Source organism: Lactuca virosa, chromosome 3 (genome assembly GCF_052849685.1).
Source record: "Lactuca virosa cultivar CGN04683 chromosome 3, Lactuca_virosa_CGN04683_v6, whole genome shotgun sequence".
Lineage (NCBI taxonomy): Eukaryota > Viridiplantae > Streptophyta > Magnoliopsida > Asterales > Asteraceae > Lactuca > Lactuca virosa.
The window spans coordinates 399,307,137-399,379,225 of NC_136428.1; the positions used below are offsets into that span (position 1 = coordinate 399,307,137).

Consider the following 72,089-nt stretch of genomic DNA (forward strand, 5'->3'; position numbering starts at 1 on the left):
GTTCAATGAATTTCAAAAGATCTAGGAGTTTCAATTCGTTTAAAACCTAATTTTCAATTTTTGTTTTTCATGGTGGAAATTGGTAAATCGTCATTTACCTACCTTCAAATATTTTGCAACTGGATTACGACATCCCTCTTCCGAGTTGTAGAATATTGTGTTGGATCCTAGGCTTAATATTTCATTTGGGTGTTATATTAAGGATTGAATCAACTAACTTGAATTTCTCCCATTTTGTAGATGTCAAAATCTAACAACTATGGTCTTCCTGAATCCCTTAGAAAAAGTTTTCCACATGAAGATGATGTTCCACGATTGGATTTTGGAAATGAAAATCATACTTCACTTCCTCCACCTCCTCCAATAATTCTCCCTGACCCACGTGTTCGAAGACTTGAAAAGTTCAAGGTCACTCAAGCCCTATTGGCAAGCAAACACAAAATGGAAAGTCTATATGTGCTCATGTCTTGGATATGAAGTTGCATATTCATAGGTTGGGAATGTGGGGTGTCGAAGTCTTAGGAAAGCTAGCTATTGACTTGGTTCTTCAATCGCTTCCTGACTCATATAGTGAGTTCATTAGAGAGTACTACATGATGGACCACGACGTGACCCTCATTGATCTAACCTATTTGCTTATTGTTGTTGAGTCAGTAATGATTTGGCGCACTGGTAAAACAAATTTGACTGGTAAATCAAACTCCCAAACTTCCATGGACATTGACAATGGCAACATTGATTGTCCAGAAAAGTCTTCTCTTCCCAATGGAAAAGGATTGGCCAAGGTCAAACCGTTTGACCGGATGGTAAAGAGAAAGGATGAATCTGAGATTGTCCCATGTGCTATTCCAAAAGAGTCCGTTTGTTTCTACTGCCATGAGAAGGGCCATTGGATGCGAAGCTTCCGTATCTACCTGAAGGATCGCGAAGATGGGAGAGTCAAGATGTATGACTCTGCTTCAGGTTAAATCCACTATCTAACTCTATTAAGCTCTTATTTGTAGATTCTCAATACATGATGTGATATGATTACATTTTGATGTTTTGTAGGATCGAAGAAAAGAAATGAAGCTTAAAGGAAAAAGTATGTTGAGTCTGATCATGAAGAAATGGATTTCGATCGCATGGTTCGATGATTCGATTTTTGAGCTGCTGTTTAAGAGTTAGAATGGATTGCTTAGAAATATTTAGTAAGATAGTTTTCATTTGGAATTGCATTGTAAGGACAAGTTTTTTCCGCACTTTTATAAATAAAATAAATTTTTGTTTTTGTCTTATTTATATATCCTTGCAATGGCATTTGTGAAAAATTGATGTTTGTATGTTTCTATTGATAGCAATATTGAAAAGGTTGTGATTCTTAGGTGTTGTTTGTTTTTTCGAAGTGAAACTGTCTGAAGTCTGCGGACCACCTCCGCAGCCCTCTGCAGCAGAAGAGGTGGACCAAAGTGTTGCAAACTGAAAATAAGTTTTTAATACCAAAATTTTAATAATTGTAGTCTTAAAACATTGAAATAAAATTCAAACAACCAAATTAGTCTTATAATAACATTTTTAAATAAAATTCATACAACCAAACTTTAATAATTCTCATTCCATATTTTGCATCAATTGATCGACAATTTCATCCCGTAACTAGGTCATATTTCACGGTCTGCTGTAGTACCATGTGTTGGAATCCCATCTCCATCATTATCAATGACTGCATTGTTATTCCGAACCGAGACATTTGGTTCATCATATTGTGCAAAATACTCATCACGTAGTCCCTCTCTTCTTATAAAATTATGAAGCGCAAAACATGCTAGGGTAATGTTTTGTTGTGTAACCAACGGGAATGGTGCCATCCTCTTCAATATAGGGAATCGTGCTTTCAAGACACCAAAAGCACGCTCAATGACATTCCAAAGTTTTGCGTGTGCATGGTTAAATTTTTCTTTATTCGTTAATGCACGTCTTCGACGGAAATCTCCAAGCCAATACCCCACATTACGGTACGGTGCCATAAAACCTCGAATGTTTGCATAGGCGGCATAACAAAGATAATATTTATCTGTAAAAAAACAAAAAAAAAGTCATTTATTTTTCAAACTAAGATAAAACTATTTAAATAACCATAAATTTACCTGATGGTGGAAACGGGAATGGTGCATGTGGATTTGCTAATGCTTCTAATAACAAAAAAAATATAGAATATATACTTTAGCAACAAAGATTAATCATATTTCAACATAATCAACAAATAAGTTTAGCATATTCAACAATTTAAGCACAAACTTGCAAATAAGCATAAACATGATCTCCATTCAAGAAATACAAGTGATAACAATTCAACAAATAAGTTAAAAAAAACCATTTCAGTTAATGATTTCAGCATATAAACTTGCATATGAGTTTATGATTTCAGCATATAAGTATATGATTTCAGCAAGGATTATGATTTTACGCAACATTCATAACAATTCAACACAAAAATTCATGAACCTAAACATAAATTTGAGCAGAAAATCTTTTTAAAGAACAAAACACAAACTCCTAGAATTATAACAAAGCACTAAAGCTGAATTTTAACTCAATTTATGGCTCTAATATCTCTAACTGCTAGAATTATAACAAAACACAAACTTCTCTGTTATAGATCATGGTGGATCTGCTGAAAAACAGCCAATTATGCCCTTATGAAACCATTAAAATCATGATATTATCATCTTTTTCTTCAATCTTATTTCACAGTTTCAAAGTTTCAGAAAAATGAATAAATTACCAGTGAATAAGAAATCAGAAAATTCATGAGATTATCTTTAGGCACTCAAATAAGAAATCAGAATAACAAAGTTTCAAAGTTTCAAAGTTATTTCACAGTTTCAAAGCTTATTTCACAGCTTCTCTCTTCAATTTTATTTCACAGCTTCAATCTTATTTCACAGTTTCAAAGTTTCAGAAATATCATGAGATTATCATCTTTTTCTTCATATTTAGGTACTCAAAAAAGAAATCAGGAAAAAAAGCTAACCTGTTGATGTTGATGTTGAAGACGATGGCAGACGGTGGATTGGGCAGCGAAACCAGCGAGCGGCGAGCAGCAGCAGCAACCGGCGGGCAGCAACAGCAGTGAGCGGCGAGCAGCAGCAGCGAGTGCCGAGCGGCAGCGGTGAGCGGCGCTCGGGTTTCTTCCGGTCTTCAACAGCGTCGATGACAAGGGAGAACGAAGGGAGAACGAAGAAGTTAGAAGAGGATTTAAAAAGTGGTGCGAAGAGGCAATCCCAGTGCTGCGTGGGGAAGAGGATGGGAAGAGGTTTTTGAGCCCGAAGCCTTCTGAAAATCAAACTGCTGTGAACTTAAAAGTGCTACGCGTGTGCTGCGCCGCGCAACACTAAGAGGTTAGAAGAGGATTTAAAAAAAACACAACCTTAGTTTTGTTATTTGTGGTAGTGTCAGAAATTTCCAAATAAGAATGATTCTCATCACCCAAGTTTCAATTGGACAGAAACTTGGAATCATGGAACTGGTATTGTATGATGAGTGAGAACCTTCGTATTGGGAAATTAAGACTAATTCCTTGTTCACATAAGTATGTGAGTCAAGTGAAGGACTAGGAGATCTAGTACTCATTATTGTGCACTAGGTCAAGTCTGCCACAAAGAACAATAAGAATATTCGTCATGATTTGCTAAAAGTTTGGCAAATATGGTTATGCTTACAAGATTAAGTGTAATTCTGAATCATTGAAAAGGTTTCAATGTATAGCAGAACGAATAAGAAGAATCAATTAGGCAGAAAGATAAAAATTTCTCCAATCTGAAAAGAAGGGAGAGTACTTAAGTATCGTGTTTTATGATTAACTTAGTGATTTTGAAACCGTGTCACAACTGATCCTCTATGGACACCTTAGTGCACTAGTATGGCTAAGAAGAGGAATCAGAAGTTGTTGAAATGGTTTAATCAAAAGGTGAATCATACTTCGTTCCAAAATCATGTCTTAGAGTCGTACTCCAAGATTGTGACTTGAGTGACGTCATCTTAAGAAGGTTTATAAGACTCATCAAATGTGGAGTAGAAAATGTCTTCTTATTTCTGCACATTTGAAAATTTTAAGTTATGATCTCTTGGACAAGACAAAGACTAACCAGGATCGATTGTGTGAAGTGTTTGTCTTGACAAGAACCGGCACTAACACTTGAATATTTGTTTGTCAAGGAATGTGTGACAACCCGAAATTTTCATTTGTATAATTTCTACAGTCAAACACGTCAAATTTTAGTCAAAAACATTTCAGTACATAATTAGCCGGATTAAAGACCGTCTGATTATTTTTAATAATTATTCTTGAAACGAACGGATAAAAGGAAGTATTCTCTCGGGTCTCGGAGTAGCAAACACACACGTAACACCTTAATAAGGAGTTCACGGCCAAACTTGTGGAGTTTGGGCCGTAAACTCCCTTAGGGCCGCAAACTCATGCATAAAGCATGAGTTTACTCTCCATTCTTTCATTCTCTAACTTCCAACCTCAAGTTTACTCCCCATTCTCTCTCAACTATCATCCCGTTCTTCACCCGATCTTCCGAAAACGTAAGTATTTCTCGACTTGATTTGTGGTTATAACCTAACATCTAGTAGTAATACATCATTTCATCCATTCGTTCTTGCTTTTCATCTAGATCTTCAAGTGTTCTTCAAAACACCAAGAACACCAAGAACACACACTAGTGTTCTTGGACCTTAAACACCCAATCAAGCTTCTAACTTGTAAGTACACTTGCCCTAGCTTCTTGTGTGCTTAATAGGAACTCGTTTACACTTGAAAATCATCTAGAATCACATGATCAATGGAGTTTACGGCCAAGGGATGTTCTTGGGCCGTAAACTCCTCTAAATGAGGATAAATGGACCTTAGTCCCTTCCTAAGCCTTGGATGTTAGCCTTGATCCTTCCTAGAAGTGTTTAAGACCTTAAACAACAATCAAAACATGTTCCCATAAGAGTTTACGGCCGTAAACACATAAGGATATGGTCCTTAGGCCGTAAACTCTACAAGGTGGTGTTTTGATGCCCCTAAACACCATCTAATGCTTGGACAAGAGGCTAGAAACTTGAATGCATGAACTAGGAACCACAAAACACGAAAAGGATGAAGTGGCCAAGAGTTTACGGTCGTAAACTCTATGGTTTACGACCGTAAACTCCCAAGGAGTGGTCCAAGGACCGCAAACTCCAAAGGAGCGCCATTTCGAGCCCTAACCACTTCTTAAGCCTTTGATTCAACCCTAGGACACTTCTTTGTGAAACATGAGACCTTGAAACACCCAAATGCACCATTCCCATGAGTTTACGGCCGTAAACTCATGGGGGGAATGGTCCATCAACCGTAAACTCATATAGGGTGACCATTTGAAGTGTAAACTCCATAGTGAGGCCATACACTCCTTAGAAGCAACCCTTAGCACTCCTAGCACTTGAAGCAAAGTGTTTTCATGCATTAAAGTGTCTTTACTTACTTAATTAGTGATTAATTAACCAATTAGATACATTTATGTATCACTACATATTGCATAGGATCCGTTTGTGTGTTCAAGTCCTCACTTGACACCTAGCATCCTACCCGACACTCCCATCCAAACTACTCACTGCAGGTGAGTTCATACCCCTTAATTAACCTTTTAAATGTTTTTAAATGCTTTTTGAATCAAACAAGTTATAGTATCAATCACATGTGATTTATAACTTGCAACCAAAAGGATTTTCTATATTTTCAACTGCTTTGCCAACAAAACTGCTTCAAATGTTTATCAAACTCATTTTCATATTAAATTGTTATAAAACTATTTCCAAACTATTTTAAACTTCTGTTATTCCCAAACTATATCTACACCAATATATATATATATATATATATATATATATATATATATATATATATATATATACATATATATATATATATATATATATATAAGTAAGACTTGAAGGACTTAGGACTAATAGCTCACCTTACTTCCTGTTCTTGTTTGATTGTGGGCTTAGGGCATTTTATTATTTGTCCGACTGTCGTTGAATTCTTAGTTATATATCATCTATATTTGTGTTAGATTTAAAAGTCTTCATTTTAGTTCAGTGCCTTTGTGTACCAAAGGCATGCAGTCAACATTACTATTTAACTATAATAGGTATAGTTAAGGATTACTACTCATTACTACTATGGCCATGACAACTACCAGAGTCAGCACAGTTATGAGTCAATACATGCTAAAAACTATACAAAGAGAATATTAAATACTATACAAAGAGAATGATATATACTATACAAGAGAACACTCTATACATTATACCAGAAAGTACATTATACGATATATGAGAGAATATACTAAAATAGAATGTGACATACTACATCTCGATACGACACTTCATTGTGCTATCACCGTGTAACCAGAGTCTCCTGGAGGGAGAGCGGGCATTATGTGTATAGATCTATACGGGACAGACACTCCCACATCCCGACTACTAGCTACAGTCTGAGCCGACTAGGCCCAAGGGTGACAAAATGTCACCATACTACGTGTGACCTGGAGGGTCATCAGTTATTCTATCGTCAATCAGCATGGTTACATACGAGTTCACATTCTGACCTTTAATTAACACTTTAAGAATTAAAGGCAAAACAGACTCCCCGAGGTGTATTGTACATTTAATACCACCTAGAGTCTTCATTTTTCATTACATTCAGCCGGCAGTGACACTGTTAGGGTAAAACATTATTTTCCCATTTCTTTACATTAATGAGGTCAAAAACTATATTTTTATAATAATAGTTTCACTGAGAAAATCTCCACATTTATGAAAGAACAAATATACAAACAATTGAGTCTTGGTAGAAGGCTACTTTTTACTGGAAAACATAGGGTTTTCTAGGGGGTATTCTATTTTCAAACATTGAAACCAGTTATTATACCACCTTGTTGTAAACATTTTTATACAAGCAATGACACTAAATACTTATGAACTCACCAGCTTTATGCTGATACTCGCTTTCAAAATAACTTGTATTCTCAGGTCATCAGTAGACAGGTACAGATGCAGCTTTTGAGAAGATGGAGCATATACCAGACTCCTATTTATTTTGATTATACTTTTGGTGTCTAACAAACTATACAGAGCACGCTTGTATTACAATTATTATATTAATGCAATGGATGTTGTTGCTTTTCTTTACTATTATGCATTGTTATGATATTGTACATGACGTCCTCCACCCCAGAACGTATTCCGCCGTTCTCGGTTTTGGGGTGTGACAGAATGGTTCTTGACAAGAGAGTCTTATATGTTAAGAGGTCAGTGGGAGTCTTAAAGATCTTGAATGTTTCAAGAACTAATCAAGAGTAAACCTATTGTTAAACACTAGCACACGACTTGAGGTTTGTAACCTATCGTGTTGACATATTCTTGTTTCTGTGCCCATTCCAGTAAAGTTGACTATACATGTGAGTTTTACGAGTTCTCAGTTGTTTGCATAACAACTTGGAAGCAATGGTAGGCGCTTGTGCTGCCAAGTGGCAAGAAATTAATATTGAACAAGTTCAATCCATATGAGTTTGGATTTGTCACTAACCTTGTCTTGTGATTATGGTTATGACAGATTTACATGGATAGGAACACATACACCATAAAATCTAAGTGATAAGGTTTCTCTCCGCTTCATGAAAATGATTTTGAGGAAACGCTTTCACTAGGAAGATTTTAAGGAGATAGAGATTGTGTAAATTGCATTCTCAAATTCGATTATGATTACAACATCCCTCTTCATAGTTCGAATTGTGAGATTTGGCAATTAGTTTGAACAATTAAGACTTATTGTTGTAAGTTCTGAAATTGTTTAGACACACATGTGAGCTATCTAAGGAAAGGTGTATGATTTTGTGAGGCTAATATAAAGTCTTATCGAAGCATCTCGTCTCAGAAATATGAACTTTGGTAAGGAAATCAATAAGTATTTATTTCTAGAAGTCCAGCTGTTTTCTGAGTACATGTCAAAGCTAGTAGGAGCATAAGTGTTATGCTAATAAATTAATAATTATCATGTTAGTGGGAGCATGATTATTATGTTGCAAGTTAACAATATTAATTATAGAAAACAAAAGTTTCACTTTGCAAAGTCGCAGGGGTTGAAAGGTTGTTTTGCTATAACTAACGGAGAGAATATTATACTTCATTTCAAATCTAAAAACTTAGATCGAGAAATTTTAATCAGATTTAGTCAAAATATATATATGGATGTTATGTTGAAAAGACTCAACATAAGGGAATTCTATATATATGACAATATTATAGCAAGAAACTGGTAAAGTATCACGTTTGCATATGTTGTAATATTCGACCGTTCTAAACTTTCCAAATGCCTAGGGAATTAAGAGGGAAAAAGACTAGAACCAGAAATGACTAAAATAATTAAACAACTATCGAGGACAATCTAATGTTCGCTAAGGGTTGGTCCTTGTGGGCAGTTGGAAGTATAGTAATGGATGGACTATATTGACATTATTATGAATAGATAGGACTCTATTTAGAATGAGTTGTCATATGGAAAATATGGAAATGTTTCCATAATGGGAGTTGGATATCAAGAATCTATGTCTAGATTAGAAACTTCTTTGCAAGAAGGATGTTCAAAGGAATGTACTTTGAATGTGAGACTTCATATCTATGGAATTTCCTTGTAACAATTTCCAATAGAGAACTTTGTAATATCATTGGCAAAGTCTTGGTGGCTTTGGTGCTGTGACATTACGAAAGGATCGTTGCATAAAATGTTAGAATCTAACATATTCTAATAGTGGCAAGAATTTGGTATTCTTACACTTATGTTAAGGATTAGGAGTTGTGAAATGAGTATTGTTGGAAATGTGTTCAATTGATCTATTTCACAAAGTAAGGACCATAGGTAAACATAGTGTGCATGCTTGGAGCATTGGATGACTATTGTTATAATTCGAGTATCAAGTTGATTATCCGAAACATTATACAATGAATAATGTGTAATCAATATGGTGATTAAATAAAAGGTGTTTTATTTATACTCAAAAGTTTTGAGGCCATATTGGATTTGATTATTCTTGTGTTTCACTTCGCATGTTTTGACTTCCCGAATAATAAGATTATTCAAACCATCCACAGTCGATCATACTTTGGAAGTAGGTAATGAGGTAAGACTGTCATGAATCTGACTATAGATTGTCTAAAGCGTTTTATACATAACAAAGGTCTGCTACAGTGTTCATGAGTGCTCCTGAAATAAGATTTGAGTATTGGATTAAACCCACACTCACTTGAATCACTTCATGGATTTTAGCACGAGTGATTAGTGAGACGATAATATCTTATATTCTTGAAACCGAGACATGTGAGTTGTAATTTACAAGTCGGTTGTACATTGATAATATGTAAACGCACCAATAACTTGGTGTTATAAAACATATTGTTGTGTGTGATTTGATGAGTAGGTACAAGCGAGCATTTGAGTCGAAGTTTATCCATTCCTTTTACCCTAAGAGGGATAACAGTGATATCCGTGGGCCCCTCGATGATTTAGTAATGACACCCTAAGCGCTTGGCCAAGCCTGAACTAAGTTGATGTGTTCAATTGTAGTATGTTGTCAGTCGTCATAAAGTGGAAATCGGGAAACAACACATGAACAGAGAGTATGATTAAAATCCATGTCTCAGTTCATACGATATCTAGAATTGAGGAATATATGATCCCTTATCTAAAGGACACATTACTGGTAAGATCAATGTTCGACAGCGACTTTTGAAAGCTACGTTTGCTAATCAAGTTCTAAAGTCGTACTTGCAAAATAGTTATTAGACTTATCCAAGTGGGAGACTGTTGGATTTGGTGCCTAAGCCCATAACTATTTTCGTATGTACTTGACCCGGTTATGAGCATGGTCCTTTTGGGTTGCCTTCACTCATGCAACTTGATAGGATGACAAGAGGAGAGATAGTAGAATTTATTATATGAAGAATAAATTCATACTCAAAATGGATTTATTAATATATTACAAGATTAATATATTATTTGGAAATCATATTATTTAATTAGTATTGATCGAAAATTAATTTGATGGTCAAAAGAGACTGATTAAATAAAGAGGACTGATATTGCAATTATCTGATAGTTGCTAGTTGGGCTATGGATTCCTAATAGAAAGGGATTGGACGAAATCTATGGAGAGTCCAAGAAGATTTCGTCCAAGGGCCTTCTAGATGGGCTCCATGGATTGCTTAAGCCCAAAGCAAGGAAATTAGGGTTTCCACCATAAAACCCTAATAGCCTCAACTATAAATAGATCCCTAAGTATATGGAAATCGGTCTATGTGTTTGAGAAGGAACCCTAGCCGATTTCCTCCCCTCTCCTAAGTCGTCTTGTTGCATTGGGTGTTTGTGATTCCATTAGTGGTGCAACATTTGAGGCACTAAGCTTTAAAAGGTCAAGGAGTTCTTGTTATTACTACAAAACAAGTTGAGGTAATCATTCTAACTTGTTTATTATGTCTATTTTGAAATAAGCATGCTAGATTAGGGTTTATTTCTTTGGTATTAAATGTTGTATGTTCAAATTAGAAAACCTAGATCAAAGCAATTAAGGTTGCATGAACACCATAGGATTGATGTTATGCTCATAACCCAACAGTAATCATGATTGGTTAAGAGTGTTGGGAGACTGCGGTGGATCATAACATTTATCTGTTCGAGGTAGACTATCATTGGTATTGGATATAAGCGTAAAGGGGAATCAATTTGTGCCTTGGGGACGGTAGTCAGGATTGTCACGGAGTACTTCTTCGTTATGGGTTGAGGACCATTGGGGTCCGAGGTGGAGCTGGTCCTGTGTAACCCTAGATGGGTGGAACCCATGGGCAAGGCCGCTTCGTGGTATAGTTTGGGTGGGACCCATCGGCAAGACCCGTTTGTTTATAGTAACGCTAGTGGGACCTAGTAGAGACCGTTGGGTCATGGTATTGGATTCTGGGTTTCAGGATTCATTGAGTGGTCAGTGTGTGTAACGCAAAAGGGTTTATAGGCTAGATAGCTTTGTTATTTGGACTCTTGGAAACCTGGTGGTGGGACTAGGTACGAGATTGGTAGTCTCAGTGTTGGTTTGGGAACTTTTATATCTCGGTCCAGCAAGGAGTGGCACTATCAGAAGGTCTTAGGTAAAATGTGAGTGTAGTTCTATGGATCACGGTTTACAAATTAAGTATTGGGTTAGATTCTTGGGTAAGATCACGAGTCAGGAACGCGAGTGTTTTGTGCAGGATTTTCTTCCCGTGGGTTGAGGATCGGGGTATCTATGTGCTGAGGGCATCGATAGAAGAATTCCAGGGTAATGAATGGATTCAATTTTGACGACAGATCAAGCTCTTGTGTTGTGATTTGGAATGGTTCAGTTGGTATAGGACATCAAGATAAGTCAAGGCGTTATTAATGATTTGGAACTCGAGTGTGGAGTCGCTTGTTATTCAGAGGAGATCTCAGGTCACTTGCAGATGAGTTTAGATATTCTCAGAGTAGATGATTTGGTCCTGTTGCGCAGCTCTCATCTGAGTCTAACCGTTGCAGGGACGAGTTTCCTACTCGATGGATTATCTGATCCTTCTGTCAAGTATAAGTGTACTGCAGGGAAATTTGGTCAGTGATTCAATTTTCTAGTGGGAACCTCAGGTTATCAGAAGTTGAGTAGCCGGTGGGAGATAAGTGCAATGGGTTCGCCAATAATTCACTATGGACGGTCTGTCAGGGAGTCAGACCATCTCGAAATTTCAGATTTCAGATTGAGTAAATGTGATCATGTTGCAAGGAATTCATTCATCTTCAGGTTTTAGAACCCTGCGAGGGTGGGTACCGATTACCTCGGGAAGACTAGGGTATACTGGGGGTTGTGGTCGTATAGGGAATGGTAACGAATGATTTCGAGGACGAAATCTAATTTAAGTGGAGGAGAATTGTAAAATTCTATTTTGGAATTTAAATAAATAAGATTAAATAAAATAAATAAATAAATAAATAAATAAACCCCGGGATGAGAAGTATAATTTAAATTATTTTATTGAGGCCCTAAATCAATAATAGTTAATAATGTCAGCCTTGGGAGTAATGTAACATCCGGATTCCCAGGTATACTATTTTAAGTATTTATTTTTGAGGATCATTGACCTACTCGACGAGTTGGTGCTATAACTCGCCGAGTAGAGACGGGATGGCCACGTGGATTTAATGATCTACTCGACGAGTCCGGGAGTAGACTCGCCGAGTAGGCGCTGGGAATGGAAACCCTAGATCCCCGGGTTTGAGACCTATTTAAAGGCACTTATAGCCTCCTTTGCGGCCACCTTCCCCAAAGAGAAACCCTAACCTGCCCTTTTCGTGCGTAGAGAGAGAGAGGCCATCTTGAGCATTCTTGAGCTTTTTAGAGGAAAGATTGGAAGAGTTGGTGAATCTAATCAAGAGGAGGTTGTGGATCTTTCATTCTTCTGTCATTAGCTGCTATTCAGAGGTATAAAGCTCTCATCTTGACCTCTTGTTTGTTAGATCCCATTTTTGGGAGCTTTTAGGGTTTTCTTCCAATCATCTTGTATCCTTGAGTTATTTGAGCATGGTTTGAGGTTAGGACCTCAGATCTAGACTATAGGAGGCCTTGAGAGCCCAAAGAGTCAAGCTTTATTGAGCTAGAGGCAAGCTCATGTGCTTTCAACCTTCTTTGGAGCTTGTAATGGCATATTGGAGCAAATATGCCATGCATGAACGTAAAGATCGAAGCTTTACGTAACATTCGAGCCTAGAGAGCCTAGATCTAGAGTTTGGAGTGATAGATCTGCCCTAAAACGTCTGAATGGGAATATAGACTGGATGAACTCGCCGAGTCCATGAGCTGACTCGACGATTTGCTTGGGGTTTGTCCCGATAAGTCTGAGCACGCTGTGACTCGACGAGTAGGCGGGCCTACTCGACGTGTAGAGTTGGTCTTCATAAGGTCCCTGAGGGAACCAGGGAACTCGACGAGTCTTCCCGGTGCACTAGACGAGTTGAGTCAACATGGACTGTTGACTCAAGTCCGACTTCTGTTGACTTTTGGATCTTTGACCAAATATGAGCAATGAGGACCATGGAAGGGTAGATGGGTCTTTTGCCCTTACCAAGAGTTAGAGAGGGGTTAGAATGATTTTATTAGTGTTATGGTCTAATTAGAGATAATCATCGCATGTATTAGGCGGAGGCTAGATCGGTGATTCGTGTACGAGGTGTATTAGCTTGCTCACTCCAAGGTGAGTCTTCTCACTATACATGCCTAGAGTGGTAACCAGAGTTATGTGATAGAGTATCTTATATGTTAGTTGTGTACTGTGATATATTGCATTATTTCTATGTGATTATTGCTATGTATTATTCAGAGTTTATAGAGTTAGGAATAGAGGGTCCACAGGGTTAGGACCAGAGGGTCCACAGAGTTAGGACCAGAGGGTCCACCAGAGTTATAGGACTGGAGGGTCCCACTGAGACACTGACCAAAGGGTCAAATAGACTTATAGCCTCGAGTGGCTAATTGTTGTATGTGGCATTTTGGGGAACTCACTAAGCTTCGTGCTTAGCGTGTTTGTGTTATGTGTTTCAGGTACCGCAGAGGATCGCGGGAAGGCACCGACATGATTGTACACATCTGTTCGAGATTACATCGGGGATTCTGGGATTTGACTTTTGTTATGGATTTATGTTGACTTGAGATAATTACAATTTTTGTGATATATAATATATGAGTTTTATATGATTTAAAAATGAAAATTTGGTTTGAAAAATTACGTTGTTACAAGTAAAATGTTATAAATTCGGGAATTTATGGTTTAAATGGTATCATTTGGACTTGTGTTGAATAGATTTTGAGAAGCAAAGGCTAAAGGGTAAATTTCGGATTCAGTTTGTAAAGATTTATGAGGGCAGGGGCTGTTTGGTAAGTTTTGGATTTAAGTTGAAGAAGATTTGAGAAGGAGGGACTGAATATGAATAATTGGTGAAATTTGTAATATGGGACTGGAGTTAAGACCATTGCCCTCCCGTGTTATGGGAGCACCACCAAACCCTAACCCTAAAATATATCCTCCAGCCGCCAACTCCTTCAGTTGCCGCCGCTTAGCCAAGATCGACCGCCACAGCCGCTGCCGGTGACTCCCAGAACAACCGAGCACCCTACTGAGACGCCCACTGCCGATGAAGCCGGAGGCCCGGAGCCAAACCTTGCACACTATCGTCGCCGGTGACTGCGAAGATCGGCGAGTTCGTGGTCGCTGTTGCATCTCCTTCCCCCGGTAATGTACTCCCTTCGCTTCTTCCGCCATTTCCCCGAGTCCCGTCGTCGTCGTTGCTCCGGACAGCTTCCCCTATCGTTGAGTCCCTCGTATGCCATCTGCCACTACAAGGATGGCCGCGTCGTGTGTGTCACTGCGTGTGTTTGGTGCGTACTCAACTTAGAGTAGCGAGGGAGTGCATCTACAGTCGAGTGTGTATGCATAGATGGCCGTAAATCGCAGACAACCACCATGGCAGCCAACCATGGTGGCTGCCGGCATATAGCCTCCTCGTGCCACCACCAGCCACCGTGGGAGGTGGTTGTGTGTTTGTGTGTGTGAAATTTTGGAAACGCATGTATTGTAATAGTGTGTCGTTGGTTGGATAATTCTCGGTTGAAAGTAGATGGAAAATCCACCGCCACCGCCAAGAGGTGGTGGCTGCCGCCGTGTGCCGCCGTCGACCACCACTGCCCGAGGATGCAGTGGGTGGTGCTCGAAATAGTGAAACCCTAATCGGCCCAATAGCTTAATCTTGGATTTAGTTGGTTTGAAATTGGGTTGGAAACCCTAATTAGGGTTTAGAAATCCCAAATCTTGGAAATTTTAGTTTGGACTTGCTGGGACCCGCATTTTGGACCATTGGATTGAATCTATGGCTTATGCCCGACCACATGGTATGATTGGTCTAGTGGAGTTATTGACTTAATGGATTAAGTCCTTAATGGGTTAAGTGAGAACACTTAACCCTAGTTGTCATTTCATGTGAAAACCCTAAATTTGGTTGGGCCTTGAGTTGGGCCTTCCTGTTGGGCTTTGGTGATTGGGTTATTGATGGGCCATCCAAGAACAAGTATATGGACTAGAATATCTGGATTTGGCTTTAGGATAAGGCCCATTGGAATGTCTTGGGCCCGATTTGGAAAATTGGGCCATACATGGGCCATAACTGAGCCTTGATGATTATGAGACATTGGACCATTGGACTGCCAAGTCTTTGGACTGGAATAAATGGTTGGGCCATGAGGTAAGACCATGTAGAAGCTTGGACCTTCTACATGGTTGGGCCATGAGGTAAGACCATTGTTGGGACTTTGTTGATTATTTGACTTTTGGGCCTTAAGAGTATGAGTTGGGCCTTGGTCTTGGACCAAGCTATGTTAGGGGTAAATGGTCCTTTTACCCCAAGTGTGTATTTATGATTATGCATTTAAAACCAAATGGTTAATTGGGTTTGTTTTGGCGATTGACAGTTCGGGGACTTATCAGCCAGCAGCCAGAGAATTATCTGTTGGATAAGGTGTCTAAGTCCATAACTATATTTAGTATGTACTTGACCCGATTTGGCATGGTCCATTTGGGTAGCATGGCATCATAACAATTGGATATACAAAATGAGAATAAGGACACTTATGGTTTCTTAGTATATTATAAATTCTAATATATTAATATGAAATCGTATTATTTAATTAGTATTGATCAAGAATTAATTTGGAATTAATTTTGTGATCAAAAAGAGACTAATTAAATATATGGGGATTGATTTGTAAATCATTCATTCTTATGTACTGGGCTTATGGGTCATGATTCACTAGAGTGGGCTAGGACCCATTGGGTGCTCCATGGATGCTCAATGGAGGTTAAAACCCATGGATCATGGGGGAAATAAAAAGCCATGCACATTAGGGTTTACATGGTGTAACCCTACATGTGACACACTATATAAAGAACCTCATGGTAAGCAAAATCGGGCACTAAGACAGGAACAAGGAGGGCTAGCCAGTTTTGAGTGAAGGTGTTCTTCTCTCAAGTTATTCCAAGAGTTGTGGTGTTGTGTGAAACATTTAAGGCATCACATTTGGGCTGCTAGGCTCACAAGGTCTTAAGGAATCCAAACTACAAGAAAGGTATGTCATTCTACTAGTTTTTATATTACAAGTACCCCATACCATGCTAGTTAGAATGAGAACCTTGGAAAAATCAAATGTGCATGAATATTAGAGAAAACATATATCCAACGTTTATAGGGTTGCATGTACACCATAGGAGTGTTAGAATGCTCAAAACCCATCAGTGGTATAAGGTTGTTGCCTATAAAATGGAAGCTTAATGGGTGTCCACTCTAACCCACCGCTTCCTTGACTGGTGGAGGGTCGTTGGCCGAACGGGTAATACAAGGACTATAATTCTACCTTCATTAAAAGTATAATGATAAATACTAAGTAACTAAACACTTATACATTCCCAATCTTAGTTACTTAGGAAAATGTGAATATGGTGCTAACCCATGAAATTGCACTTTGTACCTTACCAAGTCGTTGGTAGAGCGTGTGTGGGTAACCGGCACACTAACATTGACTAGTAAGAGTGGCAAAGGGTGAATTAATGGTTATCATAGATTGGTGGAGCGCGTGTGGGTAACCGACACATCGATTAGGTGATAAAATTAAGTGTACCAAGTTAATTTGCATGGTTATTCACACCTTGTTTGTAATCCTCGGCATCACAGTCAGAAACTTGAGAGGGCACAATCGAGATTTAAACATGCCATTGAAAAGTTCAATAAATCTCAAAAGATCTAGGAGTTTCAATCCAATTAAAACCTAATTCCCATTTCGTTTTTCATGGTGGAAATTGGTGAATCATCATTCGCCTACCTTCAAATATTTTATAGCTTGGATTACGACATCCCTCTTCAAAGTTATAAAATATTGTGTTGGGTCCTAGCCTTAATATTTCATATTGGGTGTTGTATTAAGGACTTAAATCAACTAACTTGAATTTCTCCCATTGTAGATGTCTGGTTCAGACAATTATGGTCTTCCCAAATCCCTTGTAACAAGCTTTTCTAATGAAGATGATGTCCCGCGATTGGATCATGGAAATCATACTTCTCTTCCTCCACCTCCTCCAATTATTCTCCCTGACCCACAAGCTCAAAGACTTGAAAAATTCAAGGTCACTCAAGCCCTACTTGCAATGAAACATGAAGATGGAAGGCATGTGTGTTCTCACATTTTAGAGATGAAGTCACATATCGACAGGCTAAGAGTGTTGGGTGTCGAAGTCTCAAGGAAGTTAGCTGTTGACTGGGTTCTTCAATCACTTCCTGAGTCGTATAGTGAATTCATTAAGAACTACTATGTGACAGACCACGACATGACCCTTATTGATCTTACTTATTTGCCTGTTGCTGCTGATTCAGAAATGCTTTGGCGCACTGGAAAAGTAAAATTGGGTGGAAGATCTACTTCTCAAACTTCCACGGACATTGACAATGGTAACATTGGAAGTCCGGAAAAGCTTTCTCTTCCCAATGGAAAGGGATCGGCCTTAGTCAACCCGGTTGACCAAAAGGTAAAGGGAAAGGCTAAGACTGTGATAGTCTCGTGTACCATTCCCAAAGAGTCTATATGTTTTTATTGTAAAGAGAAGGGGCATTGGTTGCGAAGCTTCCCTGACTACCTGAAAGATCTGAGAGAAGGAAGAATCAAAAAGTTTGACTCTGCTTTAGGTAAGTACACTATCTAACTCTGTTTAGTTTCTAATTGTTGATTCTTACTACATGATGTGACTAGGTTGAATTTTGATGTTTGGCAGGATCAAGCAAGGAAACTAAAAGGAAGAGTATGTTGAATCTGATCGCAAAGATGGATTTCAATCGCATGGTTCGAAGATCGGATTTTTGAGATGCTGCTTAGGAGTTATGATAGATTGCTAGGAAATATGTAATAGCATAGTTTTCATTTAAAGTTGCATTGTAAGGAAAAGTTTTTTTTCTCATTTTATAAATAAATAAAAATTTGTTTTATTTTATTATATCTCCTTGCAATGGCATTTATGAAAAATTGATGTTTGTATGTTTCTAGCAATATTGGAAATATGAATTTGATTCTTTCTTTTGTGGTAGTGTCTAAATTTACCAAATAAGGAAAGATTCTCGTCACCCAAGTTTCAATTGGACAGAAACTTGGAATCATGCAAGTTGTATTGTATGATGCTTGAGAATTTTCACCTTTGGAAAATTAAGACTAATTCCTTGTTCACATGTATATGTGAGTCAAGTGAATGACTAAGGGATCGAGTACACATTCTTCTGCATTGGTCAAGTCCACCACAAAGATCGATAAGACTATTCGTCATGATTTACTAAAGTTTAGTAAATATGGTTATACTTACAAGTTTAAGTATAATTCTGAAACGTTGGAAAAATCTCAGTGTATGGCTGAACGAATGAGAAGAATCAAATTAGGCAGAAAGATAAAAGTTTCTCAAAGCTGAAAAGATGGTAGAGTACATTAGTATCATGTTTTATGATCATCTTAATGAAACCATATCACAATTGATCCTCTAAGGACATTTTAGTGCATTCTTATGGCTAAGAAGAGGAGCCATGAATTATTGAAATGGTTAAATCAAGAAGATGAGTCATACTTCGTTCCTAAACAATTCTTAGAGTCATACTCCAAGATTGTAACTTGAGTGACATATCTTGAAGAAGGTTGATAACACTTGTCAAATGTAGAGTAAAATGTTTTCTACTCTTGTACATTTGAAATTGGTAAGTTGTGATGTTTTGGATAAAACAGAGACCAACTAAGGCCACTTATGTGAAATGTTTGTCTTGATAAGAATCCGCACTATCTCTTGAATATTTTTTTGTCAAGGAATGGTTCTTGGCAAGAGAGTCTTATATGTCAAGAGGACAGTGGGAGTCTTAAAGATCCTGAAAGAGTTTCAAGAACTAATCAAGAATAAAACCTGTAGTTTATCACTAGCACACGACTTCAGTTTTATAGCCTATCGTGTGACATATTCTAGTTTTTGTGCCCATTCCATTTAAAGTTAGCTTTGGATATGAGTTCTGAGAGTTCTTAATTGGTTGCATAACAACCTAGAAGCAATGGTAGGCCCTTGTGCTGCCAAGTGGCAAGAAATTAAGAATGAACAAGTTCAGTCCATATGAGTTTGAATTTGTCACTATCCTTGTCTTGTGATTATGGTTTTGACAAATTCACATGGATGGGAACACATACACCATAAAATCTAAGTGTCATTAGTTTTCTCTCCGATTCAAGAAAATGATGGTGAGGAAACGCTTTCACCAAGTAGATTTTAAGTAGATAGCAATTGTGATATTTGCATTCTCAAAGTCGTTAGTGGAGCGTGTGTGGTTAACCGGCACACTAACATGGACTTGTAAGAAATGGCAAAGGTCTAAACAGTTGAGACTATGATTACGACATCCCTTTTCATAGTTCTAAAAACTGTTTAGACACACATGTGAGGTATCTAAGGAAAGGTGTATGATTTTGATAAAGTCTTATCAAAGAATTGATGGGTTTTGAGCATTCTAACACTCCTATGGTGTACATGCAACCCTAGAAACCTTGGATCTATGTTTTACTATGATACATGCAAATTTGCTTTTCCAAGGTTCTTAACCTAACTAGCATGGCATGGGGAACTTTGAAAGATAATAAGCTAGTATAGTTACATACCTTTTAGTAGTGGTTGATTGCTTGGAGTTTGAGATCCTAGCACCAATAATGTGGACGCCTCAAATGGAAGTCACAAATCACAACAAACCTTGGAAACTTGAGAGAATAGTAGAACACTTCTTGAAATCGGCCACTCTTAGTTCTCACACAAAAACTAGTGTAATTTCAAGTGCCAAGGACTCCTTTATATAGTTTGGTGGATTAGGGTTACATCCATGTAAACCCTAATACCCATGACCTTTCATTTTCATGAGATCCATGGGTTAAAGCTCCATGGACTTATCATGCAAGCCTAGCCCATTCTAAATAAGCATTAGCCCACACTATATAAATACAAGAGTCCATATCTAATTAGTCACACTTTTGATCACCAAATTAATTCTAAATTAATTTTAGATCAATACTAATTAAATAATATGATTTCATATTAATATATTAGAACTTATAATATATTAATAAATCATAACTTATACTATTCTCAAAAGATTATCCATAGAAATTGTTCGGGTGAAGTGCAACCCAAATGGACCATGTCGGGTCGGGTCAAGTACATCTCAAATACAGTTATGGACTTAGACACCTTATCAAACAGTCTCCCACTTGGATAAGTCTAATAATTATAGTTGCAATTATGACTTCAGGAACCGACCGGCAATCGTAGCTCTTAAAACTCAATTGAACTATGAAGTGCCATTTTAGATAAGGGATCATATAGTCCTCTGTTCTAGATATCAGCCGGACAAATACATGGAACAATGTCTTACTTATTGTCCAGCAGTTTGTTTCTCGATTTACGATTTGTTTGACATAGAACTTAATTGAACACATCAATTTAGTTCTGACCGGGCCTGGTACATTGGTCAACAAAAAATCATCGAGGGGCCGAGATATTGCTTCTAATCCAAGAAGGAACAGATAAACATCGACTAATATGCTTGTTCTACTACTTGTTGAATCATACACAAAGGCACGTTTTATAACATCGAGTTACCAATGCGTTTTCGTACAATCAATGTATAACCAACAAATAGTCAACAAGTCATATCTCTAGGTTTGAAGATTTATATGATATTACCATCTCACGATCACTCGAGATAAATTCCATGAAGTGATACAAGTGAGCGTGGGTTGAATCCAATACTCAAAACTTATGAGCACTCATGAGTGTTGTAGCAACTCTTGCTATGTCCAACATCTTAGACATCTACAAGCCAACTCATGAAAGTCTTGATTCATATCTACTTCCAAAATATGACCGACTTGGAGAGTTTGAATAATATGATATACCATAACATAATTATTCTGGAAGTCAAAATATGACCGACTTGGAGAGTTTGAATAATATGATATACCATAACATAATTATTCTGGAAGTCAAAACATGCACTATTGCTGTCACAGAAAATCTCCATAGGCTCCTTTATAGCTGGTACAACTCCAAGGTCTCCAGTGAAGTTCTTTAGCCATATAGCCTCCTTTTTTGCCTCGCTTGCCGCTATATACTCTGATTCGCAAGTTGAATCAGCTATTGTCTCCTACTTGGAACTTTTCCAAGAAATTGCTCCTCCGTTTAAGGTAAAGACCCAGCCTGACTGAGAGCGGAAATTATCCCTATCAGTCTGAAAGCTAGCATCACTATACCCTAGTACTCTCAAGTCATCACTCCCACAAAGGGTAAGGACCCAGTCCTTAGTCCTCCGCAGGTACTTGAGAATGTTCTTTACCGCAGTCCAGTGATCCTTTCCAGGATTCCCCTAATATCTGCTGACCATGCTCAATGCAAAGGCCACATAAGGACGAGTACAATTCATAGCATACATGATCGAGCCTACAGCGGAAGCATATGGAACTCAACTCATCTCTGCTATCTCATCCTCTGTACTCGGGCTCTGAGTCTTACTCAGTCTGGCGTTACTCTGGATCGGTAACTCACCTTTCTTGGAGTTCTGCATGTTGAACCTTTTGAACACTTTATCCACATAGGTGCTCTGACTAAGTCCAATTAGTCTTTTACTCCTGTCTCTCAAAATCCTTATCCCTAGGATATAGGCAGCTTCTCCAAGGTCCTTCATAGCGAAACACTTCCCAATCCAGGACTTCACTTCCTACAGAGTTGGGATGTCATTTCCTATGAGTAGTATGTCCTCCACATACAATACCAAAAAGCTAACTATACTCCCACTAGCCTTGACATATACACAGGACTCATCTTCGCTCCTCGAAAAGTCAAACTCTTTGACTTTCTCATCGAAACAAAGATTCCATCTGCGAGGTGCTTGTTTCAATCCATAGATGGATTTCTCAAGCTTACACACTCTATTAGGGTACTATGCACTGACAAAACCCTTTGGCTGACTCATGTAAAGATCCTCAGCCAACTTTCCATTAAGGAAAGCGGTTTTGACATTCATTTGCCATATTTCATAGTCATGAAATGCAACAATGGCTAACATAACCCTAATAGACTTTATCTTTGCTACTGGTGAAAAGGTCTCATCATAACCAACTCCCGGAGTTTGAGAAAAACCCTTTACAACCAGTCACGCCTTATAAGTGTGTACATTACCATCCATGTCGGTCTTCTTCTTAAAGATCCATTTTCACCCGACTATCTTATGACCTGGTACATTGTCAACCAAGTTCCAAACTTGATTGTCATTCATGGACTGTATCTCGTTGTCCATAGCCTCTTTCCATTTAGCAGCCTCAGGGCCTGCCATGGCTTCCGTGGAGCTGTTAGGTTCATCCAAACTTACCAATGTGTTATCACTGATAAGTGTATCACCTTCCGCAGTAATATGGATACCATAGTAATGCTCAGGTGCATTCCTAACTCTCGTGGAACGCCTCAGAGGTACAGACTCATCTGTTGGATCAACATGAGTTTCCTCCTCAGGTTGATTGCTAGGGTTTGAGGTTCCTTCACCACTTGACTATTGAATTTCTGCAAGGTCAATTTGCCTCCCACTGTTTCCTTGGCTTATGAACTCTCTCTCGCGAAAGACTCATCTCCTTGCTACAAAGACCACATTATCACTAGGTCTGTAGAAGATGTAACCAAAGGATCTTTATGGGTAGCCGATGAAAATACACCTCTCACTTTGAGGTTCGAGCTTAACGTGAGTCTCGCGCCTCCCGAAAGCCTCGCAACCCCAAATCTTGATGTGGTCTAGATTTGGAACTTTTCATGTCCACATCTCATGAGGTGTTTTGGCAACCTTTTTGGTTAGTGACTAGATTAAAGATATGGGCGGCAGTCTCTAAGGCATACCCCCAAAATGAGATTGGTAGCGAAGCTTGACTCATCATGGAACGAACCATATCCAACAAGGTTCGATTGTGCCTCTCAGCCACACCATTCAACTACGGTGTCCTGGGAGGTGTCAATTGTGAGATAATCCCACATTCCTTAAGATAGTCAAGGAACTATGTACTAAGATACTCACCACCTCGATCGGATCGAAGCATCTTAATGTTCCTGCCCAACTGATTCTCCACTTCCTGTTTAAACTCCTTGAACTTTTCAAAGGTTTCTGAATTATTCTTGATTAAGTAGACATATCCATATCTACAATAATCATCAGTAAAAGTCATATAGAAGCGGTTAGCATCCCTTGTGGCGGTTCTGAAGGGTCCACACACATCTGTGTGTACAAGATCCAACAAACCTTCACCCCTAGCACAAGTACCAGTGAAGGTTGACTTTTTCATTTTCCCAAGTAAGCAAGATTCACAACTATCATCTGACTTTAGGTCAAATGACTCCAAGACACCATCCTTTTGGAGTTGGCCTATGCGTTTCTTGCTTACATGTCCAAGACGACAATGCCATAATGATGCTTTATCCAAGCTAGTGGTAGAATCGATACACACTACATTATTTCCTAGGTTATCAACTGTTGGATTAGTGTCTAAGTCCATAACTATTTTGGTATGTACTTGACCCGATTATGAGCATGGTCCTTTTGGGTTGCCTTCACCATAGCAATATGTAGGATGAATTAAGGAGAGAAAGGTTTAATTATGATTTATTAATATATTATGGGAATAATATATTAAAGGAGAAATCATATAGTTTAATTAATATTAGTCAAGAATTAATTAAGAATTAGTTTAGTGGCTAAAAGAGATTAATTAAACTTAGGGCACTGGAGTTGTAATTATAAGATAATTACAATTGGGCTATGGATCACCTAATAATATATAGGTTGGACGAATTCTATGGGAAGCCCATAAGGAATTCGTCCAAGGGATATGTTAAAGGAGTTCATGGGCTGCTTAGGGCCTAAGCAGTCAGATTAGGGTTTCCTAGTTGCAAACCCTAATAGCCTACATGTATATAAAGGACCCATATGCCCCAAAAACGTGGCTAACACTTGATTTAGGGTTTCCAGCCGTTTTTGGTGCCTCTTCTCTCCTCCCTCTTCATCCAAGTTGCTTAGTGGTGTTTGTGACTCCATTAGAGGTGCAACACTTGAGGCACTAAGCTTTCTGAAGCAAATCAAAGCAAGGATTGATTGTTATTGCTATATAACAATCAAAGGTAATTACTAAACCCTTATTTCAGCTCTTATATGATAGATCTAGGGTTTATGGCTTTGGATAATGAATTGCATGTTCATTAGACAAACTAGATCCAAAGATATTAGGGTTTGCATGTACACCATAGGAATGATGTAGTGCTCAAAACCCATCAGTGGTATCAGAGCCTAGGGCTGTTTGTTTGATGTATTTGATGCTATAGTTGATTATTCATGCTTAAAATCGAAAAATTTTGGCTTCTGGGGGCTGGACTCACCGAGTCCATGACTGAACTCGCCGAGTCCATAGTGAACTCGACGAGTTCATGCCTGACTCGACGAGTCAGAATCACAGATGGAGCAAATTTCGAGATTTTCTTGCCTTTTTGCTGTGGGATAATTACCAAAACGTTTTTTATTGATAAAAATTGGATTTTTATAATATTGGGTGATTATCCTTGCCAAAATAAAAGATAACTTCATATTAATTGAATAATTATTTCCTTATATGATAAAATCTAATTATTTGAATTATTTGGTGAATTATCTTGCAAGAAATTGGACTAGGTCAAAATTAGATAACCACCAATTAATTGTTAATTGCCTTATTTGAATTGTTAATCTAGAATATTCTTGATAAAGTTTGAAAAAGTTTCAACTTACCCCTTAAGGTTTCATAGTTTAAATTTGAACTTAATAGTTTTAGTTTTTGAAATTTAAATAGTTGAACCTAAATGTTTTGAAAAGTTTCAAAATTTGTCCTCAAGTTTTGGAATTTAAAATTTGATTAAAAGTTTAATTTAGAAATATTAAATTCTAAAACCCTAGTATTTTTTGAAAAGTTCAAATTACACCCTTATGCTTTTATTAATTAATTAGAGTGTATAATTAAAAGAGATTTAATAATTCCCTAAAGTTTTGGTTTACATTTAATTAAATTAAAAGTCTAATTTATTAAATTAGACCACCTGGTATTTTAAAAGTGTAAAATACACCCTATGCTATGTATATATGACATTAAAAGTCTAATATTATATATGTATAAGTAAACAGTCAGTCTTACCGTTAGTAGGCCTCATTCACGAAGTTGGTATATAAGGGGTGTTTAAGGAAATTGCCTATAAAATGGTGATTGAATGGGTATCCACTCTTACCCACCGCACTCTTGAATAGTGGAGGGTCGTTAGCCGAATGGGTAGGATAGGACGAAACCTTCCATTAAAAGTATAATGAAGTACAAAGTAACTACATGCTTTTACAAATTCCCAAATTCTAGTTACTTTAGGCAAAATGTGAAATTGTATGCTAATCCATGGAATTACACTTCGTACCCTTGTCAAACGTTAGTGGAGCGTGTGTGGTTAACCGGCACACTAATTTGGGATTAACATTGGTGGCGAAGGGTGGCTCGGTGTTTATCGTAGATCAATGGAGCGTGTGTGACTAACCGGCACATTGATTAGGTGATAGTAGCATTGGGTGCACCACGTGATTCGCACGGTTATTCACATCTTGTTTGTGATCCTCGGCATCCCAGTCGCAAACCTGAAGGGCATAATCGAGATTAAAACGCCATTGAAAAGTTCAATGAATCTCAAAAGATCTAGGAGTTTCAATTCATTTAAAACTTAAATTTCTTTTTCGTTTTTCATGGTGGAAATTGGTAAATCGTCATTTACCTACCTTCAAATATTCTGCAACTAGATTACGGCATCCCTCTTCTGGGTTGTAGAGTATTGTGTTGGATCCTAGCCTTGATGTTTCGTTTGGGTATTACATCAAGGATTCTAATCAACTTGACTTAAATTTCTCCCGTTTTGTAGATGTCTGAATCTAACAATGGTCTTCCGAAATCCATTGGAACAAGCTTTCCTAATGAAGATGGCGTTCCAAGATACGATCAAGGAAATGAGAGTCATGATTCACTTCCTCCACCTCCTCCAATTGTTCTCCCTGACCCACAAGTTCAAAGCCTTGAAAACTTCAAGCTCACTCAATCCCTATTGGCAAGTAAGCACGAAGATGGGAAACCTGTGTGTGCACACGTCTTAGAGATGAAGTCACGCATTGATAGGTTAAGGATGTTGGGTGTCGATATCTCAGAGATGTTGGCTGTTGACTGGGTTCTTCAGTCACTTCCTGATTCGTATAGTGAGTTCGTAAGAGAGTACTATACGATCGTTCACGACGCGACCCTCATTGATTTGACCTATTTGCTTATTGCTGATGAATCAGCGATGATTTGGCACACTGGTCAAGAAACTTGATTGGTCGATCAAACTCCCATACTTCCTTGGACACTAGCTACATTGGAAGTCCAGAAAAGACTAAGATTTTCCCTTGCTATGTACCAAAGGAGTCCATTTTCTTTTACTGCCAAGAGAAGGGGCATTGGAGACAAAGCTGCCCTAGCTACCTGAGAGATCTAAGAGATGGGAGAGTCAAGACGTATGGCTCTATTTCAGGTAAAATCCATTAACTAACTCTATAAGTTCCTATTTTTGATTCTTAATACATGATGTGATAAGATTACATTTTGATGTTTTGCAGGATCGAAGAAAAGAAAGGAAACTTAAGGAAGAAGCGTGTTGAATCTGATCATGAAGAAATGGATTTCGATCGTATGGATTCGAAGATCAGATTTTTTGAGCTGCTACTCTAGAGTTACGATAGAATGATAAGAAATATGAAATAACATACTTTTTCAGTTGAATTGCATTGTAAGGACAAATTTTTCCGCAATGAAATAAATTTTGATTTTGTCTTATTTATTTATCCTTGCAATGGTGTGTATGAAAAAAAATTGATGTTTAATTGTTTCTATTATTAGCAATAATGGATTTGATTCTTGATTATGTTATTTGTGGAAATGTCGAAAATTTACCAAATATGGAGAGTTTCTCATCGCCCAAGTTTCAATTGGACAGAAACTTGGAATCATACAACCTGGTTGCATGATGAATGAGAAACTTCATACTTGGAAATTAGACTAATTCTTTGACAAAGTGTCAAGTGAAGGACTAGGAGATCGAGTACACTAGGTTGTGCATTGATCAAGTCCACCACAACAGTGATAAAGATATTCGTCATGGTTTACTAAAGTTTAGTAAATATGATTACACTTATAAGATTAAGTGTAATTCTGAGTTGATTGAAAGAGTTTCAATCAATAGCAGAACGAATAAGAAGAATCTAGTAGGCAGAAAGATAAAAGTATCTCTGTTCTAAGAAGAAGGGAGAGTAACTTTTATTGTGTTTTATGATAGGTCTTAATGATTAAGAACCATGTCTCAATTGATCCTCTAAGTGAGTCTTAGTGCAATTGCATGTCTAAGAAGAGGAATCGAGGATTGTAGAAATGGTTAAATCAAGAAGTCAATCATACTTCGTTACAATATCAAGTCTTAGAGTCAAGATTGTAACATGAGTGACAAGTCTTAAGTAGGTTTGTAACACTTATCAGATGTAGAATAAGAAAGTTTCTTATTCTTGTACATTTGAAATTGGTAGGTTGTGATGTCTTGGATAAGACAAAGACCAACTAGGACCAATTGACTGAAGTGTTAAACTTGATAAGAAGCTACACTAACTCTTGAATATTTGTTTTGTCAAGAAATGTTTCTTGACAAGAGAACCTTATATGTCAAGGAGTCAGTGGGAGTCTTAAATGTCTTGAAAAGTTTCAAGAACAAATTCAAGAATAATCCTAGTTGATCATCACTAGCACACGACTTGAGGTTTATAACCTATCGTGACTGACATACTATAGTTTATGTGTCATTCCATTTGAGTTAACTATGTATGTGAGTTCTATGAGTTCTCATTTGAATGCATAATGGCAAGCACCCTGATCAATGGAAAGTACATTGATAAGATAAGGATGAGTTGCTTAACAACCTGGAAGCAATGGTGGGCATTCATATTGCCATAAGGCAAGAAATCATGATTGAACAAGTTCAATCCATATGAGTTGGATTTGTCACAAACATTATCTTATGATTGTTGTTATGACAAAATTCACATGGATAGGAACACATACACTTTAAAATCTAAGTGTCATAAGGTTTCTCTCCATCATGAAAATGATTGTGAGGAAATGCTTTCACTAAGAGAGATTTTAAAAAGATTGCAATTGTGAAAATTGCATTCTCAAATTCGATTATGATTACGTCATCCCTTTTCATGGGTCGAATTGTGAGATTTGGCAATTGGTCTGAACATTTGGGACTTAGTAACATAAGTTCTGATTTTGTTTAGAAACACATGTGAGATTTCTAAGGCAAAGGTGTATGAGTTTAAGACGCTTAGATAAAGGCTTATCAAAGCATCAAGTATTAGAAATATGAACTTAGGGAATTCAATAAGCATTGTTTTCTGGTAGTTCAGTTGTTTTCTGAATACATGTCAAAGCTAGTGGGAGCATAAATGTTATGCTTGTAAGGAAATAATCATTGTGTTAGTAGGAGCATGATTATTTTGGTAAGTATTGCAAGTTACCAATATTAATTATAGAAAAACAAAGATTTAATTTGCAAAGTTGCATGGGTTAAAAAGTTGTTTTGCTATAATTAAGGGAGAGAATATTATACTTCGTTTCAAAATTCTAAAGCTTAGATCGAGAAATGTTAATAAATTTAGTCAAGGATACATAGTGCATTCTCAAAATTCGATTATGATTACGACATCCCTCTTCATAGTTCGAATTGTGAGAATGTGACACATAAAATATTATGGCAGAAGGATGATAAAGTATCACGTCTTTATGTGAGACATTATGCATCGTGTCCAATATGCTTCGAGTATAGGATCGATTGCATATGCTATAATATTTGACCGTTCTAAAATTTTCCAAATGCCTAGGGCATTAAGAGGGAAAAAGGGACTAGAATCGGTCTTGACTAAAATAATTAAGCAACTATCAAAGGACGATCTGAGGTTCACTGAGGATTTGTCGCTTGTGAGTAGTTGGAAGTATAGTACTGGATGGACTATATTGACATTATTATGAATAGATAAGATTCTATTAAGAATGAGTTGTCATATGGCAAATATGGAAATGTTTCCATTAATAGGAGTTGGATATTAAGAAATATGTCTAGATTAGAAACTTTTATGCAAGAAGGATGTTCAAAGGAATGTACTTTGAATGTGAGACTTCACGTCTATGGAATTGTCTTGTAACAATTTCCGATAGAATACCTTGTAATTTCATTAGCCGAGTCTTGGTAACTTTTGTGCTATGACATTACGAAAGAATCATTGCATAAAATGTTAGAATCTGACATATTCTAAAACTGGCAAGAATTTGGTATTCTTATACTAATAATAAGGATTGGGGATTGTGAAATGAGTTTCAATGGAAAAGTTTTTCAATTGATCTATTTCACAAAGTATGGACCATAGGAAACCAAAGTGTGCATGCTTGGAGCATGGGACAATTGTGGTTATAATTCGAGTAATAAGTTGATTTTCTGAAACAGTAAGCAATGAATAATGAGTAATCAATATGGTGTTGAAATAAAAGTGTTTTTTATTTACGCTCAAAAGTTTTGGGGCCATATAGGATTAATATTATTATTGCGTTTCACTTTGCATGTTTTGACTTCCAGAATAACTGGGTTATTCGAACCTCCACAGTCGGTCATACGTTGGAAGTAAGTATGAAGGAAGACTGTCATGTCATTTGTCTGCAGATTGTCTAAAGTGTTTAGACGTAGCACAAGTTTGCTGCAGAGTTCATGAGTGCTTTAATAAGATTAAAGTATTGGATTAAACCCACGCTCACGTGAATCACTTCATGGATTATATCGCGAGTGATTGTGAGTCGATAAATTGTATATTCTTGAAACCGAGACGTGTAAGTTGTTATTTGTTGGTCGGTTGCGCATTGATAATAAGAAAACGCACCAGTAACTTGGTGTTATAAAACTTATTGTTGTGTGTGATTCGATCAATAAATGAAAGCAAGCATTTGAGTCGAAGTTATCCATTCCTTTTACCCAAAGTGGGATAAAAGCGATATATGTGGGCCCCTCGATGATTTAGTGATGACACCCTAAGCGCTTGGCCAAGCCGGGACTAAGTTGATGTGTTCAATTGTAGTATGTTGTCAGTCGTCATAAATCAGATGTCGGGAAACAATACATAGACAGAGAGAATGATTTAAATCCATGTCTCGTGTCTATACGATATCTTGAGAATGGAGGAATATATGATCCCTTATCTAAAGGACACGCATATCTGATAAGATCAGAGTTGACAGCGGCTTTTGAAAGCTATGGTTGTTGATCAGGTTTTGAAGTTATGCAAATAGTTATTAGACTTATCCAAGTGGGAGACTGTTGGATTAGTGTCTAAGTCCATAACTATTTTGGTATGTACTTGACTCGATTATGAGCATGGTCCTTTTGGGTTGCCTTCACCATAGCAATATGTAGGATGAATTAAGGAGAGAAAGGTTTAATTATGATTTATTAATATATTATGGAAATAATATATTAAAGGAGAAATCATATAGTTTAATTAATATTAGTCAAGAATTAATTAAGAATTAGTTTAGTGGCTAAAAGAGATTAATTAAACTTAGGGGACTGGAGTTGTAATTATAAGATAATTACAATTGGGCTATGGATCACCTAATAATATATAGGTTGGACGAATTCTATGGGAAGCCCATAAGGAATTCGTCCAAGGGATATGTTAAAGGAGTCCATGGGCTGCTTAGGGCCTAAGCAGTCAGATTAGGGTTTCCTAGTTGCAAACCCTAATAGCCTACATGTATATAAAGGACCCCTATGCCCCAAAAACGTGGCTAACACTTGCTTTAGGGTTTCCAGCCGTTTTTGGTGCCTCTTCTCTCCTCCCTCTTCATCCAAGTTGCTTAGTGGTGTTTGTGACTCCATTAGAGGTGCAACACTTGAGGCACTAAGCTTTCTGAAGCAAATCAAAGCAAGGATTGATTGTTATTGCTATATAACAATCAAAGGTAATTACTAAACCCTTATTTTAGCTCTTTTATGATAGATCTAGGGTTTATGGCTTTGGATAATGAATTGCATGTTCATTAGACAAACTAGATCCAAAGCTATTAGGGTTTGCATGTACAGCATAGGAATGATGTAGTGCTCAAAACCCATCATCAACAACCGACACAGTTTCATACACACCATCACAAGGTAATGCTTTAAAATAAAGATCATTATTAAAGAAAGCATTAATACCACCACATTCATTATCAAACGAAAAGGTAAAACCTTGTTTGTACAAACCATGAAAGGAAATAATATTTCTCGCCATTACAGACGAGTAACAACACATATTCAAATCTAATGTTAACCCACTACTTAGCAACAAATAATAAACTCTAATCTTGGTGACAGGTGTAACTTTCCTATTCCCCATGATCAAGTTTATCTTCCCATGCTCCACATTGTCACTTCTTCTTAGTCCCTGCAAATCAGAACATATGTGAATACCACAACCTGTATCAAGGACCCAAGAATTAGAATGGGGTGAGTTATTAGACAATATAGTGTAAATACCTGCATGGTTGGGTTTTACTTTCCCATCCTTAACATCTTGCAGGTACTTTGGGAAGTTTCGCTTCCAGTGCGACTTTTCATGGTAATAGAAGCATTCAGCCTCTTTAGGGTTGGCAGAAGGAGTGACAAAACCTTTCTTGGTTCCACTTGAAGAGGAGCCATCAAGGGACTTTCCCTTGGTACCCTTCGAAGGGCTCTTCCTCTTCTTTCCTTTGCTTTGCCCGATTGCCAAGACAGGGGCCGCGGTAGGAGTAGGAGTGGTAACAACCGATTTACCCTTAAGACCACTTTCGGCGGTCTTCAAGAGTCCTTGAAGTTTGCTGAGTGTAACTTCCTCCTTGTTCATGCGGTATGTCATTCGGAATTGATCATAACACAAAGGTAAGGAGTGCAAAATGATATCAATTGCCAACTACTCTGGGAAGTTCACATTCAGTTTCAACAAACGGTCCACATACCTTTGCATTTTCTGCATGTGGCATGTGATGGATTCACCATCCTTCATCCGGGTTGTTATCATGGAGGAGATGATTTCATACCGCTCTTGACGAGCACTCTGATGGTAGCGGTCCATCAAGTCTTGGTGCATCTCAAAAGGGTAATAGTCCTCATAGGACTTTTGGAGCTCGGCTGTCATTGTGGCCAACATGATACATGCCACCTTAGTGGCATCTATCATATGCTTGGCATTCAGCGATCTCCTCAGGAGTAGCAGATGACTCATCAAGTTCCTTAAGCTCCTTGTCGAGGACATATTCCTTGTTCTCATACCGAGTGACCATCCTGATGTTCCTGATCCAATCCATAAAGTTGGATCCATCGAAGATGACTCTCCCACATAGGTTCATAAGAGAGAAGGAGCCGGTAGGGTTTGAGCCAGAAGCAGCATTGTTGGAAGACATCTGAAAAGAAAGAAGGACAAGTTTAGATTAGATATAAAGATAGTCCTTCATAAGACACCCACATGTAATATTAAGGCTAGGACCCAACACAATATTTTATAACTTAGAAGAGGGATGCCGTAATCCAACCTATAAAATATTTGAAGGTAGGTGAATGACGATTCACCAATTTCCACCATGAAAAACAAAATAAATTATTAGGTTTTAATTGGTTTTGAAACTCCAAGATTCTTTGAGATTCATTGAACTTTTCAATGGCATGTTTCAATCTCGAGTGTGCCATTTAGGTTTTGTGACTAGGATGCCGAGGATCACAAAACAAGGTGTGAAGTAACCATGCAAATTACTTGGTACTCTTAATGTTTATCACTCAATCGATGTGCTGGTTAACCACACGCGCTCCATCGACCTATGATAAAACTTAAGCTACCCTTTGCCTACCTTGTTAAGTCCAGGTTAGTGTGCCGGTTAACCACACACGCTCCACTAACGACTTAATCAATGTGCAAAGTGTAATTTCTTGGGTTACCACCTTATTCACATTTTCCTAAAGTAACTAAGATTGGGAATTTATAAAACATTTAGTTACTTTATAATCATCATACTTTTAATGAGGATTAAATTCATTGTCCTACCCGTTCGGCTAACGACCCTCCACCAGTTAAGGAAGCGGTGGGTGAGAGTGGACACGCATTAAACTGCCATTTTATAGGCAACAACCGTATACCCCCCCCCCCCTTATAGATCGGCTTCGTGAATGAGGCCTACTAACGGTAAAACGGCTTGTTCTTATACATATATAACTATTATTAAACTTATAATATTATAAAGTATAAGGGTTGAATTTTAACTTTCAAAATTCTAGGGGTTAGAACTAAAGTTTACTAAAATGTGTGAGACTTTACATGTTCCAAAACTTGAGGGCAAGTTTTGTAACTTTCAAAACTTTTCATCTTTCAGAACTTATGAGTAATGGTTTATTAAAATGAGAGACTTTTCATTTTATGTAACTTATGTGTTTCTTTAATAAACTTTAAAAAAGTGACTTTTGGTAATCCATAACTTGAGGACAAATTATGGATTCCATTAAAACACATAATGATCAAGAATTAAACTACCAATAAAGTTGCAAATAATTCCTATGATCTTCAAAACTCATAAGTGTATGAATATTCATATCAACACTTTCAAGAATCATAAACAAACCATACAAGACTTGAAATTTTGATAATAGCCATTGAAAATGGATTAGCATAACCATTACACCATCTAAAACAAGTTTTATAAGACCAAAACAGTTTAGGGTAATGTTTCTAGTCCATTTCCAGCAGCAAAACTCGAAAATATGCACTCTGGGCATTCTACTCGTTGAGTGCATGAACCTACTCGACCAGTAGGATGATTTTAGGCATGGAATCGTCGAGTCCCCCCATGGACTCGGCGAGTTCACTCAGCAGATTGCATATTTTTCGACTTTTTTCAACAATTTGCATCAAGTATCAAGAAAACAAGCCTAGGACTTGATACCACTGATGGGTTTTGAGCATACTAACACTCCTATGGTGTACATGCAACCTTAGAAACCTTGGATCTATGTTTTACTATGATACATGCAAATTTTCTTTTCCAAGGTTCTTAACCTAACTAGCATGGCATGGGGACCATGTCGGGTCGGGTCAAGTACATCTCAAATATAGTTATGGACTTAGACACCTTATCCAATAAGAATCTCGTATTAGAAATCTGAAGTTTGGTAAGAAAGTCAATAAAGTATTGATTTCTAGAAGTCCAACTGATTTCTGGATACATGTCAAAATTAGTGGGAGCATAAGTGTTATGCTAATAGTAATTATTATGCTAGTGGGAGCATAATCAATTAAGATAAGTGTTGCAAGTTAGCAATGTTAATTATAGAAAGCAAAAGGTTTCAATTGGGAAAAGTTGTTTTGCTATAATTAAGGGAGAGGAAATTATACTTCATTTCAATTCCAAAAGCTTAGATTGAGATTTTAATCATCTTTAGTCAAGTATATATATATATATATATATATATATATATATATATATATATATATATATGAATTTTATGTTGGAATGGTTCAACAGAAGGAAATTCTATATATATATATATATATATATATATATATATATTGCGTTCTCAAAATTCGATTATGATTACAGCATCCCTCTTCACAGTCGAATTATGAAAACATGGCAAATAATATATATATATATATATATATATATATATATATATATATATATATATATATATATATATATATATATATATATATTGTAGCAAAAGGCTGGTCTAGGATCATGTCTTTATATGAGACATCATGAATCGTGTCCCATATGCTTCGGGTATAGGATCGATTACATGTGCTATAATATTCATCTGTTCTAAATCTTCCAAATGCCTAGGGTATTAAGAGGGAAAAAGTACTAGAACTGGATATGACTAAAATGATTAAGCAATTGTCAAGGAAAATCTGAGGTTTACCAAAGATTGGTTACTCAAGGACAATTAGAAGTATAGTGTTAATTTTGAAAGGACCATATTGACATATTCTGAAAGGAGGCAACTCTTGTTCAGAAGTGATAGTCAAAATGGAATATGGAAATGTTTCCATAGGTGGAAGTTATTCATTAATCTGTGTAAGATTAGAAAAAACTTAATGCAGGAAGGATGTTCAAAGGAATGTACTTTGAATTTGAGACTTCGTTTCCATGGAATTTATCTTCATTGGAGTACTCTGTAATGTATGTTGCCAAGTATTTGTGACTTTGTGCATAGTCATTATAAGAGGATCAATGCATATAAGTTTAGAATCTAACAGATTTCGGTAAATGGTAGGAATTTGGAATTCTTACATTTACGATAAGGATTTGGATTGTGAATGAGCATCATTGGAATCATGTTCAATTGGTCTATTTCAAAAAGTAAGGATCATAGACAAACATAGTGTGCATACTTGGAGTATGGCATAACTATTGTTTGGACAAACATAGTGTGCATGCTTGGAGCATGGCATGATTATTGTTTTAATTCAAGTATCAGGTTGATCGAAACATTATACAATGAATAATGTGTAATCAATATGGTGTTTAAATAAAAGGATGTTTTATTTACTCTCAAAGGTGCTTGGGGCCATATAGGATTAGCATTATTCTTGTGTTTCACTTTGCATGTTTTGACTTCCCGAATAACTAGATTATTCATACTCTCCACAGTTAGTCATATGTTGGAAGTAGGTATGAATCAAGACTGTCATGAATTGGGCTTGTAGATGTCTAAGATGTTATACATAGAAAAAGTTGCTACAACATTCATGAGTACTCATAAGTTCTGAGTATTGGATTCAACCCACGCTCACTTGTATCACTTCATGGAATTTATCTCGAGTGATCGTGAGACGGTAATATCATATAAGTCTTCAAACCTAGAGATATGAGTTGTTGATTATGAGTTGATTGTGCATTGATTGTACGAAACACATCGGTAACTCGATGTTATAAAACGTACTTTTATGTATGATTCAACAAGTAGTTCGTACAAGCATATGAGTCAAAGTTTATCTGTTCCTTCTAGTCCTTGGAGGATTATAAGCGATATTTGGGCCCCTCGATGATTCTGTTTTGACCTATGTACCGGGCCCGGTCAGAACCAAATTGATGTGTTCAGTTTAGTTCTATGTCAAACAAATCGGAAATCGGGAAACAAACTGCTAGACAATAATTACGACATTGTTCCATGTATTTGTCTGGTTGATATCTAGAACAGAGGATTATATGATCACTTATCTTAAATGGCGCATCATCTTAGTTCCGCGAGACTTTGAAAGAGCTACGATTGCTGGTCGGTTCTTGAAGTCATACATATAGTTATTAGACTTATCCAAGTGGGAGACTATTGGATAAGGTGTCTAAGTCCATAACTATATTTAGTATGTACTTGACCCGATTTGGCATGGTCCATTTGGGTTGCATGGCATCATAACAATTGGATAGACAAAATGAGAATAAGGACACTTATGGTTTGTTAATATATTATAAGTTCTAATATATTAATATGAAATCGAATTATTTAATTATTATTGATCAAGAATTAATTTGGAATTAATTATGTGATCAAAAATAGAGTAATTAAATATATGGGGATTGATTTGTAAATCATTCATTCTTATGTAGTGGGCTTATGGTTCATGATTCACTAGATTGGGCTAGGACCCATTAGGTGCTCCATGGATGCTCCATGGAGGTTAAAACCCATGGATCATGGGGGAAATGAAAAGCCATGCACATTAGGGTTTACATGGTGTAACCCTACATGAGACACACTATATAAAGAACATCATGGTAAGCAAAACCGGGCACAAAGACAAGATCAAGGAGGGCTAGCCGATTTTGAGTGAAAGTGTTCTTCTCTCAAGTTAATCCAAGAGTTGTGGTGTTGTGTGAAACATTTGAGGCATCACATTTGGGGTGCTAGGCTCACAAGGTCTTAAGGAATCCAAGCTACAAGAAAGGTATGTCATTCTACTAGTTTTTATATTACATGTACCCCATGCCATGCTAGTTAGGATGAGAACCTTGGAAAAATCAAATTTGCATGAATATTAGAGAAAACATTGATCCAAGGTTTCTAGGGTTGCATGTACACCATAGGAGTGTTAGAATGCTCAAAACTCATCATTATCCGTGGGACTTCAGCAGTGCGAGTTGAGTTTCCTCCTGGTTTGAACGGGTCGAATGCACCAATGCTGGCCTGTGTAGTTTGTATGTTCTTGATAGGAACATGGAGTGTGGGCCGGACCCGTATCTCATTATTACCTGAGTACAGATATCAGTTAGATTGTTGGATTGCAATACTTGTTGTCTGTGTGATACTTGTATGTGTTGTTAGGAATGTGAGTGTGGGCGAGGCCCGTATCTCATCATTAGCTGGGTGTGGGCGGGGCCGGTATCTCATAGAGTGTGGGCGATAATATAACTTATGCTGACAATTTAATTACATTTGTATCTCAAAAAATCAGCAATGGCCACGATAATATATATATATATATATATATATATATATATATATATATATATATATATATATATATATATATATATATATAGGCTTAGGTTATTCTATTCAAAGTAATTATTGTGTTATTGTATGCATAAATATGGGCCAATCAATTTTATTTATTTTAAGAAAGTGATTTACGTATATTATTAAATAAAAGAAAAATAGAATAATGTCATTTAATTAAAAGAAGGGTAATATTGTACATTTGCATTGCCTTAAAATTAGGAAACCCAAATTTAAAAAAAAAATTTCAGATTTTAATGGATCTTTGATTATCTTAATTTTTGAATTTTGATTTTTTTTAAATTAATTTAGTTTAAATAATTCCAACGTAATTTTTAATCATATCCGGTTTTATTCTGTCCGAATGACATTCTTTTTATAATGATATTCTATGAAAATACAAACCATAAACTAATAAAGAGTCTTACTTCTCGCAGAATAAACAAATTTTTAGATACAAGTTAAATTTTTTCTATCACATCCTTAAAAAAATAAAAAACTTTATATTTTATTCTATAATAATGAAACACTCCCTAATAACAAACAAATATAATATGTAGATTATTCTATTGGAATATACTATTACATATACTCTTATCATTCTATTACAGATTAATCTAACAGAATATGACAATGAGTAGTGCACTTTTGTGGAAGATCGGTAACCATTGAGGATTGTTCATGTCTATCCCACACACATTCACCCAACCTTCGGGCCATTGATCATCATGTACTTCATTCATTCTATGAGAATAACTGTCATGAAATTGAATTATGTAACAATAAAACTATGTGAGAATGCTTTTATACAACAAAAATGAAATAAATTTTAGTAATTCTAAGAGAACTCATACTACATGTTAAAATCAAGTAACACAAATAACGAACTCATAAATTATTTTTGTGTTCTTCAAGAATTTGAACATCAAGTTTTCTTTCAGGCATTTCTACAAACACCTGGTGTGAAATATTCTCATAGAATTATTTTTGTGAAATTCAAGAATATACTTATAATTTGTAAGGTTCTTCCAAATTCCAAACAAAGACTTTTCACAATTCAATTAGTAGAGTCTTCGAGTTGCTCATCTGTATAATCATCCAACGATTCATAATCAAAATTAGGGTTTAAACTAGGGGTCTGTGCAGATTCGTTAAACCCAAATCATAAACCCATCGGATTAAAAGAAGAATCGGGATCACTACCCGATGGTGTAACCGATGCATCGGCATTAGGTTCAGGAGGCGGAGACATCCGATTGGGGTGAAGACGTTGTCCTTTAATACCACTACCCATTTTCATGCAACCATCGTCAATCGACCCACGTTTGGTCCGAATCGCCGTCTGGAATCGTCGCAGACCTGCTCGGTTCTTCCTTTTCACGCAGCCATCTCCATGTGCTTGCAGGCTTGAAAACAAACTTACGGGAGATTTAAGGAAGATAGCAAGATATGGATAGAGAAGGTTACCGATGCGCATAATGGAAGAGGAATCAGAGACAACGACGACATCTTTCACCCGCTGATGCTTTGATTTTCCTTTCTTAAACCTCAAATTCTAAAATCAGTTTCCAATCAATTAAATTTTGAAGTCAATGGTTACCATAATTATAGGATATTATTTGTGGAAGTTATTTCTCAAATTACCTTGTTACCCTTATTGATTTATTTAATTATTGTTTTTTCTATTAAATTTTGATTGGCCTATAATCATGCATACAATAACACAATACTTACTTAAAACACCTGAACCTATCTCTCTCTCTCTCTCTCTCTATATATATATATATATATATATATATATATATATATATATATATAGGAGTAGGATCAAATAAGAACACCTAAAAGGTTGAGAACGCGAGAACAAATCTATACCATGTAAATATCTAGATCTAAGGCTATTACTAATCGGACCATTTATGTAAATTCTTAATCTACTGACATTAAAGTGTAACTTTCAAATTGTCAAAAGGGCATAACAGTAATTACAACTTTAGTAATTCCTATAATTTCTCAATCTCACCTATTTCCTTTTATTTTTCCCGTCTTTCTCATCCTCCCTCTCTTGTATACCTAGGGTTTCATTGACAAAGCCGCCTCTATCATCCGCATACCACCAAAATCTGTTCACCGCCTCTATCATCCGCATACCACCAAAATCTGTTCACCATCATCATCTCAGTCTCTTCTCTCTTCCGCCTCACCTACCATTTCCTCCTCTTTAACAGAACTCGTCAACGACATATCTCGCATCCTCAGTGACTACCGGAGCCCCCGTCACGACATCGTTTCAGCCCTCACTCCCTTTGCTGATGTGATAACCACCGACTTGGTCGAACAAGTACTCAAACGGTTCAACAATCTTGGTGTTTCTGCTCACAGGTTCTTCCTTTGGCCTAAAAACTTGCCTGGTTTTGTACATAGTAAAGATAGCTATCATATTCTCATTGATATTTTAGGTAGAAGCAAACAGTTTCCGTTGGTTTGGGATTTCCTAGGAGAAATGAAACAATCTCAATCTTGTGAAATCACTTCTGTAATCTTCTGGGTGATTTTTAGTGCTTATTGTAAAGCTAATTTGCCTTCGGACGCCATTAGAGCTTTTAACAACATGGTCGATTACGGGATACAACCGAGTATCAATGATCTGGACCAGTTTTTGTATGTGCTTTGCAAGAGGAAGCATGTGAGGGAAGCTCAAATGTTCTTCGATAAAATCAAGCATGAGTTTAATCCCATTGTAAAAACCTACAGTATTTTCTGGTTCGAGGTTGGGGCTACATCGGAGAAGCAAGTGAAGCACAGAAAGTGTTCGATGAAATGCTTGTGAGAGGATGCTCTGTAGATGTACATGCTTACAATATCATTTTGGAGTCCTTATGTAAAGGAGGAAACGTCGATGAAGCTCACAAGCTATTCCGAGATATGAGATCTAATTAGCCTCCTCTTGTTTGTGTGTGTATGGTGTTGAAAGGGTGTTTAACGGGTATGTGATAATGAAGACGGTAACTTGATGAAGACTCGTCAATGATTATATCATATGGCCTGGTGTTTGTGTCGAAGATATACAAAGTAAAAAGGATTCTTAATTTTGAGTCTGCGAAACAAAAGACACATACAAAGGTAAAAGAGTTATTTGTTCCTCTTCTTTTACTTTCTTATAATGCTTATAAAATTGTTTTTCCATTTAATATATTTAACTTTTTCTTCCTGTTCATCATGTTTCTTATGTTCCTTTTACTCATATATGAATATAGCTATAATCATACATGAATATAGCTATAATCATATATACAGGCGTTTGTGAATAAATGAAGATGCATATATATATTATTATAGTTTGTGAATTTATTTTATTTTTTAATATCATTGAAATCATTTTGCAGGCATGAATTTAAGAATAACAATGATCACAGGTGCCTTTGTTTTTGGGTGTGATGTTAGCATGAAGATTAACGACCATGAGGCAACATCGTTTTTATGATTATAAATGTATTAGATATTTTTTATCTACTTCATTCGTTAGTGATTTCAACTGATTTTTTTAAATTTCACATTGTCCTTTATTCATTTAAGATTATATATGTATTTAACTTTTTTTTTACCTTTCTACTGTGCTTTCTTCATTTGTGATTATAAATTTATAATTGTATTGAGTTTTTTTATCTATCCTATTGTGTGTTATTAATTACAGTGTTTGTTGTTATATATAATTATTCATGATTAACATAACCCGATCAAACAAAAAATTCTGAAAAATTATTTAAAAGTTTACTTTTATGTACATTTCAATCAATAATGAATTTAACATAAAGATATTTTTTAAATCTAAATAAAACATAGTTATAAAACAAAAACGTAGAAGTTATAAAAATTATTTTTCATTCATTAATGAATGCATTCGTATGAATTATATGGTATAAGAAAAAAAATGATTTTTTAAACTAAAAAAATGAAAAATTATTTTTTTTAATATTTTATTAATAAAATATTAATTGTTTTTTTGGAAACTGTCATAATTCCTAAATTTAAGGAAATTACTATTTTTATAATTTAATTAAAATAAACAATTACTAATATGCCCTTATATATTGATTGGTCCAGAATTGTTCTCGTGTTCTCAACCTTTTAGGTGTTCTCATTTGATCATTTCCCTATATATATATATATATATATATATATATATATATATATATATATATATATATATATATATATATATATATATATATAAACGGTGCCTATACATAAACATTTATCACTCTATCGGGAAAAGCACATCACTATAAGTATTTTATGGTCAGCGTTTAATTGCCCAACGAGTGAGTAATGTACATAATATTCACGCTATAATATTAAACATGATAGCCAATGTTATCAATAATCATAATAAAAGAAATAACACGTACGTATATAGACCATTTTTGGTGACGAATTAATTTTTTATTTGTCGGTGTATGCAAACTAGGGGTGAGCATTTCGACCTGTGGACCGGACCGGTGAACCGGACCCGACCGGACCATTTTCTTGGACCCCTGGGCCGGTTCTCGGTTCTAGGATTTCAGCAAAACCGGTCCGGTCCAGCCGGTTCTGGGTAAAAACCGGTTTTGGAAGGGCTTATTTTTTTAAAAATTGTATTTTGGAAAATTCTTTAAACAAGCATATCTCATTCGTTTTAAGTCGGATTGACATGCGGTTTTTTCCAACGTGTAATTTAGAGTTTGTAGATGATTTTAGACTATAATTTTGTTTTTTTTTTGTGTTATATTTGATGATTTACAATCCTTCAAAGATGAGATATCAAAGCTGAAATATTTCAGCTTTTCTGCAAAAAAAAATTTAACTTTTGTATTCTGTAAAATTCTTTAAACAAACATATCTCATTCGTTTTAATTCGGATTAATATGCGTTTTTTTCTAACGTGCAATTTAGAGTTTGTAGATGATTTTAGACTATAATTTCATTGTTTTTGGTATTATATTCGATGAGTTACAATGCTTCAAAGATGAGATATCAAAGCCGAAATATTTAAGCTTTTCAGCAAAAAATTTAAACTTTTGTATTCTGTGAAATTCTTTAAACAAGCATATGTCATTCGTTTTAAGTCGGATTGACATCCGTTTTAAGTCGGATTGACATGCGGGTTTTTCCAACGTATAATTTAGAGTTTATAGATGATTTTAGACTATAATTTTGCTATTTTTGGTTATATATTCAATGAGTTACAATCCTTCAAAGATAATATATCAAAGCTGAAATATTTTAACTTTTCAGCAAAAAATTAAAATTTTTCTATTCTGTGAAATTCTTTAAACAAGCATATCTCATTCTTTTTAAGTCGGATTGACATGCGTTTTTTTCCAAGGTGTACTTTAAAGTTTGTAGATGATTTTAGAGTATAATTTTGTTGTTTTTGGTGTTACATTCAATGAGTTACAATCCTTCAAACAAATTGTATAAAATATAAATAATCAAAGTTTTACCGGTCCAAATGGCACAATAAACGAAAACGTATTCATTTTTACGAGTTGTACCGTATCAAACCCAAAAGGTATTCATTTTAACGAGTTGTAACGTATCAAACCCAATAGCATATTCGTTTTAACGAGTTGTATCAAACCGAAAAACACGTTTTAACAAGTTGTACCATATGCATATAAAGTTGTACCGCTCCAAATGGGTCCAAAACCCGGAAAACCTGGACCTGGACTCAGACATGGACCTGGACCCGGTAAGTTTAATCCAGTCCAGTCCACGGTCCACAATATTCTCCGAAACCGGTCTGGTCCAAGAGTCGGTCCGGTCCAGTCTGATCCCAATGCTCACCCCTAAATTGCAAACAATACTAATGTTAAACCATTAAAATGCTTATAAAGATATTGACAACTTGATTAGATTTGTATCTTTAACAGGCAACAACGGTCGTCGAGATAACCAAAATTTAGTTTCTTTTGTTTACCAATGCTTATAGGAAATTACTTTGTTCCTTTTGTTTGAAACCTTGTTTAAAAAATACCAAGTCGTCAACATTGTTTCTACCAAAAAATCATCACGTATCATACATACTTATAAAGCTAGCATTTTTTCTTGAATCTCATGCATTTGAAACCCCATTTTTTAACTTCCTTTCACCGCATTCATTTGAAACTCCCATGACTTTTCAATTTCTTTACAATAATATTATAAATAAGTTAAATAATGTTCTATAAACAAGAAAGGGTATTTTATTACAATGTCTTCATCCCACATCGATGGTGAGAGTAAACAAGAGAATGTTTCCTCTACTATAAATAGGAAAGGTTGTGAAATATTTCAAAGGGACCAAGCCATGAGAACCTCCTCATGCCTACCTTTGTACGATTTTGAAGGTATTATTTGGTGATATTGTCTATATTGACAAGTGTCCAGTTAACTTTTAGAATTCCAAAAATGGTTTTGAACCGAATTTTTTCAGGTTTAAACTGTGTTTCAGTTAGAAAAAAATTATGTAGTTGGGTATATTGAGTTGAACCGGAGCTGGATCAATTTTGACCGATAAAGGAATCATTTTCCTTTCACAACAAACATTTGAAACTCCCATGATTTTTCAAATTATTTCTAATAATATTATAAATAAGTTACATAATTTTATATAAATATAAAAAAGCATCTACCTAAACCTAAAATTATAAATGTTTGAAAAATCACTTTGATTCAAAAGCACGAAATATATATAAACCGGGTTTCACTAGAAAAAAAGATATGTAGTTTGGTATATTTAGTTGAATCGGTCCGAGTTTGATCTATTTGGACTATAAAAGAAGCATTTTCCTTTCACTACATACATTTGAAACTCCCATGATTTTTCAAATTGTTTCTAATGATATTTTAAAAAAGTTACATAATGTTATATAAATATAAAAAAAACATCTACCTAAACATAAAACTATAATTTTTTGAAAATTCGATTTGATCAAAAGCACGAAATATATACGCAGATTATATTTTATAAATGAATTCTTTTTATAATGAACTTTTGAATCTTGAAAATACATATAAACAAACTTTCTATATTAAGTACCTAACCGAATTTATGATTTTAGAATTGAACAAAAAGTTATTCAATAAAAACTTACTTTTTTGGATAGCAACTTACGAGATTATAGAAAAATGGAACCATTGAACAATAAAGAAAGGGTAAACAAGAGAAAGGGTGTTTTACTAAATAAGTTGAATAATGTTTTATTAACAAGAAAGCGTGTTTTATTACAATGTCTTCATCCCACATCGATGGTGAGAGTAAACAAGAGAAAGTTTCCTCTTCTATAAATAGGAAAGGTTGTGATATGTTTCAAAGGGACCAAACCATGAGAACTTCCTTATGCCTACCTTTTTAGAATGTTGAGGGTATTCTTTGGTGAGATTGTCTTTATTGGCAACTGTCCATTTAAGTTTTAGAATCCCGAAAATGGTTTTGAACAATATTTTTTTAGGTTCAAACAGAGTTTCAGTTGAAAAACCATTATGTAGTTTGGTATATTGAGTTGAATCGGTCTGAGTTTGATCAATTTGGACCGATAAAGGAAGCATTTTCCTTTCATCACATACATTTGAAACTCCCATGATTTTTCAAATTGTTTCTAATAATATTATAAATAAGTTACCTAAACATAAAATTATAATTGTTTGAAAAATAAATTTGATTCAAAAACACAATATATATACAAATCGGGTTTCAATAGAAAAAACGTTATGTAGTTTGGTATATTAAGCTGAATCGGTCCGAGTTTGATCAATTTGGACCGATAAATGAAACATTTTCCTTTTACCACATACATTTGAAACTCCCATGATTATTCAAATTGTTTATAATAATGTTATAAGTTACATAATGTTATATAAATATAAAAAAATCTACCTAAACATAAAATTATAATTGGTTGAAAAATCACTTTGATTCAAAAGCACGAAGTATATACTCGATTATATTTTATAAATGAATTCATTTTATAATGACATTTTGAATCATGAAAATACATATAAACAAACTTTCTATATTAAATACCTAACTGAATTTATGATTTTAGGATTTAACAAAAAGTTATTCAATAAAAACTTAATTTTTTATAGCAACTTATGAGATTACTGAAAAATGGAACTATTGAACAATAAATTTTCTGGATAACGTTTTATTTTTATTATTTAATATTTTATTTAACAAAATGAAATTATTGGCAAATAAAAAAATGAGTTTAATAAAATGTCTTCATCCCACATTGATCGTGAGAGTAAACAAGAGAATGTATTTTCCTCTATAAATAGGAAAGGTTGTGAAATATTTCAAAGGGACTAAGCCATGAGATCTTCCTTGCATCCAACTTTGTAGGACGTTGAGTGTATTCTTTGGTGAGATTGTCTTTGTCGACAAGTGACCAATTAAATTTCAGAATTTCGAAAATGATTTTGGACCGTATCTTTTAGATTTGGATCGAGTTTAATAAGGATCCGAGTGTCTTCTGGCTGAGTTAGGCAAGCTCGCTTCCATTAGAGGCCGAGTTTAACTAACATGCCGAGTATTTGGTTGTGTTAGCCAAGTTTTACAACCCTGTATGTAATACAATTTAAAGTTTTAACCTTATAAAAGACGTCACTATTATCATATGTTCTACATAATTATGGTAATATCTATGATACAAAACATTTTTTTTACTATTTAAGATAAAAAGTTGTCTCTATTATCATATGTTGTACAAAATGATAAAATTTAAGATAGATAAAAAGATGTCTCTATTATCGTATTTTCTACATTATGATAATATTTAATATAAATATTTTAATTTAATATGAAATTATTATTTAATAGATAACAATAACGATTTATTTATTTTTAAAAATTAATTTTTTTTTCTATTTTAATCATATAACTTTGTATATGCAAAACAACTTCAAGTTCCAACCTTATCTCTTATAATATAGTTCAACATAATAACAATACTAAAAATCATTTTTTATATTTTTTATGAAATTATTATTTAATTGTTAATAACAATGATTTAGTTATTTTTAATATAAAATATTTTTTTATATCTTACGCAACGCGCGGGCATTCGCCTAGTTATTGAATATAATAGCAAGGAAATAACCACCTACTTGGGAATTCTTTTTTTCCTCTGTGTGGTATACGTAGAGTTGTAATCTCATGTATAATTCATATGGATTGGACATAAATAGGATCATAATACTCACTATCTCATATCAATGATTAATCTTTTGATTAAGTTATTTTGTTACAACTCAGCTTCTCTTATAAATTTTAAAATTACCTAGAGATTCAAACATAGAGTGTACTAAGTATGCATAACAGAATTGTGTATAATAAAATGATTCTTATTATCTAGTGAAAGAGTTAGCATGAAAATCACGTAAGTCTGTATTATTTTAATCAAAACATAATTTCTATTCACATTAAAAAATGGTGTCTACTTATCTTAGTTAACATGCATATTTTATACCTTTCTATATGTATTAGTGAATCTTACAGATTGTCTTTATCTTTTATGTTTTCCATTTTGTTAAATTCTTTCACGTTCTAATACCCGTATATTATATGTGTTGATTAAAACAAAATATTAAATAGGAACGATTAAATGACAAGTTTATTTGAATTTGAAATCTGAAATAAATGAAAATTATGAGAAAAAAAACATACAAAAGATAAATTAATTAAAATTATGTGTTTAGTTGTCAGACTCGTATACTAAACGGGTTGATTATAACAAATGTTAAATACAAATGTTTAAACTGTAAATTCATTTGAAATTGAAATTAAAATTTAAAATTTAAAATTTAAAATTAATAGTTATTACGGTATGTTTAATTTATTGAACTAAATTAATGATATGTTGGAAATAAAAAATGAAGTAAATGACAAGTGGAAAATAAATATATGTCATAATTATGACAATGTCATGTGATCAATTGAATGAGAGAATGACATGTGGCAAATTCATTGTTATTTATTAGGGTAGATTTTGTCGGTTGATACATTACGGATATAACATAAATAAAATTAACTTATTTATAAGGTAATGAAAATTGCCATACATAATAAATTACATTGTTTCTAGTATTTAAAAAGAGTGAGAAATTAGGCCAAATTCTTAAGTTAGAAATTGAAATAAGGCTTATGTGTGCAACAAATTAAATACTACTGGTAAATTAGGCAATTTTGTTTGTTTCTTATATCAAATTCTCTTTTTGTATAAAAACATAATTTTTTAGTAGTTTCAAATTAAGACATATTTATGTTATTTGAAATTAATTTTTACCTCTCAGTAATTTGTATATAGTAAATATATTGATAATCTTAATATGATCTAAAACAAATAGCAAAATCGGCTAACTTGTGTATTAAAACTTACATGCCGAGTTTAGAAATCCATCTACTTAAGTTAACATTACAAAGACTCTCCTTGTGGTTTCAACATTTTGTGGATTTGGTCCACTAAGTTAACATTATTTAAAAGTCACCATTAAGAGTATATATACTCATAATTTTACCTGTAATATTGTATATCTAGTTATACTTACAATTCCATACCAATTACAAGTTCGTAATGTTGCATTTATCCCATATTTATGGGTAGAAGATTGAGCGATGGAACAAACCCACACACATGCCCTAAGCCAAGGACACGAGACATGAAGTGCTAAGATTTTATTTTTGCTATGTTTTGGTCGCATCAGTGTGAACCACATGTTGACATCGTCTTTAAGCATGTGGAAGCTTCTAAAAACTTCTAGAAAACATGTTGGGTAGAGATCAACCAAACTAGAGTTTTGATCTCCCCCCCCCCCCCCCCCCCCCTCCTCCCGCATGACATGTGGCGAGGCGTGATAATGCTAATGCTATCATTGACCCGGATTTTTTAAAGTCTCTAAGGGTTTCTGTAACTTTAAATACATATCTCTTGTAGCCACATTCGTTAAAGCAAATTCACATATCCTCTTGTTCTTACCTCTCACATTTGCAACCAAGCAATTCCACTTCTTTTGAGTTTTTGAGCATTGGTTTTACGTTTATCAGTTCTTCCATATTTGTTGGAAAGAACGGTAATCTACATCATGAAGTTTTACTTTGAATCTTACAACCTAAAACATCACAAAAACCTAAAAATACATAAGTCATTATGTATAGTTTGAATAATTAAAGATCAAGAAATATCATGTTGGTCATAATTTTTTGTCACGTATTTTAATTTCGACTGGCAATATTTACAATTTTTTTCTACCTTTCTTACGATCAAATCTGATAGTGAATAATCAAATTGATTTTAATACAAAACTTGGTAAAATAAAGTAATAATTTAATCTTAAGACTTTGCGACGTAGACATATGATTCTTAATATGATTTTCATTTTTTTTTTTATTAATTTTTTTTTTTTTGCATTGGATATTGCTACCAATTCGTCATTACTAGTTGTCACATTGATTATTATCTTGTGTGAAACAACTCAATTGTTTCGAAGCATATGAATTTAAAGGACTAAAGTGTAGCTTCTAAACAAAGATGAAACATAATGTTACACATATGATCCTTTAACTTTCAACAAGTTTAAAGTTTTGGCATAAATGAAATCAAGTTTACATTTTGGGGATGATTTTGAGATTTTCATATTCAGAATATTCGCAACGTACCCCCGATGAACATAATACATTTTTTGATTCTACCTTTGAAACCTCCAACATGAAATCAAATCTCTTATGCAATGTATAGATGAAGGACTTAGACCTTCGCTTTATATTTGAGGTTACAATGGTAAACAAAATAACTAATAGCTAAGATCTTCTATATATACAGTTCCGAGTAAACTTAATACTTGAGATAAAATGGACATAATATTAAAATGATAGCAACTTACTTGCAAATTTGTCCCAATATAATTTTAAAATAAATATATGAGAGACCTTCTGAAAATAAGTTTGTGACAAATTTTGAAAGCAAACTAAATCAGGTAAAGTAGCCTTGGGGCAGTAGAATATATGACTATCTAGGTTTTAGAATCACTATAAGACCCAATATGGCGTACACGAAAAAGAAACAGATTCGTAACCTACGGTTTTAGAATCGGTTATTCTTTTATGTGATCAATGTTTAGAACACACCTGAGTTAAATGATATAGGATAAATTGTCCGTAACTAGCACCATTAATGAAATAATAAGGAATATGTTAAAGCTAAATTTATTTAAAAAAAAATTTAAAACGCAAAAAATACAATATATAGGATATTTTATGGAAAAAATCTCAATTTACGTGTTGGTAACCTATTCAACCATTGAAATAATAACAAATAGGTGAAAATGAAGTTTTATAAAATATAAATTGAGTAAAAAAAAGTTCTAGATATTACTAAGGATTCATATTTAGTCATTTAACAAAAACAATTTTAAAAAACAAACGTTCGGTTGGAAACAAAAAAAAATCATTTTGCCGCATAACGGTTCTTTCCATCTCTATGTATATTAAAAGAGAAACTTGAGGACATCACCTTTAACAATTAGGATTATTCATTGTGTTTCCTTGATTAATTTCAACCCTTGGATCATTGTGATGATGACATCCCAAAATAAAATAAATATTGACTAAATTTGAAAACTTGACTAACTGATTTAATGTTAACGTCATTTATAAAATGAATGTATTCAATTCATTTAAACCTCATCATAATTTTTGAAAGTAAATTTTGTTCCTTCCTAATTAAAATAACGTTCTTACCTGACACCTTTCGTATATTCTTTCAATTCATATATATTATATGAAACATATCTACAAGATTACAGGATATCGTCGATTAATTTCAAAGAATCAAAGAATTCGAAATTTGATATCTTTTCCATAATCATTGTTGAAAGTTATGTATAAATCATGTGCTGTTGTTCATACATTATGTTTTCTTCAGACTCTTTTCAGCATCACGTTCGAACAACATCACCCTTTGTAGTATCACGTTCGTCATCCAGGTTCATTCTTTAATATGATGTTCTTAATTTTTATTAATCGTATTCGATTTTTTGATTCTCAATAGTATTGTATTTGACTATGATATTTGAATGCATGAATAATCTTGATTATAAATGTTAGTATTAGTTTTTCAATCTTTTAGTTTTGTCTTTTTAACCTTGCATTTGATGTTGCACTCTACATGTTTCATAAAATGCCCGTGAGAAAAGCACAATGACTTTTGATTAACTGTATATATGTATGTGTGTCTTACGTAATTAAATTTTTCTAAGATTGTTTGGATTGCACGGTAGTTGATGATTGAAAATTACCATTTACCCTTCAGTGTTTTTATTTATCAATATTATACTGTTGTTAATTTGACACATTTTCCCTTAATTCTTGGCTTTTAACACATTTAGTTAATATCAAAGTACTTTGACTTTAATTTATAATGTTTTGAATTGCAATTTCTAAATTTCTTTTGAGTTGTTGTAACTGTGTTCAATGGATACAAACTGCATTGTAATTTCTAGTTTGTTTTCAACATATTTAGTTAATAGCAATGTGCGTATGTGGTTTTTTTTTTAAAAAGCCAAAACTCTTATTTCAGCATTTTTTTCTAATTTATCCATGTCTTTGAAAGGTTATATCTTGGTCATGGGAATCCCTATGACTTTATTTGAATAAATGAAATAGTTGTCAATATTTAATAGTAAAATTAAATCAATATAACATGTAACATTCCATAAATAAAATAGTTGTCAATATTTAATGTTGTGAAAAAAACAGTATATTGGTTGTCAATATTGGTTTAAATTAAGTAACTTTATTATGGAATGAATGTCTAATTAGAATGTTTGTGCTTATATAACAATATAATTAAGTAACATTTTTTAATAATTGAAAAACATAGAATAATGACAAGTCGAAAATAATTAATTCAAAAATACCAAAAATTATCATTTAGCAAAATGAATTAGAAAAAGGACATGTGGCAAAATGATTATGATTTATTAGAATAATTTTTTTATGTTGCTTTTACTTAATTTTTTATTGTGTTGACTTTTTATAACTTTATATGTTTTTTTATATGTTCCCTGTATTTAAAATTTTATATTTTGACGACTTACGTGTTTCCTTTATCAAATGCAAACTTTCCAAAATCGGATTCAATAATAAGCTACCAATTTAATCATCATTAATTTCATTAATAACTTCACCCAATTTAAATTTGTATTTCCCATATACAAATTTTTTTAATGATCCCGATTTTTTCCCTTCAGAAATATTTCAAGCATTTATCTTTAGGTAATGTTGCCTACTTATAACTATTACCTTCCTCATATAAAATTATAAAACTTACCAATATATATATATATATATATATATATATATATATATATATATATATATATATATATATATATATATATATATTATAGGCAACATTAACACTAAAACAAAGTGATTAATTTTTTTTTGTATAACATACCAACCTACTTTGTTTTATCTTTATATAGTTACAATAAAATTTATAAATTTACACAACAAATATACATATTTCGATTTTTGTCATAATATTATACCTTACAAAATACAATTCTCTCCAAAACAATATTCGTCACGTAATTTCATTCATAATTTCACCCAATCTAAAATTTTATTTTCCTTATATAAATTTTTTTAATGATCTCGATTATTTTCCCTCCAAAAATATTTCAAACATTTATTTTTTAGATAACGTTGCCCCATTATAATTATTAATTTCCTCATATAAAATTATAAAACTTACCAATATGCCTATATATTTATATTTAACTTTTATAAGAAACATTCACACTAAAAAAAAATAATAGATTCAAGTGACTATTGATCTTCTTCAAGAAAAAAAGAAGCTAAAATTCATGTCCCTAATGTTTTAACCATCGACCTTTCATCAAATTATACTAATGTAATTATCTATGATTTTTGAAGGTACTCATATGTGATGAGGAATGACGTTCAATTAATAAAATAAAATATGTTGTCTACAAAGAGGTCTTTCAACGATTATAGATAGTTATCGACTTAAATGTATCTTCTACACATTTCAATAACATCAATAACCATAAATTTTTTTTAATTATTATTATGCATTATATGGATACATTTGTATGTTTTTTTATGCATTCCCTCGCGTTTAACGCGGTTTATAATCTAGTTCTCTCCATATTTTTCAATTGAAACCCCAAGAATTCTCCGATCTAAACTCTAAAATCAGAAAATTCAACCAAACATCGAAATATCAGATTAAAATAAAAAATAAAATATAAAACATAAATCAAATATAAAACATGAATAATATATATATATATATATATATATATATATATATATATATATATATATATATATATATTAATTTTATAAGCAACATTAACACTAAAACAAAATAATAATAATTATTATTATTATTTTTTTTTATAACATACCAACCTACTTTGTTTTATATTTATATAGTAACAATAAATTTTTTAAATTTACACTGCAAATATACATATTTCAAATTTTGTTATAGTATTATATCTTACAAAATACAATTCCCTCCAAAATAATATTCGTAACGTAATTTCATCCATAATTTCACGGAATCTAAATTTGTATTTTCCTTATATAAATTTTTTTAATGATCTCGATTTTTTCTCTCTAAAAATATTTCCAACATATATTTCTTAGATAATGTTGTCCCATTATAATTATTAGTATCCTCATATAAAATAATAAACTTACCAAGATGACTATAAGAAACATTAACACTAAAAAAAGTGATAGATTCAAGTAACGATTCATATTCTTTAAGAAAAAAACTAAAAGTCTTGTCCTAATGTTTTACCTATCAATCTTTCGTTAAATTACACTAATGTAATTATCTACGATTTTGAGGGTACTCATATGTGACGACGAATGTCGTTCAATTAATAAAATAAAAAATGTTGTCTACAAAGAGGTCCTTCAACGATTATAGATATTTATCGATTTCAATGTATCTTCTACACATTCCAATAATATCAATAACCATAATTTTTTTTTAATAATTATTATGCAATAATTGTAGACATTTATATGTTTTTTTATGTATACCCCGCATTTAACGCGGGTTATAATCTAGTTCTCTCCATATTTTTCAATTGAAACCCCAAGAATTCTCCGATCTAAACTCTAAAATCAGAAAATTCAACCAAACATCGAAATATCAGATTAAAATAAAAAATAAAATATAAAACATAAATCAAATATAAAACATGAATAATATATATATATATATATATATATATATATATATATATATATATATATATATATATATATATATTAATTTTATAAGCAACATTAACACTAAAACAAAATAATTATTATTATTATTATTATTATTATTTTTTATAACATACCAAGCTACTTTGTTTTATATTTATATAGTAACAATAAAATTTTTAAATTTACACTGCAAATATACATATTTCAAATTTTGTCATAGTATTATATCTTACAAAATACAATTCCCTCCAAAATAATATTCGTAACGTAATTTCATCCATAATTTCACGGAATCTAAATTTGTATTTTCCTTATATAAATTTTTTTAATGATCTCGATTTTTTCTCTCTAAAAAAATTTCCAACATATATTTCTTAGATAATGTTGTTCCATTATAATTATTACTATCCTCATATAAAATAATAAACTTACCAAGATGACTATAAAAAACATTAACACTAAAAAAAGTGATAGATTCAAGTAACGATTCATCTTCTTTAAGAAAAAAAAACTAAAAGTCTTGTCCTAATGTTTTACCTATCAATCTTTCGTCAAATTACACTAATGTAATTATCTACGATTTTGAGGGTACTCATATGTGACGATGAATGTCGTTCAATTAATAAAATAAAAAATGTTGTCTACAAAGAGGTCTTTCAACGATTATAGATATTTATCGATTTCAATGTATCTTCTACACATTCCAATAATATCAATAACTATAATTTTTTTTTAATAATTATTATGCAATATTTGTAGACATTTATATGTTTTTTTATGTATACCCCGCATTTAACGCGGATTATAATCTAGTTCTCTCCATATTTTTCAATTGAAACCCCAAGAATTCTCCGATCTAAACTTTAAAATCAGAAAAATTCAACCAAACCAAACCAACCCCACCCACCCACCCCCCCCCCCCCCCCAAAAAAAAAAAAAAAAATTTCGTTGTAAAATACACTACTTTTAATTTGTTACGTTTAACATTCTTCCATTCAAGCTGGTGGAGGTTTTGTTGACTTCGTATCTACGTAAGCATTTTTCATTGTGCACTTCAAGCATTCATACATTAAAGTGAATTGCCCGAGAATCAACCTACCTTGTACTGGGTTCCTTGATTGATTTCTCTATCATATAGTAATTCATTAGTGCTGTCCAAAAGTTTTTAAAATTTTGGACCACGTTCTATATCATCGAAATCTTTGTTAAAAGTATATCGGAATCCAGTTAAAAATTGGAATCCGCTGCTTTTTAAAAGTTGTGGTATTTGAGATATACAATCGATCTTTTTATTAGTAACAAAAAAATGTTGTTTCCGAAATGAACATTTTTAGTAACAAAAAAAAATGTTGTTTTAAGGGATTTTTTATTATCTTAATTTTGAATTCAGATTTCTTAATTAATTCAATTATAATTCAGTCAAAATTTTATTTTGTATAATGATGTTATATGAGATTGTTTTGTCAGAATGTTATTCTATTAGAATATTATTGAAAAATAGCAAAATTCTTAAACATGCGGTTGAATAATAACAACATTCTTACATATTCATATACATCCGAACTTAAATACAAGTTCATAAATATTCTTACAGACTATTAATCTGATACATTTTAATATAATTATACATATTCTAACAGAATGTCATTAAAATGCATAAAATTCTTACAAAACATCATTCTCAAATATACAATGCTTGAACAGATACACTTGATCTTCTTCAATGGTCCAAATAATCCATTTGATTCGAAATCTTCTACAATGTAATTCTTGATCTTAATCATTCTAAAAGAATATGCTAAAAATTCGATTCTGAAAGAATATTGCATATATTTTATTTTCATGTGATTCTTCAATGGTTTACCTGTAAGTTACAAATCAACACCACAATTACATACTCAATTTTCGTGAGATGAAGTAACATAAATTTATTTCATGACCATTCTTTTAGTTAGGCATGTCGAAAACTATGATACCTCAATAAACTTGTCGTGCACTTCTTCGCATAACTAAAACCAATTAAACCAATCGTAATCAACAATAATAAATTGAGCAAATATTATAGAAAATTAGTCATGATTGTTCAAAGAAACCAATTAAATAAAATACCTTACCTACGTCGAGCAATAAAAGGTTAAAGACGGTCATCTTCACCTCCATAAATATCACCAGATGCAACATAAATTAAAGCCACTGATGTCAAATACCCCCACATCATCTACACAGAAAATAGCAGTCCATGTATATGGTCGTTGAGAAACCATTGGTCAAAAACACCTATCAGGCATTTCATCGAACACCTAATAGGCAGTGAAAACTTTGTTGAATTGAGCAATTCTCATTAACACAGTTTAGCCCAAATTTTGACCACCTAAATATGTAAGAGGAATAGCAAATTACGAAGTCAATTGCAGCTTCATGCGAGAAAACTGATACCAGAAAAAATGCCAAATTGACAATATGTAAGAGCATGTTTGTGGACAGTTGCTAATTTCTTTACCATTATTTAACTAACACACAGTAGAATTAACTTAATAGATCAGGAACGAGGATGAGGAGATTGAAGCTGATGGTGCTAACTACCAACTTGAGATGATGAGATGCCTCAGGGAGGTCAATGTTGACAATAACATTGTTGGCTGGTAACTTCTGTTTTCTTTTCTTGCTTGTTTTCTTTTCTAACACATGTAAAATCCTTCTCCATTAAACACTAGAAAATGCAGCTTCTTTTTCATCAGACCAATGTCTACTTTGAACATTCTTTTGGCAGCTGAAGCAATGGTTTCACCCAAGCATGCAACAGAACCATACCACTGTGCTGACACTAATTTAACATTCACCCACGCTCTGTTCGGTTTGCACATGTCACAACTAGTAAATTAGGATTAAGATTTTGGTCCTTGTGCGAGACAATTTCCTCTATGTAAACTTGCAACATTCCATTTAGTGAAATTCAATCTACGATGCCATTTAAGTTCATATGTTCACACATTGGCATTCAAGTCGAAACAAATACGTATAAGCCCAAAACTCGATCCAATAAGCCAAATCCAATCATTTTTGGGCCTTAACCCAAGAATTGTCGGTCCAAATCCCATATTGGACCAAGACTTCCTTATTGGGCCCTATTGGGCTTATAACTTCTCCTATTGGTCTTGTTGGGCCGAAAACTCCTCTAATGGGCCTTTTTGGGCTGAAAGCTTTTAGTTAGCCTATATATGGGCCGAAAACCCATACTTGGGCCTTAGTTGGGCTGAGAACTAAATTGTTTGGGATCTTTGAACCGAAAACCCCTATTACGCATTATTGGGCCGAAAATCTTTATTGGACCAAGCCAAACCAAAGTCCACGAAAGTTTTTGAACCACCCTTGGGCCGAGACCCCTCTTGGGCCGGCTAGGGTTTGGGTAACTAAAAAAAATGAGATTTAGTGATTAATTGGTGCTTTGCCACCTCAATGTAATCCCACATATAACAAAGCTTATTGTCCAACAAACATACATGCATCTCACATCACCTCCATAAGTCAACCCTACCCCTCTTCCCTTCTTCTCTAACTCTCGGCCCCTCTCTCCCTCTCCACCCTCACTTACAATTTCATCTTCAACACATTTTCTCTCAACACTCAAGGATTCTCTCCTCTTCTTCTTCAAAGATTTGTGGGTTTGTGAGTGTGTTTTTCAAGATAGTCTTCTTCAAGCTTCATAACTTGGTAAGCCTTTGGTTAAACTCTTTTGTTTTGTCCAAGTTTACACTAAAATCCATCCTCTTACACTCCATTTTCTTGAATATGGACCTAAGAACACCCACCATTTCAAGGATCTCACCAAAAGAACAACTAGGCTCGAAAATCCTTCTTCATCTTCCTGTACATCTCAAAAACTCCAAGGTGAGCTTCATACCCCACTATTTTTCATGTTTTCATACTCTTTGGGGGGGGGGAATACAAGTCAAAGTCTCGGTTAACTACTGGATAATTGCATGGACCATTGTGTTGTATGTTTAAGTTTTGGGTTTTACTTGAACATGAAGTTTATCATATAGATTGTTAGGATAAAATCCTTAATGATCGATAAGATTCAAAAACAGAAAGCAAATAAGAACACGATAATGAATCAAAGTATGCTTAATGATTCAAGCTTCATAGCCTCAGAAGAGCTTGACAAAGAACTTCTACTGTAGAGGCGTGATTAGGGTTTACAAAAGATTTCCAAAAATAAAAGCGTTAACCTCCTACGGTGCATGCATGCACTATAAATACATAAACCCTAATAAATGAGACTTCTGGACAGACCCAAAACCATGTACATATTGGACAAAATATTATAAGCCCAATGACACAACATCTAAAACCCAACAATCTCCCCCTTTGCGTCAATTGAGGCGAGAGATGCTTCACTGTTGAGTCTTCTTAATTGTCTTGAAGAGTTTGGGTATCACATCGAGTAGAGTACTGCGAAAGGCGATATACCACCGAATCATATCATTGAAGTTTTCCTTTGCAGCAACATCATTTAGGCTACACTTGTTAATGATCTCCAAAATGTGTTCTAAGCAGATCATTGAGAACAAGTGTTTGTCGGGCAAAGCGAAGAGGCATTTTTGGAAAACTCCAGGAGCACCAGTCCCATGCTGAACCATCACTGTCAAGTGGTCTGTATCAATCTTACCCATACGCATGTCACTCATGTCACTAGCTTTTCCAATCGGTTTGACAATGGGCTTTCGTTTCAGAACACCAGCTATTTCGATGTCAAGCTTTGCCACTTCATATATATATGAAACCAATATTCGCTTTAGGTGAGCCAGAATGGGTTCATATTTTTGCTCTTCAGTCAGCAGGAGGTTGAGCAACATAATCCAATCATGAGGATTAAGATTGGGCAGATCAGCAAGTGTGAATTCGTGTATAACATTTTCTGAGCCTCTTGTTGCCTTGAACTTTGCATTCACAAGCTTCCTGTAGCGATTGGCCCTGTGACTTTGACTGTTGTTAACTTCTGAGCACTCCAGGTCAGATATTGAGGTTTCGCAAAAGCGAGATAAAAGTCAACTAAGGCTTTATCTACTTTCACATCAGGAGAAGGAACTGTTGTAATTGAATCAAAGCAATGAAAAACGAAGGCTTTACATGTTATTGGCATGTCGAACTGGGAATCCTTCGTGTTTTCTAAATCAAAAGAAGTAACTGGCTCTAACCAGTGAACACTTGGAAATTCAACTACCTCATGCAACATTCGCTCCAACGTCCATAATGGAAAGAGCGTTTTTCTGCTCTCCAAAGCGTCGTGAGCTTCTTTTTCTTTTCTTTCCTTCTCTTCGGCTTCTCTTATAATGCGAGCATTTTCGTTTAACTCATGATCACGAGCCTTTCACTTTAGTTGATCTTCTTCATTATCTTCATCAACATCAACCATTGGATCTTTCCCTTTCGAGCCCGAAGCTACATTAACCTTCAGTTTGTTTTGCTTTGATGATTCCCCTGCCTTTGTAGATTGAACTTTCTCAGCTTCTCCCCCTTGTTTCGGAGGGACAGGTGCGTCAAAAACACCTTCTAGTATATTAAGAAGAGCGAAAGCAAGACGGAGCTTATCTGCCAAGTGTCTACGAACATTAATGGTCAGAATGGAATCAGGTGCCTCAATGATATTGGATAGTAGCGAATTGACATCTCCTACACATGTTTTCATAACTGCTCGTTCAGACTTGAGCTCCTCGATTTCTTTGTTCGGTTGGTTGAGCTTGATGGTTTGAGCTCTGAGTTGAGTGGTGGGGAGAGCAAGTTCGTCCATTATCTTATTTTCAATAGCCATTTCGTATTGGAACTGGGTAAGCAGTGAAGAAATAGAAGTGTGAAACACTGTGTTATCAGTGGAGATATCTGTACGAGGCTGTTCTAGATTCTCCCATTCAGTGCGAAGCGAAGTGCTTAGTTTTAAAATCGTATCAGTGCGGAGCTCTGTCATAAAAGTCTTGGTTTATGAGATTAGTTTATCGACTTTTACGGTCGCTTGTTGACATGAATGAGTGGAGTCTGCAACTGCCTGGTTTGCTTTTGCGAGATTGGCTGCATGTTCTTTAACAAGAGTATCAAGCATACTCTTAACAACTGCTTCAGAATATGCTTGGCTTGAGGAGGCAGTAGAGGATGCAATAAGAGTATCTAGCTTGGCGTGTAGATCTTTGAGATGCCTCTGAGTGAGAGGGGCATCATCATCACTCTCTCCTTGGACAGAGAATGGACTATAATGAAACGTGTCGAAATCGAGTCCATCAGCACCGATAAAGTCTTCGGAATTATGTTGAGGTTGAGGAGAAATAGGAGGTGTGGTAGAATTAGTTGCAAAATCAGAAGTCTTTGCCTCCTCATCAGATGTGTTGAAATTAACAAGAGGTTCGCTTGTAGTGGTAGTCGAAGTGGTAATGGTTTCAGTGAAGATAGGTGATTGTAAAGGAATGGAAGTAGGTGGTTGAGTGGTAACAGGAGGTGGGAAAGGAGCAATTGTCGTAGGAATATAGGTGGAAATAGGTGATGGTGGAGCATAGAAATTTACCTCTTGGTCATTTCGGTTAACATCATCCTCAGATTCGCCTCTATTTGCATCATCAGATTCGCTTGCCGATGAAGATAAGGAAGGGAGGCGAACTTTACGAGCTGGCTTCTTGACCCGCTTTCATTTTGGAGAAGAGGGAGCTGGCTTGGAAGAATCGCCTTTTGTCTTTCGCTTTTTAGGAACCCGAGGGATGGCAGATGGACCCTCTTTCGGTTGCTTTGGTTTTCCCCCTTTCTTGACCTTATCAGCTTCATCAAGAGTAAGCTGCATCTCAGGAGTGACGACTTGGAGTCCTGAACTTTGAAGCTTCTTGTATTCCCCAATGATTTTGCTTGCCCCATACACACACCTATACATGGATTCAGGAATTGAACCCACGAAAGAAAACTTGGAGTTGTCAGCAAAGATTATCTTGGTAGTGTGAAATGTTGCAATCGATGACATCAGAGAATCTGCCATGACTTGAATGTTGAGCTTCTCGATTGCGCGCTGTACCACGATGGTCCAAAAACGACCACAGAAAATCTCGTTGTGTCGAGTAGTGGAGTTTGTGCTTTGCACCAGTTGATCCCATGGTAGAGGCCATAGAGGATCGTCATGAAGGACTTACTTGCGCAATCCGAACCAGTTACCCGTTCAGAAAATACCTTGAAGAGAAGGGTAAATAGGCCATTCCACTGGAGAGGAAGGTTAGATTTCTTGAACTTGGTGATGGAGGTGATGAGATCTATGTACCCCATCTGATAGAACTGTTGGATTAGTGTCTAATTCCATAACTATAATTGGTATGTACTTGACCCGATTGACATGGTCCATTTGGGTTGCATGGCATCGGAACAATTTGGATAGACTTTTGTGAGAAAACGATATTTATGATTTATTAATATATTATAAGTTCTAATATATTAATATGACATCATATTATTTAATTAGTATTGATCAAGAATTAATTTGAGATTAATTATGTGATCAAAAGGAGACTAATTAAATATATGGGGATTGATTGTGTAAATCATTCATTCTTATATATGTGGGCTTCTTATATATGTGGGCTTATGATCCATAGTTCTTCATGTTGGGCTAAACCCATGGAGTAACCCATGGGTACTTCATGGAGGTTTTAACCCATGGAGCATGTAGAATATGGAAAGACATGAGTTACATGGTGTAACCCTAATAGCCACCATATATAAGGACCCCATGGCTCAAGAAATTGGCACTAGTGTGTGTACACATGAGGGCTAGCCGATTTGAGCATAGGAACGTTTTCTCTCAAGTTATTCCAAGATGTTGGTGATGTTGTGTGAACCATTTGAGGTGTCACACTTGAGGCACTAGGCTCTTAAGCTCCATGGAATCAAGCTACAACAAAGAGGTATGTAATTCTACTAGAATTTATATTATATGTACTTCATATTATGCTAGTTAGAAAAATACCTTGTAAAATTGATATTTGCATGTATAATATAGAAAACATAGATCCAAGGTATTTAGGGTTGCATGTACACCTTAGGAGTGTTAGAATACTCAAAACCCTTAAGTGGTATCAGTGACTATGCTTGTTTTCTTTTATACTTGATGCAAATTGCTGAAAATCGAAGTTTATATGCTGTCTGGTCAGCTGAATCGCCGAGTCCAGTAAGGGACTCGACGAGTCCATGCCTAAATTCATCCAAATCGTCGAGTTAGTTCATGCACTCGACGAGTTGGACCCCCTAACAGCATATCTTCGAGTTTTAAGGCTGGAATTGGTCTAGCATCATTACCTTAAACTGTCTTGGACTTATAAAACCTGTTTTTGATGTGGTAATGATTATGGTAAACCAATTTTAAAGTTTTTATCAAAATTTCAAGCTTTATGTATGTTTATGTAATTCTTGAAATTGTTGATATGATTGTTCATACACTTATGAGTTTTGGTAGATCATAGGAATTATTTGAAAAATTGTTTGTTAGTTAATTCTTGATCTAAATGTGTTTTAATGGAGTCCATAATTTTTCCTCAAGTTATTGATTACCAAAAGTCATGTCTTTTAAAGATCCATTAAAATGCATAGGTTACAAAAGTTGAAGAGTCTTTTTGTTTTAAGAGCTCCATAACTTGTCCTCAAGTTATGGATGTTCAAGAGTCTCTTCATTAATGGTTTTAAACCCTTAATTAAACTCATAAGTTATGAAAATCAAAAAGTTTTTGAATAGTTCAAAACTGTTGGATTAGTGTCTAAGCCCATAACTATTTTGGTATGTAGTTGACCCGATTGCGAGCATGGTCCTTTTTGGTTGCCTTCACCAAAGCAACTTGATAGGATGATTTATGGAAAAGAGAATAATTATGATTTTTTAATATATTATATGAATAATATATTAAGAGATAAATCATATTATTTAATTAATAATAATCAAGAATTAATCAGAATTAATTTTTTGGTTGAATGACATTAATTAAATAAAGGGGACTAGAACTGTCAATTGTGTGATAGTTGGATATTGGGCTAATAGACTCCATATAGGATGGAGTGGACAAAATCTATGGGGAAACCCATTAGAATTCATCCAAGGCCTCTAAAGGAGGAGTCTACGGGCTGCTTAGAGCCTAAGCAGTCAGATTAGGGTTTCCTAGTTCAAAACCCTAATAGCCTCACATATTTAAAGACCCCTAGAGCACCAAAAACGTGGTTAAGCTTTCCTTAGGGTTCTTGGACGTTTTTTGGTGCCTCCTTCTCTTCTCCTAAGTCATCCTCTTGCTCTTGGTGTTTGTGAGCCATTAGAGGTGTGACACTTGTGACACTAAGCTTTCAGAAGCCAATTACAAGAAGGAATTGAGATTGTTATTGCTACATAACAATCAAGGTAAGATCTAAACCCTATTCTTATGTTAATATCGATTATCACATGCTAGATCTAAGGTTTATGGCTTTGGATGATTATTGCATGTTCATTAGACAAACTAGATCCAAATCTTTAGGGTTTTCATGTACACCATAGGAATGATGTAGTGCTCAAAACCCATCAGTGGTATCAGAGCCTAGGCTGTTTGTTTGATGTATTTGATGCTTAATTGTTCATTTCTTGCTTAAAAATCGAATTTTTGGGTTTCTGACTGGCAGACTCGCCGTGTCCATGTTTTTCGTTTTCCTGCCAGATTTTGTTGAGGATTACTTCCAAAACTCGTTTTTCTTGCCTAAAACTAATTTTTTATGTTTGGAATGGTTATCTTCATCAAAATTGATGGATTTGGTTATTTTTGGATAATATAGGATTATTATTAGTCATATATTTAACCTAGTAAGTTTGAAAAGTTTCAATTTACATCCTCGAGGTTTTATATTTTAAATTTGAACTTAAATGTTATAGTTTTTGAAATTTAAATAGTTTAAATCCAAATGTTTTGAAAGTTTTCAAAACTTGTCCTCATGTTTTGGAACTTAAATTTTTGATTAAAAGTTGAATTTTTGAAAATTTTAAATTCTAAAACCCTAAGTTTTGAAAAGTTCAAATTACACCCTTAAGGTTTTATTAAGTTAATTAAAAGTATAATTAAAAGAGAGTAAATAAATCCAAAATGATATGGTTTATATTTAATTAAAATTAAAAGTGTAATTTATAAAATTAAACCACCTAGTATTTTAAAAGTGTAAAATACACCCTTATACTATATATAACATAAAAAGTCTAATATTATATATGTATAACTTAAACTGCTAGTCTTACCGTTAGTAGGCCTCATTCACGAAGCCAATCTATAAGGGGGTATAAGGTTATGACCTATAAAATGGCCGTTTAATGGGTGTTCACTCTCACCCACCGCTTCCTTGATTGGTGGAGGGTCGTTAGCCGAATGGGTAGGATAGGACAAACCCTCTCCTCATTAAAAGTATAATGAATATTAAAGTAACTAAATGTTTTACAAAATTCCCAATCTTAGTTACTTTAGGAATAAGTGAATTGATGCAATTCCATGAAATTACGCTTTGTACCGTTGCTAAGACGTTAGTGGAGCGTGTGTGGTTAACCGACACACTAATTGAGTTCTAAGCAAAGGTGGCAAAGGGTGACTCGATGTTTGTCATAGTTCGGTGAGGCGTGTGTGGTTAACCGGCACATTGAATAGGTGACTGTAACATTGGGGGCACCATGTATATTTGCATGGTTATTCACACCCTGTTTTGTGATCCTCGGCATCCCAGTCACAAATCGAGGGGCATATCGAGATTAAACATGGCATTGAAAAGTTCAATGAATCTCAAAAGATCTAGGAGTTTCAATTCATTTAAAACTTAACCTTCTTTTCGTTTTTCATGGTAGAAATTGGTAAATCATCATTACTTACCTTCAAATGTTCTGCGAGTTGGATTACTGCATCCCTCTTCCAATTTATAGGATATTGTGTTGGGTACTAGCCTTAATATCTCATTTGGGTGTTTTATTAAGGACTCAATCAACTAAACTTGAATTTTCTCCCGTTTCATGGATGTCAAAGTCTGACAACTATGGTATTCCTAAATCCGTTGGAAAAAGTTTTCCACGTAAAGATGATGTTCCACGATTGTATTGTGGAAATGGAAAACGTGCTTCATTTCCTCCACCTCCTCCAATAATCCTCCCTGACCCACGTGTTCGAAGACTTGAAAAGTTCAAGGTCACTCAAGCCCTATTGGCAAAAGACACGAAAATGGAAATTCTATATGTGTTCATGTCTTGGATAAAAGGTTACATATTGATAGATTGGGATTGTTGGGTGTCGATGTTTAAAGGAAGTTGGCTGTTGACTTGGTTCTTTAGTCACCTCCCGAATCATATGGTAAGTTCGTTAGAGAGTACTATATGATGGACCACGACATGACCCTTATTGATTTGAATTATTTGCTTATTGCTGCTGAATCATAAATGATTTGGCGCACTGGTCAGCAAATTTGTCTGGTAAATCTATATCCCAACCCTCTATGGGCAATGGCAACATTGGAAGTCCAGAAACGTTTTCTCTACGCAAGAGAAAGGTTGAGTCTGAGATAGTCCCGTGTACCATTCCAGAAGAGTCCCTATGTTTCTACTTCCAAAAGAAGGGGCATTGGTTACGAAGCTGCCCTGACTACCTTGGAGATCTAAGAGATGGGAGAATCAAGATGTATGACTCTGCTTTAGGTAAAATCCACTATCTAACTCCATTAAGTTTCTATTTGGAGATTCTTAATACATGATGTGATAAGATTACATTTCGATGTTTTGAAGGATCGAAGAAAGGAAAGGAAGCTTAGAGGAAGGAGCGAGCTGAGTTTGATCACGAAGAAATGGATTACGATCGCATGGATTCAATGATCGGATTTTTGAGCTGCTGCTTAGAGTTATGATGGATTGCTTAGGAATACGTAATAGCATAGTTTTTGTTTGCATTGTAAGGATATATTTTTTCCGCAATAAAATAAATTTTGATTTTATCTTATTTATATTTCCTTGCAATGGCAATTGTAAAAAAATTGATGTCTGTGTGTTTCTATTATAAGCAATATTAACTGGATGTGATTCTTAGTTATGTTATTTATGGTAGCGTCGTAATTTTCTAAGTAAGGAAAGATTCCCATCACCCAAGTTTCAATTGGATAGAACTTGGAATCATATGATTTGAATCGTGTGATGTATGGAAATCTTGATACTTAGAAATTTTAAAGGTTAATTCATTGACAAAGAGTCAAGTAAAGGACTACGAGATCGAGTTCACAATGTTGTGCACTGGTCAAGTCCACCATAAATAACAATAAATTATTCCTCATGATTTACTAAAAGTCTAGTAAATATGATTATGCTTACAAGATTAAGTGTAATTCTGAATCATTGAAAAGTTTCAATGTATGGCAGAACGGATAAGAAGAATCAATTAGCCAAGAAAGATAGAAAGTTTCTCCAATCTATGAAGAAGGGAGAGTACTTTTGTATCATGTTTTATGATCGTATTAAGAACCATATTACAATTCATCTTCTAAGGACACCTTAGTGCACTAGTATGGCTAAGAAGAGGAGTCGAGAATTGTCAAAATGGTTAAGTCAATAAGATTTGTCGTACTTCGTTCCAAAATCAAGTATTATAGTCATACTCCAAGATTGTGACTTGAGTGACATAATCTTAAGTAGGAATGTTCTTACACTTGCACATTTTGGTAAGTCGTGATGTCTTGAATAAGACAAAGACCAACTAGTACCAAATTGTGTGTAGGTTTGTCTTGATAAAGACACACACTAACTCGTGAGTATTTGTTTGTCAAGAAATGTTCCTTGACAAGAGAATCTTATATGTCAAGAGGTCAGTGGGAGTCTAAATGATCTTGAAAAGGTTCAAGAACTAATCAAGAGTAAACCTATGGTTAAACACTAGCACACGACTTGAGGTTTGTAACCTATTTGTGTTGACATATTCTTGTTTCTGTGCCATTCCAGTTTGGTCAACTGTGCATGTGAGTTCTATGAGTTCTCATGGGTTGCGTAGGGGCAAGGCACCTTGATCAATGAAAGTACATTGACTGGCATAGGTGAGCCGCTAAATAACTTGGAAGCAATGGTGGGACCCTTGATGGCAAGAAATTAGGAATGAACAAGTTCTGTCCATAAGAGTTTGAATTTGTCACAAACATTATCTTATGATTATGCTTATGACAAATTTGCATGGATAGGAACACATGCACCATAAAATCTAAGTGTCATAAGGTTTCTCTCCTTCATGAAAATGATTATGAGGAAACTCTTTCACTAAGAGAGATTTTTAAGATAACTTTATGTAATTTGGATTTCTCGAATTCAATTATGATTACGGCATCCCTCTTCATAGTTCGAATTGTGGGAAATGCCAAATGAGTCTGAACATTTTAGAATTATTGCTATAAGTTCTAGAATCGTTTTGATACACACATATGAGCTATCTAAGGAAAGGTGTGTGAATTTGAGAAGCTTAGATAAAGGCTTATTGAAGCACATCGTATTGGAAATATGAACTTTGAAAAAGTCAATAAGTATTGTCTTTTAGAAGTCCAACTGTTTTCTGAATACGTGTCAAAGCTAGTGGGAACATAAATGTTATGCTGGTATGAATATAATCATCATGTTGGTGGGAGCATGATTATTATTGCAAGTTAGCAATATTAATTACAGAAAATAAAAGTTTCACTTTGCAAAGTTGCATAGGTTGAAAAGTTGTTTTGCTATAATTAAGGGAGAGAATATTATACTTCGTTTCAAATCTAAAGGTTTAGATCGATAAATTTTGATCAAATTTAGTCAAAAAGATATATGAATGTTATGTTGAAAGGATTCAAAGTAAGAGAATTCTATATATGGAAATAATTGTTGCGATAAATTTTGATCAAATTTAGTCAAAAAGATATATGAATGTTATGTTGAAAGGATTCAAAGTAAGAGAATTCTATATATGGAAATAATCGTGCGAACATGGCAAATAGAAATAGAAATATTTTAGCAAAAGACTGGTAAAGTATCATGTTGTTGTAATATTCGACCGTTCTAAAATTTTCCAAATACCTAGGGCATTAAGAGGGAAAGAGGACTAGAATCGGATTTGACTGAATTAGTTAAACAACTGTCAAGGATAATTTAAGGTTCGCCAAGGATTGGTCACTTGTGGACAAATAGAAGTATTGTTATGGATGGACCATACTGACATTATTATTATTAGATATGATTCTATTAATAATGAGTTGTCATATGGCAAATATGGAAATGTTTCCATGTTGGGAGTTCGACGTTAAGAATCTATATGTCTAGATTAGAAACTTTTATGCAAGAAGGATGTTCAAAGGAATGTACTTCATGTCTATGGAATTGTCTTGCAACAATCTCCAATAGAGGAATTTGTAATTTCATTCGCCCTAGTCTTTGTAACTTTGGTGCTACGACATTACGAAAGGATCATCGCATAAAATGTTAGAATCTATCATTTTCTATAAGTGGCAAGAATTTGGTATTCTTACACTTGTGGTAAGGATTGGGGATTGTGAAATGAGTGTGATTGAAAATGTTATTTAATTATACTATTTCACAAAGTAAGGACCATAGGTAAACATAATGTGCATGCTAAGAGCATAGGACAATTGTTTTTGTAATTCAAGTAATAAGTTGATTACACGAAACATTATACAATGAATAATGTGTAATCAATATGGTCACTAAATAAAAGGAGTTTTATTTATACTGAAAGGTTTGGGGCCATATTGGATTCGATTATTATTGTGTTTCACTTTGCATGTTTTGACTTCCTGAATAATAAGATTATTCGAACGTTCCATAGTCGCTCATACTTTGGGAGTAGGTATGAAAGAAGATTGTCATGAATTGGTTGTAGATTGTCTAAAGTGTATTAGACATAGCAAAGTTTTGCTTTAACGTTCATGAGTGCTTATGAATAAGATTTAAGCATTGGATTAAACCCACGCTCACTTGGATCGCTTCATGGATTTTATCACGAGTGATTGGTGAGACGATAATATCTTATATTCTTGAAACCGAGATGTGTGAGTTGTATCTTGCGAGTCGGTTGCACATTGATAATATGTAAACACACCAGTAACTTGGTGTTATAAAACGTATTGTTGTGTGTGATTTGGTGAGTGAGTACAAGCGAGCATTGAGTCGAAGTTTATCCGTTCCTTTTACCCAATGTAGGATAAATGTGATATCTGTGGGCCCCTCGATGATTTAGTGATAACAAACGAAATTGCTCGGCCGGGCCAGGACTAATTTGATTTGTTCAAATAGTCAGTCGTCGTAAATCGGAAATCGGGAAACAACACATAGACTGAGAGAACGATTTCAATCCATGTCTCACGTCTATACGATATCTAGAATGGAGGAATATATGATCCCTTATCTAAAGGACGCATATCTGATAAGATCAGAGTTGACAGTGGTTTTTGAAAGCTACGATTGTTGATCAAGATCTGAAGTCATACGCAGAATAGTTATTAGACTTATCCAAGTGGGAGACTGTTGGATTAGTGTGTAAGCCCATAACTATTTTGGTATGTACTTGACCCGATTGCGAGCATGGTCCTTTTGGGTTGCCTTCACCGAAGCAACTTGGTAGGATGATTTATGGAAAAAGAGAATAATTATGATTTATTAATATATTATATGAATAATATATTAAGAGATAAATCATATTATTTAATTAATACTAGTCAAAAATTAATCAGAATTAATTTTGTGGGTGAATGACATTAATTAAATAAAGGGGACTAGAATTGTCAATTGTGTGATTGTTGGATATTGGGCTAATGGACTCCATAGAGGATGGAGTGGACGAAATCTATGGGGAAACCCATTAGAATTCGTCCAATGCCTCTAAAGGAGGAGTCCATGGGCTGCTTAGGGCCTAAGCAGTCAGATTAGGATTTCCTAGTTCAAAACCCGAATAGCCTCACATATTTAAAGACCCCTAGAGCACCAAAAACGTGGTTAAGTTTTCCTTAGGGTTCTTGGACGTTTTTCGGTGCCTCCTTCTCTTCTCCTAAGTCATCCTCTTGCTCTTGGTGTTTGTGAGCCATTAGAGGTGTGACACTTGTGACACTAAGCTTTCAGAAGCCAATTGCAAGAAGGAATTGAGATTGTTATTGCTACATAACAATCAAGGTAAGATCTAAACCCTATTCTTATGTTAATATCGATTATCACATGCTAGATCTAGGTTTTATTGCTTTGGATGATTATTTCATGTTCATTAGACAAACTAGATCCAAAGCTTTAGGGTTTGCATGTACACCATAAATGATGTAGGGCTCAAAACCCATCAAAAACTTGCCCTCAAGTTTTGGAATTTGTAAAGTTTCCTCATGAATACTTTCATTCCAAGTAAAACCCTTAGAATTTTAAAAGTTAAAATTTAACCCTTATACTTTATAGTATTATAAGTTAAAAATATATATATGTATAAGAGCAAGTCAGTCTTACCGTTAGTAGGCCTCATTCACGAAACTGGTCTATAAGGGGGGTATAAGGTTACTGCCTATAAAATGGCAGTTTAATGGGTGTCCACTCTCACCCACCGCTTCCTTGACTGGTGGAGGGTCGTTAGCCAAACGGGTAGGACAAGGATTATAATTCTCCCTTCATTAAAAGTATTAATGATAAATACTAAGTAACTAAACTCTTATAAATTCCCAATCTTATTTACTTAGGAAAATGTGAATTTGGTGCTAATCCATGAAATTACACTTTTCACTTTGCTTAAGTCGTTAGTGGACCGCGTGTGGTTAACCAACACGCTAACCTAGATTTAACAAGGTAGGCAAAGGGTAACTTAATGTTTATCATAGGATCGGTGGAGCGCGTGTGGTTAACCAGCACATCGATTAAGTGATAAATATTAAGGGTACCAAGTATATTTGCATGGTTATTCACACATTGTTTTGTGATCCTCGGCATCCCAGTCACAAAATTTGAGAGGGCACAATCGAGATTGAAACATGCCATTGAAAAGTTCAATGAATCTCAAAAGATCAAGGAGTTTCAAATCCAATTAAAACCTAATAAATTATTTTGTTTTTCATGGTGGAAATTGGTGAATCGTCATTCGCCTACCTTCAAATATTCGATAACTTGGATTACGACATCCCTCTTTCAAGTTATAAAATATTGTGTTGGGTCCTAGCCTTAATATTTCATATTGGGTGTTATATTAAGGACTTTAAATCAACTATCTTGAATATATACCAAAAGATGTCTGGTTCAGACATCTATGATCTTCCCAAATCCCTAGGAACAAGCTTTCCTAATGAAGATGATGTCCCGTGGTTGGCTCATGGAAATCATACATCACTTCCTCCACCTCCTCCAATTATTCTCCCTAACCCACAAGTTCTTGAATAGTTCAAGGTCACTCAAGCCCTATTGGCAAGCAAGGTCTATGTGTGCTCACATCTTGGAGTTAAAGTCACATATTGACAAGCCGGGAGAGTTGGGTGTCAAAGTCTTGAGGAAGTTGGATGTTCAATCACTTCCTAAGTCACATAGTGAGTTTCCTTTGGGACTACTTGAAGGGTTTTGAGCATTCTAACACTCCTAAGGTGTACATGCAACCCTAGAAACCTTGGATCTATGTTTTACTATGATACATGCAAATTTGATTTCCAAGGTTTATATCCTATCTAGCATACATGGGGAACTTTTAAACATAATAGTAAGCAAGAAAACATACCTTGTAGTAGTTTGGATTCCTTGAAAACCTTGTGAGCCTAGAACCTCAAGTGTGATGCCTCAAATGTCTCACACAACACCAAATGCACTTGGAATAACTTAGAGAGAAATGAAGAACACTTAGGAATCAGCTAGCCCTCACTTGTATATCTTAGTGGCCGATTTTGGTGAAGAACATGAAGC

At 34.6% G+C, this 72,089-nt stretch overlaps 1 pseudogene; it reads left to right on the top strand.

Moving 5' to 3' along the window:
• The first annotated feature begins 2,789 nt into the window (after positions 1 to 2,789).
• Positions 2,790 to 40,821, top strand: LOC145165007 (pentatricopeptide repeat-containing protein At1g77360, mitochondrial-like; annotated as a pseudogene).
• The last annotated feature ends 31,268 nt before the right edge of the window (positions 40,822 to 72,089 follow it).